The 72,089-nt window shown below is 38.7% G+C and overlaps 4 protein-coding genes and 1 pseudogene across 4 annotated transcripts; all 5 read left to right on the forward strand.

The window, feature by feature from the left end:
• Positions 1-20,111: 20,111 nt before the first annotated feature.
• Positions 20,112-21,621, forward strand: LOC122492986 (olfactory receptor 13A1). The gene has a single exon (XM_043596875.1). It carries the CDS (start codon positions 20,436-20,438, stop codon positions 21,387-21,389), a length of 954 nt encoding a protein of 317 aa, XP_043452810.1. The 5' UTR covers positions 20,112-20,435; the 3' UTR covers positions 21,390-21,621.
• Positions 21,622-35,171: 13,550 nt separating this feature from the next.
• Positions 35,172-37,382, forward strand: LOC122493534 (olfactory receptor 6C4-like). Its single transcript, XM_043598171.1, has one exon. The coding sequence runs from the start codon at positions 35,242-35,244 to the stop codon at positions 36,277-36,279; it is 1,038 nt and encodes a 345-aa protein (XP_043454106.1). The 5' UTR covers positions 35,172-35,241; the 3' UTR covers positions 36,280-37,382.
• Positions 37,383-40,286: 2,904 nt separating this feature from the next.
• On the forward strand, positions 40,287-40,936 carry LOC122493535 (annotated as a pseudogene).
• A 5,160-nt stretch (positions 40,937-46,096) lies between these two features.
• Positions 46,097-47,390, forward strand: LOC122492987 (olfactory receptor 6C74-like). The gene is given in 1 exon segment (XM_043596876.1): positions 46,097-47,390. A coding segment is annotated over 1 exon segment (966 nt). The 3' UTR covers positions 47,063-47,390.
• On the forward strand, positions 46,951-59,939 carry LOC122492988 (olfactory receptor 6C74-like). The gene is made up of 2 exons (XM_043596877.1): positions 46,951-47,058; positions 56,404-59,939. Exon 2 carries the CDS (start codon positions 57,848-57,850, stop codon positions 58,808-58,810), a length of 963 nt encoding a protein of 320 aa, XP_043452812.1. The 5' UTR covers positions 46,951-47,058; positions 56,404-57,847; the 3' UTR covers positions 58,811-59,939.
• The last annotated feature ends 12,150 nt before the right edge of the window (positions 59,940-72,089 follow it).

The raw sequence follows: 72,089 nt of genomic DNA on the forward strand, positions 1-72,089 counted from the left end.
TTTTCTTTGTTAGGACGTTTTTGTTTTGGCTTTGTTTGTTTGTTGGGAGGTTTTTATTAGTTATTCAATCTCCTTACTATCTACAGGTCTTTATGTTTTCTATTTCTTCATAACTTGGTCTTGGTAAGTTGTATATTTCTAGGAATTTATCAGTTTTTACTAGATTATCTAATGTTGTGGCATACAGTTATTCATAGTACTCTTTTACACTTCTTTTTTCCCTCTGTGAGATCAGTTGTCATATCCTGTCTTTCTGATTTCAGTTGAGTCATTTTTAAAGTTATCTAGGTAAGAGTATGTCACTTTGTTCTTAAAAACCAACTCCTAGTTTTATTGATCTTTTTCTTTTTTCTAATCTATATTTAATTGATATCTGCTGTAATTTTTAGCATTTCCTTACTAGTTTGTTATTCTTTTTGTAGTTCCTTGAGGTGTAAAAGTAGGTTGTTGATTAGAGATTCTTCTTTTACGTTACATTACATTACATTACATTACATTACATTACATTACATTACAGCTATAAACTTCCCTTTTAGCACTGCTTATTGCATCCTATGTTTTTGATGTTGTGCTTTTATTTTCCTTTATCACAAGATTTCAAATATAAGTGGATTTACCAATTTTCCTTCTTCCACTGATATCTAGTTTCATGTCATTGTAATCAGAAAGACATTGTATGATTTCAAGTTTGAATTGATTCAAATTGATTTCAATTAAGACTTATTTTGTGGCATACTATGTGGTCTATCTTTGAGTATGTTCCATGTACATTTGAGAAGAACATATATTATGCCAGTGTTGAGTAGAGTGTTCTGTATATGTCTGTTAGGTCCAATTAGTCTATAGTGTTGTTCAAGTCCTATATTTCCTGATTGATCTTCTGTCTGGTTTTTCTAGTCATTTTTCAAAGTGGGGTATTGAATTTCCTACTGTTATTGTGTTGCTCTCCGACTTTCCCCTCAATTCTTTCATGTTTGCTTTATATATTCAGGAGCTCTGATATTGGCTGAATATGTACTTATAATTATTATATCTTTCTGATGAGTTGGCCTTTGTTATTATATAATATCCTTCTTTGTTTCTTGTGACTGTTTTTGATATACATTCCATTTTATCCGCTATTAGTATTAGTATCTGATATTCTTGCTCTCTTATTTACCATTTGCATAGAATAACTTTTTTCATCCCTTCATTTTCAGCCTATGAGTTTCGTTAGATATAAAGTGAGTTGCTTATAGACAGCATAAAGTAGGATCCTATTTTAAATTCAATTTCCCAATCTATATCTTTTAATTGGGAAGTTAATTAGTTTACATTTAAAGTAGTTACTGATAGGGAAGGATTTACTCTTGCCTTTTAATGATTTAATGTATGTCTTCTAGCTTTTTTGACTCTTGTTTCCTGTTATTCTATTATTTTGTGTTTTGCTGATTTTTTTTTTTGTAGTGACATGCTTTGATTCCCTTTTCATCTCCTTCTGTGTAGTCTATGGATATTTTCTTTGTGGAGATTATAGAGATCGTGGAGATTACATAAGATAATTTAAAGTTTTAGCAATATGTTTTAAACTGATAACAATTTAGCTTTAATTACATGTAGACTCTACTCCTTTATAGTTCTGCCCCCACCTTATGTTACTGATGTCACAAATTGTATCTTGATGTATCGAGCACCCGTTAACATAGATTTATAGTTATTTTTATACTTTTTTTCTTTTAAATACTCTACAAGAATCACAAGTGGGTTTACATACCAAAATTATACAAGTCTCCATACATCCATATGTTTACCTTTACTGGAGAACTTTATATTTTCACATGGCTTCATGTTGCTGTGTAACATCCGTGTGTTTCAACTTGGAAGATTCCCTTTAGCATTTCTTGTAGAGCAGATCTAGTGGCAGTGAACTCCTTCAGTTTTTATTCATCTGGAAAATTCTTAATATATGCTTAATTTTGAGGGACAGGTTTACTGAATACAGTATTTTTTTGTTGATTTTTTTCAACACTGAATATATCATCCCAATGCCTGTTAGCTTGCAAGGTTTCTGCTGAGAAATCTACTGATAATCTTACACATGGTTCCTAGCATGTGACAAGTCCCTTTTCTCTTGCTGCTTTCAAGATTCAGTTTTGGTCTTTGATTTTAAACAGTTTGAGTGTGTCTAGGTGTGGGTCTTTTTGAATTTATTCTAGTTAAAGTTCTTTAGGCTTCTGGAATGGGTATGTCCATTTCCTTCCATAAATTTGGGAAATTTTCATTCATTATTTCTAAAATATGTTTTCTTCCCTTTTCTCTCTCTCTTTTTCTGGGACCCCATAATGTATATGTTGGTCTGCTTTATGGTGTCCTTTATGTCCCTTAGACTCTCTCTACTTGTTGTCGTTCCTTTACCTTGATAATTTCAAATGACTTGTTTTCAAGTTTACTTATTCTTTCTTCTGCCCAGTAAGTCTCCAACCCCCATAGTGAATTTTTTGAATTCAGCTATTATATACTCTAACCCCAGAATTTGTTTGTTTTGTTTTTATAATTTCTGTCTCCTTGTTGATATTATTATTTTTTCTTTTCCCGATTGCATTCAGTTTTCTGTTTCTTTTTTTAGCTCATTGTGTGTCTTTAAGTGTATTGTCTTAAATTACTTGACAGGCAATTCAGAGATATCTTTTGTTTTTAGGGTCAGGTGCTGAAGATTTATTTGTTCCTTTGCTTGGGCCATATTTTCCTGCTTCTTTATATCCCTTGTGCTCATTTGCTGAGATTTGGGCATTTGAAAATAGTGCTCTCCCATTCTTTGTGTCCTGGCTTTATGCAGGGGAAGACCTTTACCAATCAACCCAGTTGGAAGTTTTTAGACCTTTCACTCATTTTCTGGGGATGTATCTTCTCCAGGTTTTTGTATGTACCTTCCTTCCAAAACATATATGACTGCTTTCATCTGTCTTAATTTCCTTAAGAAACTCCCTGCTTCTCGGGAGCTTTTGGTTTTGGTTTCTGTTTTACTCCTCTGTCCAGAATCTCTTGCTCCTCTAGCACCTGTCTGTGGAACTTCAGATTCCTATGGCTCTAAAGGTGGTATGGCCCCTGCCTCTGTTTTTAGTGGCCTCCAAACTGGTGACCTCTATGCTGCCATTCCCATCAATGCTCCAAGGCAGATGAAACAGAAACCATTCCCTCAGGCAACCCCCTGACAAACCAAAACTCTGGAGACAAGTTCCACTCTTTTCTTTTGATGATGAGCTGAAAATTGGGAGGTTTCCTCCTATTTGCACCGCTCTGTCCCAGACAGGGGGAGGGGAAAGGTGAGCAAAATGCTACAAACTTTCCTATCCTTCTGTGGAGATTTTTTTTTTTTTCTTGGCTGTGTGCGCATTCACTTGGGTACTGTAAGTCTTAACCAGTTTCCAGAGTTCTCACAGAACTATTTTGGTTCATCTGTTGTTGCTAACTCAGTATCTCCATGGGGGAAATGAAGGCCTGGAGTTTTTAGTCTACCATCTTTCTGATGTCATCACTTCTACTGTGGATTTTTCTTCTAAATAATTCCTATCTCTTTATTGATATGTTCTTTTTGGTGTAACATTGTCATCAGACCATTCTTATATGATGATATTTTCTTTTAGTTGGGTGAACATATTCATAATGAATGTTTTGAACTCTTTCTGTTAAATCCAACATCTGGTTACTCTTGCAGGTAGTTTCTGTTGCCTACTTTTTTTTCTGGTGTGTTATAATTTTGTTTCTTTGTATGACCTGTAATTTTTTTGTTGGAAACTGAACATTTTGGATAATATATTGTATCAACGCCAGTACTGGCCCCCCACCTCAGGACTTATTATTATTCTTTGCTTATTTGTTTAGTGACTGGCTGGATCATTTTAATGAAGTCTCTTTCCACCTCACAGTGTGAAATCTCTGATATAAACCTTAGGAAGCACAGCTTTGAATATGCTCACATTCACCCATCCCCCACGGGCTTGACAGTGGTTAACTATAGGTCTTTCTTTTACTCTTTCCCTTCTCATACTTAGCTGTTCAACTCCACTAATTTCAAGATGATTGCTGTATTGTTTTCAACAATGCCCTGGGGGTATAAATGCCTCTAGAAACGAATTAGTGAAATTGTGGCTTCTTGAAATAGTTTCTGAAGTCAGTGTTTGATATTTGTTCTCATCCCTGGATAGCTCCTCCCAGCTATCTTACTCCTTGAATCTCTCCAGTTAACTAGCTGCCCTAAATCTAGGCTATATCTTTATTTTACTCATGAATCTACCTCCAGTTGCCTTTCCTCACAGCATCCACTGTTCTTGAGAGTGCCTTATGCTTGAACTTTGTATTTAAATTTACTGTTTTTATTTGCTTTCTCTTTATCTTGTCTACTTTTTTTCCTGTTATTCTTATTTTATGCTTTTTTGGTATGACTAGAATTATTATTTATTTATTTATTTATTTTTAAATTTACATCCAAGTTAGCATATGGTGCACCATGATTTCAGGAGTAGATTCCTTAATGCCCATTTAGACCATCACCCTTCCCAGACCCTTCCAGCAACCCTCTGTTCTCTATATTTAAGAGTCTCTTATGTTTGGTCCCCCTCCCTGTTTATATTATTTTTGCTTCCCTTCCCTTATGTTCATCTGTTCTGTGTCTTAAAGTCCTCATATGAGTGAAGTCATATGATACTTGTCTTTCTCTGACTGATTAATTTCGCTTAGCGTAATACCCTCTAGTTCCATCCACGTAGTTGTAAATGGCAAGATTTCATTCTTTTTGATTGCCAAGTAATACTGCATTGTGTGTGTGTGTGTGTGTGTGTGTGTATAAAGATAAAGGATATCTTCTTTATCCATTCATCCATCTATGGGCAGACATTTGGGCTCTTTCCATACTTTGGCTATTGTTGATAGTGCTATTAACATTGGGGTGCATGTGTCCCTTTGACACAGCACAACTGTATCCTTTGGATAAATCAATTGCTGGGTCATAAGGTAGTTCTATTGTTAATTTTTTGAGGAACCTCCTACTGTTTTCCAGAGTGGCTGCACCAGTTTGCATTCCCACCAGCAGTGCAAAAGAGGTATTCTTTCTTCACATCCTCACCATCATCTGTAGTCTCCTGATTTGTTCATTTTAGCCACTCTAATCGGTGTGAAGTGATATGTCAGTGTGGTTTTGATTTGTATTTCCCTGATGATGAGTGATGTTGAACACTTTTTCATGTGTAAGTTGGCCATCTGGATGTCTTCTTTGGAGAAGTGTCTATTCATGTCTTCTGCCCATTTCTTCACTGGATTATTTGTTCTTTGGATGTTGAGTTTGATAAATTCTTTATATATTTTGGATACTAATCCTTTATCTGATATGTCATTTGCAAATATCTTCTCCCATTCCATCAGTTGCCTTTTAGTTTTGCTAATTGTTTCCTTTGCTGTACAGAAGCTTTTTATTTTGATGAGGTCCCAATAGTTCATTTTTGCTTTTGTTTCCCTTGCCTCTGGAGACATGTTGAGTAAGAAGTTGCTGCGGCCAAGGTCAAAGGGGTTTTTGCCTGCTTTCTCCTCAAGGGTTTTGATGGCTTCCTGTCTTACATTTAGATCTTTCATCCATTTTGAGTTTATTTTTGTGTATGGTGTATGAAAGTGGTCCAGGTTCATTTTTCTGTATGCCGCTGTCCAGTTGTCCCAGCAACACTTGCTGAAGAGACTGTCTTTATTCCACTGGATATTCTTTACTGCTTTGTCAAAGATTAGTTGGCCATATGTTTGTGGATCCATTGCTGGGTTCTCTATTCTGTTCCATTGATCTGAGTGTCTGTTTTTGTGCCAGTACCATACTGTATTGATGATTACCACTTTGCAATATAGCTTGAAGTCCAGGATTGTGATGCCTCCTGCTTTGGTTTTCTTTCTCAAGATTGCTTTGGCTATTTGGGGTCTTTTCTAGTTCCATACAAATTTTAAGATTGTTCTAGTTCTGTGAAGAAGGCTGGTGTTATTTTGATAGGGATTGCATTGAATATGTAGATTGCTTTGGGTAGTATTGACATTTTAACAATATTTGTTCTTCCTATCCAGGAGCACGGAACATTTTTCTGGTTTTTATATCTTCTTCAATTTCTTTCATAAGCTTTCTATAGTTTTCAGTGTATAGATTTTTCACCTCTTTGGTTAGATTTATTCCTAGGTATTTTATGGTTTTTGGTGCAATTGTATTTGGGATCGATTCCTTGATTTCTCTTTCTGTTGCTTCATTGTTGGTGTATAAGAATGCAACCAATTTCTGTGCATTGATTTTATATCCTGCCACTTTGCTGATTTCATGAACCAGTTCTAGAAGTTTTTTGGTGGAATCTTTTGCATTTTCCATATAGAGTATCATGTCATCTGTGAAGAGTGAAAGTTTGACTTCCTGGCCAATTTGGATGCCTTTTATTTCTTTGTGTTGTCTGATTGCTGAGGCTAAGACTTCCAATACGTGGAATACATCCAATATGTTGAATAACAGTGGCGAGAGTGGACATCCCTGTTGTGTTCCTGACTTTGGGGGAAAGCTCTCAGTTTTTCCCCATTGAGGATGATATTAGCGTTAGGTCTTTCATATATGGCTTTTACTATCTCAAGGTATGATCCTTCTATCCCTACATTCTTGAGGATTTTTATCAGGAAAGGATGCTGTATTTTGTCAAATGCTTTCTCTGCATCTATTGAGAGGATCATGTGGCTCTTGTCCTTTCTTTTATAGATGTGATGAATTGCATTGATTGTCTTGTAGATACTGAACCAGCCCTGCATCTCAGGTATAAATCCCACTTGGTCGTGGTGAATAATTTTTTAATGTATTGTTGGATCTGGTTGGCTAATATCTTGTTGAGCATTTTTGCATCCATGTTCATCAGGGAAATTGGTCTATAGTTCTTCTTTATAGTGGGGTCTTTGTGTGGTTTTGGAATCAAGGTTATGCTAACTTCATAGAAAGAGTTTGGAAGTTTTCCTTCCATTGCTATTTTTCAGAACAGCTTTAAGAGAATAGGTGTTAACTCTTCCTTAAATGTTTGGTAGAATTCCCCTGGAAAGCCATCTGGCCCTGGATTCATGTTTTTTGGGAGATTTTTGATTACTAATCCAATTTCTTTACTGGTTATGGGTCTGTTCAAATTTTCTATTTCTTCCTGTTTCAGTTTTGGTAGTGTATATGTTTTTAGGAATTGTCCATTCTTCCAGATTACCCATTTTATTGGCGTATAATTGCTCATAATATTCTCTTATTATTGTTTTTATTTCTGCTGTGTTGGTTGTGATCTTCCCTCTTTCATTCTTGATTTTATTTATTTCGATTCTTTCCTTTTTCTTTTTGATCAAACTGGCTAGGGGTTTATCAATTTTGTTAATTCTTTCAAAGAACCAACTTCTGGTTTCATTGATGTGTTCTGTTTTGTTTTTGTTTGTTTGCTTGTTTGTTTCCATAGCATTGATTTCTGCTCTAATCTTTATTATTTCCTGTCTTCTGCTGGTTTGGGGTTTTATTTGCTGTTCTCTTTCAAGCTCTTTAAGGTAAAAGGTTAGGTTGTGTATCTGAGACCTTTCTTCGTTTTTTAGGAAGGCCTGGATTGCTATATACTTTCCTTTTATAACTGCCTTTGCTGCATCCCAGAGGTTTTGGGCTGTGGTGTTATCATTTTCATTGGCTTTGATGGACTTTTTAATTTCCTCTTTAACTTCTTGGTTAGCCCATTCATTATTTAGTATGATGTTCTTTAGTCTCCAATTATTTGTTATCTTTCCAAAAATTTTCTTGTGGTTGATTTCGAGTTTCATAGCTTGTGGTCTGAAAATATGCACGGTATGATCTAGATCTTTTTATACTTGTTGAGGGCTGATTTGTGTCCTATTGTGTGATCTATTCTGGAGAATGTTCCATGTGCACTGGAGAGGAATGTGTATTCTGCTTTAGGATGAAATGTTCTGAATATATCTGTTAAGTCCATCTGGTCCAGTGTGTCATGCAAAGCCATTGTTTCTTTGTTGATTTTCTGATTAGATGATTTATCCATTGTTGTAAGTGGGGTGTTGAAGTCCCCTACTATTATGGTATTATTATCAATGAGTTTCTTTATGTTTGTGATTAATGGCTTTATATATTTGGGTTCCCTCACATTTGGAGCATAAATGATTACAATTGTTAGGTCTTCTTTAAGCGTATAGACTCCTTACTTATGATATAATGCCTTCTTCATCTCTTGTTATAGTCTTTATTTGAAAGTCTAGATTATCTGATATAAGTGTGGCTACTCTGGCTTTCTTTTGTTGACGATTAGCATGATAGATGGTTCTCCATCCCCTTACTTTCAATATGAAGGTGTCCTTAGGTCTAAAGTGGGTCTCTTGTAAACAGCGTATATGTTTATGTATAAACATAACTTATGTTTATAAATTATAATTTTACATATTTTGCAAAATATACATCGTTTATACATAAAGTATACATAAATTATGTATAAACGTAAATGTTTTCTTATCCATTCTGTTACCCTATGTCTTTTGATTAGAGCATTTAGTCCATTGACGTTTAAATTTTTTTTTTTTCAACGTTTATTTATTTTTGGGCCAGAGAGAGACAGAGCATGAACGGGGGAGGGGCAGAGAGAGAGAGGGAGACACAGAATCGGAAACAGGCTCCAGGCTCTGAGCCATCAGCCCAGAGCCCGACGCGGGGCTCGAACTCACGGACCGCGAGATCGTGACCTGGCTGAAGTCGGACACTTAACCGACTGCGCCACCCAGGCGCCCCAATCCATTGACGTTTAGAGTGAGTACTGAAAGATATGAGTTTGTTGCCATTATGATGCTTATAGAGTTGGAGTTTCTGGTGGTGTTCTCTGGTCCTTTCTAGTCTTTGTTGCTTTTGGTCTCCCCCCCCCCCCCCATCTTTTATCACCTCAGAGAGTTCACCTTAAAATTTCTTGCAGGCCTGGTTTAATGGTCATGAACTCCTTTAATTTTTGTTTGGAAAAATTTTAATCTCTCTTCCTATTTTGAATGACAGCTTTGCTGGATAAAGAATTCTTGGCTGCATTTTTTCTGATTCAGCACATTGAATATATCCTTCCACTCCTTTCTGGCCTGCCAAGTTTCTGTGGATAGGTCTGTTCCAACCCTATTCTGTCTTCCCTTGTAGTTTAAGGACTTTTTTTCCCTTGCCACTTTCAAGACTTTTTCCTTGCCTGAGTATTTTTGTGAATTTGACTATGATATGCTGTATTGAATGTCAGTTTTTGTTGAATCTACTGGGAGTCCTCTGTGCTTCCTAGATTTTGATGTCTGTGTGTTTCCCCAGGTTAGGAAAGTTTTCTAATATGATTTGCTCACATAACCCTTCTACCCCTTTTTTTCTCTCTTCATATTCTGGGACCCCTATGATTCTGATGTTGTTCCTTTTTAAAGAGTCACTGATTTCTCTAATTCTTAAATCGTGTTCTTTTGCCCTAGTCTCTCTCTTTTTTTCTGCTTCGTTATTCTCCATAAATTTGTCCTCTATATTGCTGATTTGCTGCTCTGCCTCATCCATCCTTGCTGATGTGGCATCCATTTGAGATTGCAGCTGAGTTACAGCATTTTTTATTTCATCCTGAGTAGCTTTTAGTTCTTTTATCTCTGCAGAAAGGGATTCTAATCTATTTTCAACTCCAGGTAGTATTGTTATCGTGATCCTAAATTCTGGTTCAGACATCTTGCTTGTATCTCTGTTGGTTAAGTCCCTGGCTGTCGTTATTTCCTGCTCTCTCCTTTGGGGTGAATTCCTTCACTTCATAATTTTTAAGGAAGAAAAGGATTTAATAACATGAAAAAATAAATTAATTAATTAAAAATTGAAACAACATGCACACACAAAAATCAAATAAATGATGCTATATTTCCAGGTGTGTTTTGGTCTGTTGAAAGCAGCTTGATAGAGTTAAGAAAAAAGGGGGAAAAAAAAAGAAAGAAGAAAAAAAGGAAAACATTTGAATATTTGACAAAAATGAATACACTGAAATAGAATAAAATGAAATGATGAAAGTAAAATAGAATTTGTAAAATTTACAAAAAAGTAAGTAATATAGTAGAAAAAAATTTAAGAAAAATATTTTTAATAAAAATTGAAAATAAAAATAAATTTTTCTCTTTCTGTAGTCAAGAAAAAGAAAAGGAACGAAAAAAAAAAAGGAAAATTGAATAGATGGACCAGCAAACAGACTGAAATACTATTGAAATTGCTTCGTTTTCCCCTAGAAGTGAAACTATGAAGTGCTTTATAGTTCATAAACTAAGCAGGCGGAGAGACTTGTGGTGTTCCTGAAGAGAGAAGTTGGCCCATTGGGCGGGGCTTAGTGTAACAATTGTCCACTAGATGGTGCTGCTTAGCTTACTGGGGTGGATTGTTGTGGCGCACATAGGTGTGTAGGCACATACGTGGGAGGGGTGAAAGTGGCATCACCCAGTTACCCAGTCTCTAGTATTGGAACTCTGTTCTCCCCAATCAGCAATTGTGCACCTGTCCTTTGTCTCCGGCTTCTGCCCACTCCCCACTTTTATACTGTGTGTGACTTAGCTGTCAGGTTGCCAGATGACACCTCCTTCTTGAGTTTTATCTCAGATGCAACTGTGTTTCCCAAGACCTCACTTCCGAGAGACTGCAGCTTTGACCTCTTCTGATGCTCTGGGGGAGGGTTTCACCGAGCAACGGCTGGGTGCCAGCCGCACCCAGGAACATTCGCAGGACTGTGCTGCTGCTGATCCCCAGAGACTGTGGCTGGGTGCCAGCCTGCCCCAGAAAAAGTTCACACGATTGTGTAGCAGCAGCATTTCAGGGATTATGGAAAATTACAACACACATCTGGCACCAGGCTTCACCTTAACGACCTTGTTCCAGTGCCAGTGAGTGTGGTTGTTCTCTGGGGTCTGCTGCCACCTTTGCCTGTGAAGTGCCTGCAGTCTCTACCAAATATTCTCCCAGCAGGGGAACCACCTCTCCCTGTGTGGCCTGAGGACCCCTGGATCTCACTCTGCTCCTGAGGATTTGCCCTTCCCACCAGAGGACCGCCAGGTATCGAACTGTGGAGTTTCAGACTCTGTGGTCCTCCTGTTTATAGAATCTTAATGGAATTTAAACCGTCTCCTTTCTCCCTTTTTAGTTCAGTCCCTGTGACTGTTTCTACTTTTCCACTTTCTCTCCAGCTGCTTTTGGTGGAGGGTGCTTCTCCTGTACTCTCCCTCTGTCTCTGTCCTGTCTCTGCAAGCAAAAACAGTTCCCTGCCTTCTGTGGCTTCTCTCTTCCCCAGTTCATCTCTTTGTGCTGCATACCTGCTGAGTTCTGTGGTTCAGGTTGTTCAGATTGTTGTGTTAATACTCAAATCAGTTTTCTGGGTGTGCAGGATGGTTTAATGTTGATCTGTCTGTATTTCATGGATGCCAAGATGCAAAAAAACCCTCGCATGCTGTTCTGTCATCTTGGCTCCTCTAAAAGCCCTGGTCTCATTGTTTTTAGAGATTTCCCCTCTATTATTATTTTTTTGTTATCTATCTATCTATCTATCTATTTATTTATTTTTGAGAGAAGGGGGTGAGGGAGGAAGAGGCAGACAGAGGGAGCAGAGAATCCAAAGCAGGCTCCACCCTGTCAGTGCAGAGCCTGATATGAGGCTCAAACTCATGAACTGTGAGATTGTGACCTGAGCTGAAGTTGGACCCTTAACCTACTGAGCCACCCAGGTGCCCCACTATTACTGGTTTTAAGTGTGAGTCTTGATATGATTTTCTCACTGTTTATTGTGCTTGGGATTTATTGAAGTTATTACATTGTAAGGTTATATTTTTTATTAAATTTGGAAAAAATAGTCTTTATTTATTTAAATATTTCTTATGTTCTACCCCACTCCTTATCTACTTATGGGGTTTAATCACATATATATTAGGCTATTTGAAGTGGATTTATTGCTCACTGATATGCTATTCTTATGTTTTATGTTTTCATATGTGTTTAATTTGAGTACATTCTTTATTTTTTTAACATTTATTTTTGAGAGACAGAGTGTGAGTGTGGGGGGGGGGCAGGATAGAGAGAGAAGGAGACACAGAAACCAAAGCATGCTTCAGGCCCTGAGCTTTCAGCACAGAGCCCAATGTGGGGCTTGAACCCATGAACCGTGACATCATGACCTGAGCTGAAGTCAGATGCTTAACTGACTTAGCCAACCAGGTGCCCCTAATTTGGATAGGTTCTGTTGGTAGTTTTTAAAATTTACCAATCTTTTTTTCTGCAATGTCTAATGTGCTGTTAATCCCATTAAGCATATTATTAATTTAAGACATTGTACTTTACATCTCAGAAATTCTGTTTGAATCTTTTTGTATTTTTTATGTCTCCATTTATTATGTTTTCTATAGCTTCTTGAGTATTTGGAATATAGTTATTACAACTGTTTTGAGGTTCCTGTCTAGTAATTTTATTACTTTTGTCATTTCTGAGTTGGTTTTGATTCATTTTTCTCACCTCAAATATGGGTATATTTTCCCACTTCTTTGCATGTCTGGTATGCCAATTATGTCTGGCATGGGAATTATAAGATTTGGGGGATATTTTAAAATAACAATGTTTGGGGCGCCTGGGTGGCGCATTCGGTTAAGCATCCGACTTCAGCCAGGTCACGATCTCGCGGTCCGGGAGTTCGAGCCCCGCGTCGGGCTCTGGGCTGATGGCTCAGAGCCTGGAGCCTGTTTCCGATTCTGTGTCTCCCTCTCTCTCTGCCCCTCCCCCATTCATGCTCTGTCTCTCTCTGTCCCAAAAATAAATAAACGTTGAAAAAAAAAATAAAATAAAATAACAATGTTCAACAGTTTGTTGTGGGGATACATGAGCCATTTTGGGTTTTTATGCTGGTTTAGAAGGGAGGATTTAACAAAGACTGAGAATAAAGATGTAGAAAGATTGGGGCACCTGGGTGGCTCAGTCGGTTAAGTGTCCGACTTCAGCTCAGGTCATGATCTTGCGGTCCATGGGCTCAAGCCCCACATCAGGCTCTGTGCTGACAACTCAGAGCCTGGAGCCTGCTGCGGATTCTGTGTCTCCCTTTCTCTCTCCCCTCACCAGCTTGTGCTCTGTCTCTGTCTCTCTCTCTCTCTCAAAAATAAATAAACATTAAAACAAAAGATGTAAAAAGATTGAGATGGGGAAGAATGAGGTTGAGGAACTCTGGTAGGATGATGTGTCCCTCTTCAGGAAGGTATGAGGCAAGGCCAGTAATTGTGAGGGACAAGTAGAAGAAGAAGGACTTGAAGAGTATGAAGTGTGCTCCAGGCCACAACTGGGTAATCAACCAAAAATTAATAATTGGATTGTTTTAACAACTGGTTTCACCTGAGGTTAAGGCACAGGGCCCAGAAAGAGGGGGGCATGGTATTGCCTAGACAGGACTCCCCCCAACATCCTGTAGATCCCTAAATTTGCATAAGTTTCCAAGCATCTCCTTTGCTGGAAGGCCTTCCCTATCTGCTAAGTCTCACAGTGCAGTTCCTACTATCTTTCACTCAGTTATTTCACAGCTCTGCTTGGCACTCTTATCTATCAGATGGCATCTTTGGGGATTACACATAATTTTTCAGAGCCCCACCGCTGTGGGACTCTTGATACTGCATAAAAATGTTAGAACTCTTAAGTTCATTTCCTTGACTTTCCTCTCTTAACTTTCACTGTAGGTATTTTGCCTCTCTGTTCTTTCACCTTCCCTTCACCTTTCCCTTCTACCTGTGTAACTGTATGATCATTCTCCTTTTCTTTTTTGAATCTCTATTTTAAGGAGTAACAAAATTCACTCTTACTGCCAGTCGTTTTTTGTAAATTCTCTTATCGTTAGTTTCTTTTTGTATATGTATGGAAATTACTTTTTCTAAAAATTTTCTATCCCTTTTTCCTGTATGACTTCCCAACTTGATTATATTTCCCAGCTTCCCTTGCCACTAAATGGGCAATGTAACTAAATTTTTGCTCATAGAATGTGAGCAGAAGTTATGTATGCAAATATGCCTCACTTGCTGGAAATAAATTGGTTTTCTGGGGCTTCCTGTCATTTTACTTCCTACAAGCTGAAATGTGGAGGTTATGGAAACTTTCATGATGGTGAAGAGAATAATGGCCTAGGAGATCAAGAATCATTGACTTGGGGGAACCCGGATCCCTTAATGAGATAGGACAAGGCTACCCCATCACCCTGGGAACTACCCTACCATTCATACACACTTCAGAGTATTGAATGAAAGAGAAAATATTAAGCCACATATAGTTTGGTTTCTTCATCATAGCAGGTTAGCCTTTAACTTAACTAATACACATTTATTCATGAATGGTGACATATCGTTAACATCACGGGAAGGAAATTTTTTGTGTGTCTTTTATTTTGTTGGAAAAAAGATAACCTTTTTGGGTGTAATGCTGCCAGGCCACAGTCTTTCTGGGTAATTGTTTCTATTAATGACCCAACCATAATAACTTCTAACATGGTTTCTAAAATGGAGTCCTCTATATCTTCTTATGTAGTTCAAAGAAAAATTCTGAAGGTAGGTATTGTTCACATTCTATAGATTAAAAACTTGGATTCAGAGAGATTACGAGACTTACACTAGTTCACACAGCTACTTAAGTGAGAGTCAGGTCTCAAAGCCATTTGGGAACCATTTACTTTAGTGCTTGTTCCTAGTACATCACACTGCTTAGTAAAATTAGAAGTGATTGAAGTGCCTTTTAATAGCAAATCCACTGAACTCTATAGCCAAGCTAATGAGTCACTTAATCAATAGTTATACATTGAATGTCAGCTATATTCAGGACATTTTCATAAGGAGGAAGGTAATAGACATATCTAGCCTGTTCTCTGCTCATACAGAAGAACATATATATGTAAACAGGTGCCACACTGGGGGAAGAGGAAGTAAAATGTTGCCAAGCCCTTTTCATGTATTAGGTACTGAGATAATGAGGTAAGTCTTGTCATTGTTATAATTAAGTCCTGGAGAGGTTAGAGACTTGCCCCAAGTCACATAACCCAAGTAGGTTTCAGGCTTGGGATTGACTCTGTGTCTGTAAAGACTCTAAAGCTCACTAACATGGGGGAGCTCCTGAATGTGACTGAGATTTAGCAGGGAGTGATCATTTTTCTCCAGGAAGTCAGGGAAGCCTTGGTAGAGGTGATAGAGTTAGATCTGGGTAGGATTTGGATAGGGAGAGAAAGTATGGGGACAGGGGAAGGAAAGATAGCTTGGTAAAGGAGCCAAGGTATGAGTGAAAGATAGTGAGTGGGCCAGCTCTGTTGGTAGGGGTGGTTTATGCTGGGAAACATAGGGACATTGGCTCCATGGCTCTAAACTTCCATGAAAGGCAGTCTAGAAATGCTAACTGCCTTCCTGACACCCCCCTCCCCAGTCCATATGTCTGAGCACATTGGTCTGAGCACCTGAACCTGGGTCTGCACTGCCCCAGATTATGTGAGCTGGGAGAGAGGTTTAGTCCTGCTCTCTGCTCAAGCTTACACCCTTTTACATATATTTGGATCAGAAGTCTGAACTGGCCTTTGTATGAACACCAGTGACAGCCAAGTACCTAGCAAAGTGGTACTTAATTGCTCCTTCAGGGTCCACTTAGAGTAATAGCTGTGAACAGGTGTCCCAGGTGTCCCCCATAGGCAGTGACAAACTTTGCTGAAGATGAGTCACAAATTCTTGGCAGGATTAGCTTAAATAGGGGCAGAAAGCCTTTGTCCGTACTGATCTCATCCTAGATTACATACTTCTTCAGTGTCACCATATTTCCTACCTCAATCATGATTGATGGAGAAAGGATGACTATACATAAAATCTATTAGCTCCACAAAGGTGAAGAATTTTTTCCAGGTAATCAGGAGTATTCTGAAGATGGCTCATTCTATTGGGTGATATAAAAGAATGAGAAAAATTCTGCCCATAACTCTAAGTCTGCTTAATTTTTATCGTGAACTATATATAAGACCTGATATTTTTTGTTTAGCTGACCTACAATTAGTAACATTTGTAGATTTCTCACTCTGTATTATTACTATTTGATCAGCAAATGGAATAATAGAGCAAATAGGATATAAAAACTGGCTGAGAGTTTAGGGTTTGTATTCACACCTCAATCAAAATAAGAATCATTTAGATTCTTGGTTAATTTTTCCTTCTCTTGACATTTTTTGACATTTGACATTTGTTTGACATTAGTTTTAGTGGGACAATAACGTTACATAGCAAAGAATTCTAGGCTTGAATCCCAAAGTCTTGGGACTAGGTATTAGCTTTGTCACTAGTATTCTGTGTGAGTAGGATAAGTCACTTAGATACCTTTCTGACTTTACAATAAATAGGTTGGACAAGGTTGTCTTTAAAGTATCTTTCAGATTTAAACCTGAACATATGAGATTTTGGCATTTTCTGATTTTTAGTTTTCTGCTCTTGAGTTATGTTTACAATAGGAATATTTACCTTCGTATGTAATAGATGGACTTTGGATTAATTGGATTGTGTCTGAAAATTCTCAAACTTCTTTAGAGATAATAATAATAGAAGTAGTCAACTTCTCCGTAATTAATTGAATGCCTTATGACAGCAATAATTCTCCACTTCTGAAATTATGAACAATAAATTGGAACTAAGATAAAATGTCACTGAAAGTAAATTGTCTTTCACATGAAATTCAACTTATTTGTATGAAAAATGAAATGAAATGAAATGAACTTTTTAATTTCAGGGATTTAAGGACACTTCATGTTGTTTCTTTAAAGTGATCAAATTGCCCAGATGCATTTTTCAACGTTTATTTATTTTTGGGACAGAGAGAGACAGAGCATGAACGGGGGAGGGGCAGAGAGAGAGGGAGACACAGAATCGGAAACAGGCTCCAGGCTCTGAGCCATCAGCCCAGAGCCTGACGCGGGGCTCGAACTCGCGGGGCTCGAACTCACGGGCCGCGAGATCGTGACCTGGCTGAAGTCGGACGCTTAACCGACTCCGCCACCCAGGCGCCCCAGATGCATTTTTATGTCCTTTGAAACTTGAGGGCTGGAAGTTCTGGTAAGTATGGAAAATAATCACTGTTTAAATGTCCTGTCACCTCATATGTGGAGAGTCATGTAGTTTGCAGGTAGTATGTGTTTAAACTTGGCAATTGGTAACTGAGATCTTTTTCTTTTCCCTCACATCTTTGGTAATAATTTTGCACTGCTTGATGGAGGATTAAAGCCAATGCCCTATGAACCTCAGGAGAGAGAGGTCTTTGTTATTTTCAGAAGAGGAAGCACCTGGCTGAGGTCCAACAGAGACTTCATGGTCATTCTCACAGAAAGAGTCTCTGCTCCCTTATTCTCTGATCTCCCTGTTGATCAATTGGATGAGGAGACTGTTCCCCTGCCCTGGAAATTACAGCGCGAGGGTAATTATCTGAGGGGCAATTTGTTCCCTGAGTGTGAATCAGTTTGTTGACATTTCCATGTGCTGAGCAACTGTTCAAAACTCCCATTTATGTTGTAGTTATTTATTTATTTTTCTATCCTCACTCTGGAGTGGAGTGAAGACCAAGGCCAGATATAAAGTTTCCTTCATAATAGGTTCTTTTGGTCCTCCAATAGTGCTCTGTGACAGACCCACACACCACCGCTCAGTGTTTGGCGATGGAGGTGTCTATCTCTTCCCAGGTGTGGTCATAGCATTGAGTCTCTGGCTTGTAATCTGTGTGGCGGAGTGGACTGTGAGTGATGACTGGGGGTGTCAGGTGGTGAGAATCCTAGGGAGGACATTCGTGGGAAGTGCAGAAACCTTACATGGAGACATCCAAGGGGCAAATCCAACTCTGTTCCTTTTCAGCCTGCCTCAGCTTTTCAGTCTCATGGTGGTCCCTGGGGTTAAACAGGAGTCACTCACCAGGCTGTGTTGAGGAGCCAACAAAGTGACAAAGAAGCAAATAAAGTCTTCAGGCCCACATCTCATACTGTACAAAAGTAACATTCACTGTATTTGCATATAAAGCAAAAGCATATCTCATTTATTATCGTCAGCAAAGCAATTGAGCAACCTGACACCTTGCTGCTGGGAAGATACAGATGGACCCCCATTTGTATTAGCTTTGGACAGACTTTACACTAGCACAGCCTATTGCCCTGAATCAGAGGAATTTTATGCTCTTCTATTCAAAGAACAGTCTTCACCTTACAAAATGGTGATATGATTTGATCAGAGGTGTTTCCTCATTTTCTATAAACCTTTTAGTGCTTCAGTGGTAAATACATTTATTGAAGTTTGGTAAAAAGCAGAATTCTTAATTGAAAATGAGCATCTTTTTAAAATTAAGCCTTTTAATGAATGAAGAGTTGAAAAGAAGGAAAACGCAAATGTACCATGCTGATTTCATCTTAAACAATACAGAATTTGCACTGTGTTGAGAATAGAAACCACTCTGTTTTTATTGGTACTGGACTGTTCTTTGCTCTTGTTTCAACAAATGTATTTTAGGGCCCACCTGTTTCATGCCAGACATGGGGCTGGGAGCCAAGAAAAGGGGCTCAGAAATGAATGAGGCAAATGCCCCAATCTTAGGGAGATGGGTACCATAATCGTGATGTGTTAAGTAATTCTAGGATAGAAGTCAGTACAGAATTGGGGGCCACGAAGGAGAGAGTGGTCCTTTCTCTCTAGGGAAGGGATTTTAGAAAAGGAGAGGGATGATGATTGACCTGGTTCATGAGAAGGAGAGTGTTCCTGGCTGAGGGAGCTGCAAGAACAAAGCTACAAAAGTCTGGCATGGCTGGTGCTTTGGCCAGACTGGGAGATCTGGGTGTGGCTGGAGCTTTGGCCATGAGGGGTGAGACAAGAGGGAAAACATTGTCTAGAGAGGTGGGTAGATCCAGAAGTAGAAGTTGGGGGTCTTTATTCTGTCAAATCTGCCTTTTAGAAAGATTTCTTAAAAAATTTTTTTTGAACGTTTATTTTTGAGATAGAGACAGAGCATGAACAGGAGACATAGAATCTGAAGCAGGCTCTGGGCTCTGAGCTGTCAGTACAGATCCTGACCCGGGGCTCAAACCCACAAACTGTGAAATCACGACCTGAGCCAAAGTCGGATGCTTAACTGACTGAGCCACCCAGGCGCCCCTAGAAAGATTCTTAAATGGAAAAATTAGACAATACAGAGAAACAAAGGCAAATAAATTAAATCAACTATAATCGGTCTCCACTGTTGCTTATCATTCAGAACCAGTTGGTTTTTTTCTATAGGTATATGTACAAACGTGATTTTTTTTTCTTAAACTCAAAATAAGATCCTATTGTACATACTACTTTTGAACTTTCTTCATGCTTTTTTGTTTTTTTAATTTTTTTTTCAACGTTTTTTATTTATTTTTGGGACAGAGAGAGACAGAGCATGAACGGGGGAGGGGCAGAGAGAGAGGGAGACACAGAGTCGGAAACAGGCTCCAGGCTCTGAGCCATCAGCCCAGAGCCGGACGCGGGGCTCGAACTGACGGACCGCGAGATCGTGACCTGGCTGAAGTCGGAGGCTTAACCGACTGCGCCACCCAGGTGCCCCTCTTCATGCTTTTTTGTAAACATCAGTAAAACACCTCTAAAGCATCATTTTGATAGGTATAGAGCATTATGCTATAGGAACATATTGTAATATACTGACCTTTAAGAGTATAAGTTGCTTTTATATTTTCAGTATTATAAATAATGCTGTGATTACACCTTGAAGATGGACTTAATTATTGCTGCAGGATAAATTCCTAGAAGTGAAAGTTCTGGCTCAAATGGAATATGAATTTTAAAAGGCCTGGGGCGCCTGGGTGGCGCCGTCGCTTAAGCGTCCGACTTCAGCCAGGTCACCATCTCGTGGTCCGTGAGTTTGAGCCCCGCGTCGGGCTCTGGGCTGATGGCTCAGAGCCTGGAGCCTGTTTCCGATTCTGTGTCTCCCTCTCTCTCTGCCCCTCCCCCGTTCATGCTCTGTCTCTCTCTGTCCCAAAAATAAATAAAAAACGTTGATAAAAGGCCTGCATCTTGGCACCCATGCTAGTGTTAGTCAAAACCATGCTTTTCAAACTTTGCCACATGGTTCATAAAGAATGAATTACTGATTTAACTTGCATTTGTTTGAGGTTGAATGATGCTTTATGAATTGGCCATTTGTACTCACTTTTTATGGGCTACATGTTCACACCCTTTGCTTAATGTCATATCGGTATGTTTCTCTTCATTAAGAAACCTTCGTATCTCTGTATAATATTGCTCATGCCATGATGTCGGGTATGAATGAAACATAGTAGCAGCCTACCTTAGGATACCTCTCATTTCTCTCTCTAGCCCTGAAATCACATGGAGCTGTGAGTAGAGATTCACCTGATGATATGGAAACCCCTCTCAGCCCAAGGACCATGAGTAACCAGACGCTAGTAACAGAGTTTATCTTGCAGGGCTTTTCAGAGCACCCAGAATACCATGTGCTCTTATTCAGCTGTTTCCTCTCCCTCTACTCTGTGGCCCTCACAGGTAATCTCCTCATCATTTTGGCCATCAGCTTCAACTCTGGGCTCCATACCCCCATGTACTTTTTTCTGTTCAACTTGGCTACCATGGATATTATCTGCACCTCTTCCATCATGCCCAAAGCACTGGAGGGTCTGATGTCAGAGGAGAGCTCCATCTCTTATGGGGGTTGCATGGCCCAGCTCTATTTCCTCACATGGGCTGCATCCTCTGAGCTGCTCCTCCTCACGGTCATGGCCTATGACCGGTATGCAGCCATCTGCCACCCTCTGCATTACAGCACCATGATGAGCAAGGCTTTCTGCAGCAAGCTGACCACAGGTGTCTGGGTACTCTGTGCCTTCAACACAGCCATCCACACTGGGCTGATGCTGCGGTTGAATTTCTGTGGTCCCAATATCGTTACCCATTTTTTCTGTGAGGTCCCTCCTCTGTTGCTTCTCTCCTGCAGCTCCACCTATGTGAATATCATCATGGTTGTCCTGGCTGATGCCTTTTATGGCATATTGAACTTCCTGATGACCCTCGTGTCATATGGCTTTATCATCTCCAGCATTCTAAAGATGCGGACTGTAGAGGGGAAGAAAAAAGCGTTTTCCACCTGCTCTTCCCACCTCATTGTGGTGTGTATGTATTATACCGCTGTCTTCTATGCCTACATAAGCCCTGTCTCTAGCTACAGTGCAGAGAAGAGCAAGTTGGCTGGTGTATTGTACACCATGTTGAGCCCTACTCTCAACCCCCTAATGTATACTCTGAGAAACAAGGAGGTCAAAGCAGCCCTCAGGAAGATTTTCTCCTTCACCAGAAATTAATTTCTGTCTTCTGCAACTTTTGTAGGAGACTGCATATTGAAGTCCACGGTGGCCTCAGAGACTCTCCAATGAATAAGGCTTTGAAAACTACCACTAATGAACCAGTGTGATTACGAGGTTTTCAACATGCTGTGTAGAGCAATTATTGGTAATCGTCTTGGTTTCTTGCAATTTTTATATTTTCTGCATCTTGTAATGGATTTTTAAAAAAAATAAATAGTACTTAAATGAGTATTGAGTGATTAAGAGCACATTACTCATCTGGAAAAACAAAACTCATTTGATCTATATCCTTAGAAAATTGGTAATTCAGTTAAGAATACACTAGTACTCATGATGATGAATGTAAAAAGAAAAGGCATAACAGTGTTGCTTTGCAGGGTGTGGTGTGGATGTACAGAGAAGACATGTGTAGTGTGGAAGGAGCCCTACACTGGTTGGGGAGAAGATCTGGGTTCAAATTCAGACTCTTTCAGAGTACTCAATCCACTTCAGCTGTAGCTTCCTTCTAAGTGTAATGGGGAAAATAAATGAATCTAGAGATTGTGTCCGGACTGAACAAGAGAACTGAAGACAATGATATCAAGTGCTCTGTAAGTTTAAGATAATCCTGCTGGTGAGTGATCGCTGAGGACAGGGGCAGCTAAAGAAACTTGGATGTCACAGCCCCTCACCCCTGCCTGGCTCAGGGTGATGTGTGTGGTGGCTAGCTGGAAAGGGTAGGTGGGGGTTAAGATACAGAAAGGGGCTGCTGGGGCAGCGGTGGATTCAACTCTCTAAAAATGACCTGGTGAAAAGCAGCATTGGGATAGGTAAATGAGAAGCCACTGTGGTGGTTTCTGATATAGAGTGGATCCTATTTATCTCAGGAAGCCTCAGGCTCATGAGTGATACCATCTCTGCTCAGGAAAGGCCAAATGAAGGAGTTCCTGTTGATGGATCTTCCACCTTTCCTTAGTCCTGGATTCTCTCCCAGCTCCCCAGAGCCTGTCATCTTTCAGTCCCCAATTTTTTTCCTGCTCTTTCAAATGCAAACGGGTCCATTTCAGTTTTCAGATCACTTCTCTTTTCTGTTCGGTTGAACCCTGTCTCAGGCTCTGTACTCTGAGTCCTATGTGAGCAGCTGATCCTTCTCTCTGTGGCCTCTAGATCCAGGTAGAGCATCCCTCCCTGCCAGAGCTCTGTCTTGCTTAGAGTTTGCCTTCTCAGGAACAGATGCATTCTTTTCCTTCAACAAACCTGAGCTTCTTTTTTTTTTTTTTTTTTTGACTCCTTTTGTAGGAACCACCACCAGTTTGCCTTTCTTTGCTGAGAAAGAGAAGCAGATCTTGCTTCCCTATATGTTATCTCTTAAAATTGGTCCTTGTGATTTAGTGCAGACAAACTCATGACTCCACTGGCATCCAGCAGGCAACATTTTCTATGACTGGCTGACTATGACTTCACATTATCGATTCTTTGAAGAGCCACAGAGAGGAACTGTTAGAACTTCAACTTATCCATTTCTCTGCTTTTTGTCTTTGATAATGTCTATCAGTTAAAGGAAGCGCATCCTTTCTTCAAATGTTTCCCCAGCCACAAGCCCTTACCCTTTTGGCCTCCTTGACTCAAGCACATCTCGTGTAAGTGTTCTGCCAGATTGGTCTGCCAACACCAACAACCATATGATAAGGGGTCTGGCTGAGAGAGATAAGATATGAGCCTGTGGTGCATACAGCTCCCCATCTGTGGAAGCTGCTTTATGAACTGAAGTCTTAGCCACCTTCCTATCCTTTGGCTCCAGACAATGAGGTAGTTGTATTCTTGTGTTTTATATTGGCTTTCCTTTATCTTCAGTTTAGGAATTGATCCTTGGGTACAGCTACACCAGGGTATGTCACCTTTGACATTGTTGACATTTGGGCTGAATCATTGTGGGGGGCTGTTCTGTGCATCATAAGATATTTAGCAGCATCCTTGACCTCTACCAACTAGATGCTGGTAGAACCACTCCAGTTGTGACAACCAAGAATGTCTCTAGACATTGCCAAATCTCCTTGAGGGTGAGGAGAGAGCAAAATTGTCTCTGGATGAGAACCACTGAACTAGAGTCAGCCAGCATCTCTTACGTTTTGGATTTGTGGTTGCCGCTATGCCACTTCCACCACTATTGCCCCCAGCTAATGTGAAAGCTTCTATATGTTAGGTCTGGGGATTAAGTATTGCCACAACTTATCTCTGGTTTTCCAGTAACACTATGAGACTAGGTAATGCGTCCAACTTACATAATGAGCGGGAGGTGGAGGTAGGATTTCAATGAAAGCTCCAAGAATTTAAAGTGTATGCTCTTACCCACCAAAGTATACTTTAGGGCCTATCATGGACTCCACCTTCTGGCACCATACATGGTTGGGACAAGAGACTTTGTAAGCAAGCAGCAAGCCCACTACAGCTCTTGTCCAACCTGACAGTGGACCTGGAAGAGCAGTCTTTTTGAAGATTGCTTAACAATCTTAACAGGCTTAACAAAAGGAGAGACCTGAGCCATTTCTCCAGATATGGATTTCTTAGAGCCCTGTCTGGCAGGGGCAGGCATTTATTCCAGAAAAAGGGATTCATAAGATGGAAGAAGTCCCATCACATTTAATTTTCTGTTGCATGGAGCAGATTCTTATTTTATCTTTTAAATTTAATCTAGGAGCCTCCCGTGTTTTAAAAAAGGAGGCTGGAGGGTTAATTTCATTGAAAGCAAGCAAGAGGCATTTGGCCTGCCTTGTCTGGGAGGGGTCAGAGCACAGAGGCAAAGCTAGTCCCTAGTCCTCCACCACCAGCTGGAGTGAGCCCAGCAGCCTCCTTGGTTGAGAGCTCTGCCCATTAGCCAGGCACCATAGCTGGGTCCTACTGTGTTGGCAGCTCAGCTAGAGAGTACACCTGGCATTCTCTAGAAAAACATGAGATTAAGAAGGGATCTGGACTTTGGAGGACAGTGTTTCCTTACATTGGTCCCATGTCAAATTTGAGGACCAAGCCATGATTCCGTCTTGTTTCATCCTTTTTGGGGGGTAAGCAAACCTCAGGTCTTTGGTGGGCTGGGATTCCTCATACCTCTGAGTCTGAATCTCTTGGTGGTAGGATACTGAGTTGATCTGCTGTTTTGTGCTTCCACATGCTGTCTTTAAAAAAATTTTTTTTTAATGTTTATTTATTTTTGAGAGAGAATGAGAGAGAGAGAGAGAGAGAGAGAGAGAGAGAGAGAGAGAGAGAGAGAATATGATCAGGGGAGGAGCAGAGAGAGAGGGAGACACAGAATCTGAAACAGGCTCCAGGCTCTGAGCTGTCAGCACAGAGCCTGATGCGGGGCTCAAACTCACAAATCATGAGATCATGACCTGAGCCGAAGCTGGATGCTCAACCAACTGAGCCACCCAGGCGTCCTCCACATGCTGTCTTTTCCACTTTAAACACTTTTGCCCTCGCTGTGAAAGACGTATGAGAAAATTGAGACCCATCAGAATGCTTCATTTTTCTGAATTATAATGAATTATGGTGATTAGGTAGCACCATAAATGTGTACCTTCTAAAACAAAACTGTCATCCATAGTTCCTCTACTGGACAGTGTAAAATCTCAAAGCCCAAATTTTAATCCAACCTCCAGTCAGATTCCTTGGGATGCCAATTAATCTATCCGGCATGATTTTTACATGGATGTACATGCCAGGAAACACACCACATTCTCCTGCTTCTCCCTGTGCTGGGGTAGCTACATGAGCTAGTCTAGATGGGGAAGTCTTAAGTTGCTTGGGCAGCAACTGGTTCATTATTAATCTATTGTCTCTCAGCTCCAGTTCCAGATCTGGACTCTGGGCCTGGGGTTCTACAAACCATATTTCACGTTTGCAGCTGAATTTCTGTGAGTTTCTGCCCAGAGGGGTCCCCAGAGAAAGATTGAAACAGTAGATGCAGAAGGAACTTGCTTCCTTCTTCTGTCAGCATTGCCCTGATGCTGGTTTTTTTTTTTTTTTTTAACTTTACAGTAGTGATTGGGCCCAGGGACATCAGTTGGCTGTAGTTTTCCCACTTGCAGGAGCAGCCTCATTAGCCCTTCAGAGACACTAGCATGTGCTCACCAATGTTGCCTACTCAGAGGTTTGAATCCCAGCTCAGTGGGAACTGTCTCGTCCAAGGTCCCAAGGAAGCAACACTCTCTGAGCAGTGCCTGTTCCTCAGAGGCCTGAGTCCTAGCTCCGTGGAGTCTCTTCACACCACAAGAAGAACAAGTCTACCCAGGAAGCACACCCTCATCAGAGGACTCTGACCCAGCTCAGTGGAGCACCTTCTCTGGACTTCTCAGTTACAACGGCTTTCAGCTCTCTTTTGGTTCCTCCAGCCCCGGGAGATAAAGCTTCCTTCTGCACTTGCTGTATCTTTATCATCTCAGTGTTTGCCTCATGCCCTTATGGTCCTCCAAAACTTGTCTAACCAATTCCTATACTAAATCTTCCCTGTGAAGTTGTGTGATATAGTTTGTTTCCCACTTGGGCATTGATTGATGGAGGCCTCCCTTCATTGGGTGTTTGGTTTAATGCAGCAGCTGCTGCTGTTGCTCCCATGGTCTCCAGCAGGAGTGCTTTGGGCTCTGATCTAAATTCTACTCCCTCCGTGTCTGTCTCAGACACTTGACAGCAGGTCAAGGGAAAGAGCACATTCTGCTCCAGGAGTGAGGAGACAATAATTCTGATTTTGTCATTATTTCTCATGACCTTAGGTGATATTTCTTATAAGAATTAAGAGTTCTTTCAGTCTTCCTCTTACAAATTTCAGGATCCTTTTAAAAAAGGTGTCCACATTTCCTCATTGCACAACTGGGCTGGAGAGGAATCTCTTTGAATGCTCTAGACAACTTTTTATCCTGACCTGATTCATGGTTTCAGAGTAGTTCGTTTATCTTTATTATCCCATCTCAGGATGACTGTCCTTGTTTTCCTGGTACACCTACCGCTGGGTGTAGGGAGAAAGCCTTTATCTCTCCTTCAATCAGAGGTAATTATCTTGGCATCTGGAAACCTAACCATGTGCATTTTTGGAGGTACTTTGTGAATTAAAGTCTCCCTTATCATCCTTTCTGGGGGTCTTTCATAAATCTTAGGATCCAGTTACATGATTACATGTCAGTGTCCTTGGTTCTTTGGTTAAAGACTTAGGGCCACTGTTCTCTTATTGCTGGAGGCTAATTATAGATTTGAGAGGACTCAGAGATTATTATGCAATGTGTATAAACAAATTGAAAATAAAACCAACTATTAGGGTATTAATTGGATCAATATGTGTTATAAAACCTACATAATTTTCTCCCAAAATATTCTTTTTCTGCTGGTATTACTATTTGGCTAGGATCAACTGTTATCATTATCTCAGTTCTGTCTCCTTATAGACTTCCATTTCATCCTGTTCTCTTATCACAAATACTTATTCTGTCTTCATCAATCTCTGTAATACCTCCTGAGGATACAGCAGTGAGAAAGATGGGTAAACATTATCTTACCATGTGGTTGGGAAGGCAGTTTAACAAATAATGAAAGTAAAATGTCATCAAAGGGAAGGCTTAACCACAGCAAGAGATTTCACCTATAGGCCTCCTCTAACAAATGTCATTTAAGCTGATATCTAAAGGATAAGTCATGGCTAGAAGGGCTACTTTTGAGTGAGAATGGAGAAAGGAGAGACTATTCCAGGCTTAGATTCCTGGCAAGAACATGCGGGCAAGAGTGATTGTGGAACATAAGAATGGTTGGTCCAGATTAAGAATAGTGGGAGTTGACTCAGATGATAACATAGGAGGCTCCTGAACTTCCCTCCTCCCACAGACACACTAAATGTACAGCCACACATACAGAAATTCCCTGTGAAAGAAATCCAAAAAGTAGCTGAGGGACTCCTACACATCAAGCAAATGTGAAAATACCCACAGCAAAATGGGTAGAAAAGCTAAGACGTACTCTCACCATAAACAGGACGACATTTAGTATCCCAATTTATAAGACTCCCACCAAAGTGATGGGGTCCAAAACACCTAGTTCTGAAAGCCAGTGAAGCTTGCGTCCATGAGACTCACAGAACTATAGCAAACAAAGAAATAGTTCTTAACAGTACGTGAGCAGTTGCTATGGCTATCCCCCCGGGCCCAGTGTAAATGAACAGGAAATAAGGTCCATCTTCCAGTCTTTTTTTTTTTTTTTAATTTTTTTTAACGTTTATTTATTTTTGAGACAGAGAAAGACAGAGCATGAACAGGGGAGGGGCAGAGAGAGAGGGAGACACAGAATCCGAAACGGGCTCCAGGCTCTGAGCTGTCAGCACAGAGCCTGACGTGGGGCTCGAACTCACGGACTGTGAGATCATGACCTGAGCTGAAGTTGGACGCTTAACCGACTGGGCCACCCAGGTGCCCCTTCCAGTCTTTTTTAATATTTGGACATATGATTTCTTATGATAAAAGTACACAATTTAGTTGTTACTGCTATGTAAATAGGATTTGGTTTTATATATGACTGAAGTCCTCATTCAACCTCCCACTGATACAGTGCTAACATATGCACCCCTAAGTTTTCCTGTAGTCAATTTGGACATTTGCTTCATATACGTACAGAATGTAAAATGGATACCAAAAGTAATTTCTTAACATTGTTAAGTTAAACTTGTAACGGTGCCCAACTGAGCGATCAAGTAAGACTTAATAGCATTCAGATCATTGGCTGAATTCACTTAGAAGGATACAATAGGAACCATAGCTTACTTGAAGGGCAGTGTCAAGCATCCTTCTTCAGTGGGAGTTGTCCTTGCGGTAGTCTACATAGTCACCCAGGAGCTATTATCTTTGGCTCTCCAAGATGACATCTCAGGTGGAAGGAGACAAGATCTACATGTCCCACAAAGGTCAATATCTCTTGAATAATGTATTTTCAAAATTCATGTTTATCCTGGGACTTTAAATGTGAACCTACTTGGGAATTGGGTTGTTGCAGATGTAAATAGTTAAGATGAGTAAGTGGGTCCTTACTCCAATATTACTGGTGTCCTTCTAAGAAGAGGACCTTCTACAGAGGACTGGCGTCCTTCTGTATGTCTATTCATACAGACATACAGATGAAGAGAGAGAGAAAGACATTGGAGTGTGTCAAAGACTGCCATCAACCACCACAAGCTATAAAAGGGAAAGACAGATCCTTTTCTTGAGCCTACAGAGAGAGCATGGCTCTAATGATACCTTGATTTCAAACTTTGAACATCTAGAACTATGAGAAAATGAGTTGCTGTTGCTTTAAGCCACCCAGTTTGTGGTAACTGTTATGTCATCCCTTGCAAACTAGTACAGGTGACTTCTAAGGTAAGGGAAGCCCAAAATTATGGCTTCTCATCAGGTATTAGTTCCTTATATGGAGAAGCAGCCAACCACTCATGGGTCACAATTGGCTTTTCAAATTTATGAGATTTACAGAGGAACAATTCTAGAAAGTAAACAGAAGATCAAGTCAACATGCAGAAAAGGAAGGAACTTTGATAATTCTTTACCCACAAACATAAAAGGAAGTATTTGCTAATTTAAACAGACTGCTGTCATCCTCTTTTGCACTTAGAGGAGTTAAATCCTCACTATTACTATGGGTTTTGGTAATTTTTTTCTGTGGCAATATTATGTACTAATCCCCAAATTCAGTAGCTTCAGGGACAAATATGTCTTTTACTCACACACAGGTTGTAGATTGGCTGGATACGATGCGATATGATAGCTGTGGCTCTGGCTGAAGATTAGCTTCAGGGGTGCTGCACATGTCTTCTCAGATTTCAGAGATATGTGGCCAACTGGAGCATGATCTGCTCATGGCTGATGGATGGATGTATTGCAAGAAACTAAGCCAAACCAAACCAATCCATTTAAAGCCTTGACTTGTATCATGTCTACTAACATTCCACTAATCAAGCCCTACATCAGTGGGATGAGGAAACATACTTGGCCTGCTCTAGAAACAAGTACTGCTACATCACATGGCAAAGGACACGGATATATACTTATTACAGGGAAGAGGTGAAGAATTGGGAATAATAAACTGGTCCTCCTTGATAACCCTCTTTCAGTTGTGAAAGGTGAATGCTACCTCCTATTTCCTCTGACTTTGTCTCAAACAAAATCCATAAAGAATAACTAGAAAAAAGAGAATCTTTGAGAATATAAGAAGAATTTGGTGGTTTGATGGGGGATGGAAGAGGGAATTTTGAGGGGGTTAAGAAAAGGCTATGACAAAGATAATCAAAGACAGAGAAAGGGAAAGAATAGAATATGGTGGAAGTGATGTGGCACGATATCCAAGTCTAGGAGAACAGAAGCAGTATAGCTTATTCTGTCTGGCTCTGTCTCTTGGGATATTCACTTTTAAGCCATCACATAAGATATCTACTTTGAAGCCACCACCTAGACCATCTAGAGAGACCATCTAGAAAAACTGTATGGAGACCTAGATACTGGAGGAGCCTTCAGCTCTTTGAATCTTTGTAGTTCAGATACCAGTCATGTAAGTGATGAGACCTTCGACTGCAACTGCATGAAAGATTCTGAGTGGGAACCACCTAGCTGAGCAGTATTCCCTGGAATAAACCTCATTTTGCCATGGTATAGAATTCTTTGTATGTATTGCTGAATTCTTGCTAATTTTGTGTTAAAGATTTTTGTATCTATATTTATGAGGAAATTCCGCCTGCAGTTTTCTTTATATACTGTCTTTCGTTTTAGTATCAGGGCATGATATGGACTAAACTGTGTCCCCCCAAATTTATATGTTGGAGCCCTCACCCCCCATGTAACTATATTGGATACAGGAAATTTAAGGTGGCAATTAAGGTTGAATGAGATCATAAGGGTACAGTCTTAATTTGCTAGAGCTGATGCTCTTACAAGAAGAGGTAGAGACACCAGAGTTATCTCTATCATGTGATATTGTGAGAAGGTAGTTGTCTGCAAGCCAGGAAGAGAGCTCTCACCAGAACTTGACCAAGATCAAGTGATCAGCATGTTTTTATAGGCACTTGAAAGTAATGTGATTTCTTTGTTGTTGGGTGGGTATTCTAATTGTTAGTTAGAACCTGATGGTTGATGATGTTGAGTTTGTCTATATCCTTACTGCATTTTTCTTTTTTTGTCTACTTGTTCTATCAATTGTTGAGAGAAGGATGGTGAAGTATCCAAATGTAATTATTAATTGTCTTTTTTGCCTTTCAGTTCTATCAGTTTTTAGGTTATGTATTTTGCAGCTCTCTTGTTTGGTGCACACATTTAGGATTGCTGTGTCTTGATATATTGACATTCTCATTATTGCGTAATGTCCCTCTTTGACTTTGGTAATTTTCTTTGCTCTGAAGTGTCCTCTGTCTGATATTAATATAACCACTCCTGCCTTCATTTGATAAGTATTTGCATGGAAGTCTTTTCCTATCCTTTTACTTTCAAACTGCCTATATTACTGTATTCAAAGTGAGTGCTTATGGGGGCGCCTGGGTGGCGCAGTCGGTTAAGCGTCTGACTTCAGCCAGGTCACGATCTCGCGGTCCGGGAGTTCGAGCCCTGCGTCAGGCTCTGGGCTGATGGCTCAGAGCCTGGAGCCTGTTTCCGATTCTGTGTCTCCCTCTCTCTCTGCCCCTCCCCCGTTCATGCTCTGTCTCTCTCTGTCCCAAAAATAAATAAACGTTGAAAAAAAATTTTTTTTTTAAATAAAAAAAAAAACAAAGTGAGTGCTTATAGATATCATATAATTGGATGATGTTTTAAAATCCATTTTATCAGTATTTAAATTGGTGTTTTCATATTTAATGTAATTTTTGATGTTTTAGGGTTTAAGTGTGCTATTTTACATTTTGTTTTCTGCTTGTTTTTCATTTCCATGTTTTCTTTTTCCTGTCTTCATGTGGGTTACTTGAATTTTTTTTAATAATTCAATTTTTATTTATCTATAATGCTTTTGAGTGTATCTTTTTATATCTTTTTAGTGGTTGCTCTAGGTATCATTTCCTATGTTTAAAAAACTTCCTTTGGTCATTCTTTTAGGATAGATAAACTGGTGACAAATTCTTTTAGTTTTCCTTCATTTGAGAATGTCTTTATTTCCCCTTCATTCCTAAAGGTTATTTTCACTGGATGTAGGATTCTGTGTATTGATAATACTTTTCTTTCAGCACTTGAAAAATATTGTGCTACTTCCTCTAGCCTCCGTGGTTTGTAATGAGAAATTTACTGTCATTTGAATTGTTCTTTACCCTGGGTAATGTGTTGTTTCTCTCTTGATGCTTTCAAATTTTTCTTTCTCTTCAATTACCAGAAATTTGAATATGACATGTATTGGTATGGATTTCTTTGAATTTATCCTATTTAGAATTTATTCATCTTCTTGAATTTGTAAGTTGTATTGTTTGCCAAACTTAAGAAGTTTTCAGCCTTTGTTTCTTCCAAGTCCTTTTCCAGTCCCACTCTGTTTCTCCTCTTTTTCAGACTCCAATGACACAAATGTTAGCTCTTTTGTTATAGTTCCACAGGTCCATGAGGTTATATCTTTTTTTTTCAGTCCATTTTCTTTCAGATTGGTAATTTCTATTCTATCTTGTTAAATTTTTAAAAATGTTTATTTATTTTTGAGAGAGAGAGAGAGAGAAAGAGTGAACAGAGGAGGAGCAGAGAGATAGGGAGACACAGAATCAGAAGCAGGCTCCAGGCTCCAAGCTGTCCGCACAGAGCCTGACACGGGGCTTGAACTCACGAACTGCAAGATCATTACCTGAGCTGAAGTTGGACACTTAACTGACTGAGCCACCCAGGCGCCTCTCTATTATTCTATCTTGAGTTCATTGATTTGTTCCTTTATCTTCTGCATGCTGCTATTCAGTACATCCATTGAATTTTTTAAGAAATTTAGTTATGATATTTTTCAGTTGCAAAATGTTCATTTGGAATTTTCATTCTAATTTATACCTGTTATTTCTTGACTGGAATTTCTTTCTTTTTTTTTTAAAATTTTTAATGTGTATTTATTTTTGAAGGAGAGAAAGACAGAGTGTGAATGGGGGAGAGGCAGAGAGAGAGTGAGACACAGAATCAGAAGTAGGCTCCAGGCTCTGAGCTGTCAGTACAGAGCCCGACGCGGGGCTGGAACTCACAAACCATAAGATCATGACTTGAGCTGAAGTCGGACACTCAACCAACTGAGCCACCCAGGTGCCCCTCTTGACTGGAATTTCTATTTTTAAATTTGTTTCAAGCATGTTTATAATTGCTTATTGAAGCATTTTTGTGATGGCTGCTTCACACTCTGTCAAGTAATTCTAATATCTTGATGTACATTAATTGTCTTCTTTTATTTAAGTTGAGTTCTTCCTTGTTCTTGGTATGACAAATTATTACCAACTGAAACCTGGGCATTTAGCTCTTATTTAAACTTTGGGTTTTATCTGGTGTTCTTTGACACTATTCTGGCAGAGTAAGAGAGAGATTCATCTTATTACTAGAGATGGATTTCCCACTTGAGCTTTCAACTCTACCTTAGTAACATAATGCAGTTGGGAGTAACTGAGGTTGGTATGTTACTACCTTAGTAACATAATGCAATTTACTTTGTAAATTCTGGGAGGATTATATGTACCCTATCTTTGAAGATTTTCATGGAGGATAATGGACATTTGGGAGTCCATGTTATTATATTTGTGTATGTAATGAAAGGGTAGCTATGATTTTTATATTATAATTTTCTTTTATTTAACAATGCCCAATTAGTAGCCATAGGGATCCTAGAGGGACATTGACCTCTAAATAGCTTTGTTCTGTCTTCTAACGAGGCCTAGCATGTCTGGGGCCCGCCCCCTGGCCCTGGTTGATCCTGATTGGTGTTAAGAGAGTCCATTGCTAAAAATATGATGGTGAAAATTAAATTCACTTTCATCTCGGCTTCCAATGACATGTGTGTTCTTCTCAACCTAGAGAGGTCAGGAAGCGGAAATGCATTTTACCTGCCCTGGAATTCATTTAAGAAGAATACCGTGTACAAGAGACCAGTTTGAGTGAGGAGGCTAATGTCTTCCACCATGCCCCAGAGCATTTGCCCAGCAAGCAGGGTCTCCTGCTGGTGGTGGCTGATGTAGGAGCAGAATGCGAGTTTGGGGAACCTGGAGCCTGCAAGGAAGGTATGAAAGCTTTTTGGAATTCCAAATTAACTCATTCCCAGATTTCAGTAGAACACTGGGGACTATATGTATGTGCTCTCCTTTCTTTCCCAGGATTTCATCAGGCAAGATTGCCATGGAGCTTTCCCTTTGGTTTACCCCAGTTTTGGTAAGTTCTGATTTTGTATGAAGAAGCATACTTAGTCAACGTGATGCACATTTTGGACTTTTCTCTAGGACAAATTAGGGTCATTTCAAATGCAAATGTTTCTCTTTCTCTCTCTCTCTCTCTCTCTCTCTCTCACACACACACACACACACACACACACACACACACACACAACTTCTAAGTTCCTAGACCGGCCTTTTGGTTTGCTGGAAGAATGAGGAGAGGGAGACCAAGTTCTGCTTACTGTGGGTTGCATCTGGGTAAGTTCATGGCCTTAGTGTGATTGAGTTATTTTGCCATTAAATTTATTGTAAATTGAAGCAGAACCCATTCCTCTTCAAGCTGATTTACTATACTTAAAATAATGGGGTTTGGCTAAATCAGAACTAGTTCAGAAATCTGAGATGAACACTAGTTGACCAGAATGACAAAGCCTCACATAGAGAAGTTTATGGATTTAAAGGGTAATGGAGTATTTTATTTAGGTAGACAGTAGAAGAGACAATGAATCAGAAAATAATTGCCAGAGTCAATGTAATTCAGGCATGTAATTTCTCTTTCTGTCCTCAGGCTAGTATCTCTAAAAGTATGTACTAAAAGGGTCAGAAGATAGAGATTCTCCCTTAGACTGACCGCTTAGCACAGGAGGAAGGGAAAACTCTCCTTTCTTACTGACTGGTCTCAAGCTCTGTGGGAAAATGACCTGGCTTCTATCTCCCACAGTATAATTAAAGTCCATCTGATACTCTAGTACTCTCACTTTAGAGGGCTGCATCTGGGACCATAGGAAGTTTTCCTATAAGTAATGTTACGACATCAAATATGGATAAAAAATCCTAAGGACATCATGGGGGAATAATTTTTTGTGGGATGACCTACTCATGACTGTAAGTTTTTTTTCCCCTAAGGCTACAGTTTTCCTTTTGCAATATTCACCCTGATGATATTGATGATATCAGTGGTATCTTACCAATAATATGTTGCATGATCAGATATAAAAGTAAAAGAAGGGTTTTTTTTTCCTGCTTGGCAATAGAGTACAGAAAAAATGGCTAACACTCTTAAAATTACATTATCCTTTATGAAAACTTGTAACCATGTGCACAGTTCTTTTTTTTATCATTTAACATAAATATATTCAAGATAAAATAATGTATTTTTACTTAATAAAGTATAAAAACTAGACATAAAATATAATATTTAAAATAATTAAAAAATCCAGTCACCACGCTTATACTATTTTATTTTTTATTAGTTTTTTCCCATTTCTTAAATTTGAAAAAAATTATAGTTGACACACAATGTTACATTAATTTCAGGTATACAATATAGTGATTCAACAACTCTATATGTTATGCTATGTTTACCACAAGTGTAACTACCATCTGTCATCATACAACACTATCGCAATATCATTGACTGTATTCCCTATGTTATACCTTTCATCCCTGTGACTTATTCATTCCATAACTGGAAGCCTGTATCTCCCACTCCCCTTCATCCATTTGATGACACTGTTTTATATGTTTCACAAAGTTCTTAATTCTTCAGTCATGATATTCTACAAAATAGCTCAGAGAGTTGAAGAAATGGAAAAGTCAGTAATAGGGGATACACGAAACTGGTCAGAAGTTCAGGAATTCACTCTGGAGGGCTTTCCTGCTGTCCAGAACCTTGGAAAGGTTCTCTTCCTGGTACATCTGCTGGCATACCTGGCCTCCATCATGGGAAATACACTCATAATCACCATTACCTGGACTGACCATCGCCTCCAGACACCCATGTACTTCTTCCTCCGCAGTTTCTCCTTTTTTGAATGCTGTTTTGTAACCACTGTTATTCCTAAATTGTTGGCCATCTTTCTGTCAGGGAGGCAATCAATTTCTTTTGTGGCTTGCTTCACACAAGCCTTTGTCTTTCTTTTCCTGGGAACAACTGTTTTCTTCCTTATGGCGGTATTATCCCTAGATAGGTACCTGGCCATTTGCAAACCTCTGTATTACTCAACCATCATGAACCCAAGGATGTGTTTCCTTCTGGTCACTGCCTGCTTATCTTTGGGATTTTTCCTCATGGTGGTTCCAATTATAATGCTTTCCCAGTCATCCTTCTGTGGCTCCCATGTCATCCCTCACTTCTTTTGTGATTTTGGGCCACTGATTCATCTCTCTTGTTCTGACACCAGATCTACTGAAATGTTGGCCTTTATCCTTGCTTTGTTTATCCTTTTGACATCCCTTATCATAACCGTCATTGCATACAGCAACATAGTAGTCACAGTTGTGCGACTTCCGTCAGCCAAGGAGCGACAGAAAGCTTTCTCCACCTGCTCCTCTCACCTCATTGTCCTCTCTCTGATGTATGGCAGCTGTGTCTTTATATACGTGAAACCAAAGCAAACAAACAGGCTGGTATCTAACAGGGAGGCTGCCCTTGTGAACACGGTGGTGACTCCGCTGCTGAACCCTGTCATCTACACTCTGCGGAACAAGCAGGTCCATCAGGCTCTGAGGGATGCTCTGTCCAGGGTTAGATTGCAGAAATAGAACCATAGACTGTCAGAGGGAGAATGCCTCTTCTCCATCTAATGCAATCTCCATCCTATTTCTGGAATCTCTTACATAGTCTTGCAACTGTGTTTTTAAAGTTTCTGCTTGTTTATTCTTAGAATAAGGGCCAATTTATCTTATAATCCAATGTACTCCACTACTTGAAAGCTCTAACATTCTTGTTCATATCGAAATGAAATTATCTTCCTGTTCTGTGATCTTCTGTTCACGAGTTTTAACTCGATAGGATTCAACAAATTTTAATGAGGAGTCACATATCCATGATTCTGTTTGATGCATGTGAAATCTCAAAGTTGAGAAGGTGTGGTTTCATGTATCTACTTATGGTAAGTACATAGGGATGGAAAATGAAATTCACAAGAATTAAGAATATCAAGTTGGCTCAAGGATAGATGTAATATGGTCACTATATTGATTTTTGAAGGACACATGTACATAACTCTCATGATATTAATAGCATTACTTGAAATGACTCAATGCAATTGCTTTCAATTGTGCATTGTCTGTATATAAATAGAATATAAATCTTTACAATTCTAGTTTACGCTATAATGAAGACATATAAATGTCTCTAATTGAAATTGAAAGTTTCCTTTGGTTATGCTCATCTGCTAGTACTGATTTCAGTACTAAAGACCCGAGGATGGAGTACCAGAGAGAGAGAAGCATTATGATTTCTGGAACAAGGAATTGAGTGGTTAAGATTGTTTCCCTACTACAGAAAAGGAATTGGGGGGAATCTAATCAAAGGTGGAAAGGAGTCTGATTGTGACTGTAGAGTCTTTCTAAGTAAATCTATAAGCAAGTATCTTTATTTGTGAAATGAGAGCTTTATTGTGATAATCTCTGGGTGTCCATTATTAGTACTAGTGTGAAATGACACTACTGATACCAAACATGACACAAAGACACACTGTAATAGAAATACAATTTGAGTGTAGAAAAGAGAAAATGATGAGATGTTTTTGTTTGTTTTAATTTTGTTTAGTGTTAAGTTCACGCATGACATCTTTAATGTGTTTTTTGGCCATGTGTATGTCTTCTTTGGGAAAATGTCAGTTCAGGTCCTCTACCCATTTTAAAATCAGATTATTTTTTGGGCTTTTTTGGGTGTTAAGTTTTTAAATATATTTTGGATATTAACCCCTCATTGGATATGTCATACGCAAATATCTTCTCTCATTCAGTAGGTTACCTTTTGGTTTTGTTGATGGTTTCCTATGCTGTGCAAGTGATGAGATATTTTAATGAAGAATTACAACTATAATTTAGTTATTCAAGATTTTGGTAGGAAAGGATAGATTTGGACACAAGACACAGTAAGAAAAGTCCTGGAGCTGATGTTTGCTTGGCATAGTTGGCTATCATGCTTTGCTCTGACCACATTATTCTGTGGTTTCAGGCATAATAATTGACTGTGTTATGAAGATTTCTGGCATACAATTATGAATGAATTTGAAGAATAGACTACTCAATTAACACAACACATTTTTGTTCACCCTATGCACATATAAAAATTTCCAAGTATTTTTTTTGTGTCGGCTTATCTCTTTTTATGACATTTGGTATATTCCCTTTGCTCAAAGCATCACATTGTCAATGATTTTTCCCAGAATGGCCAATTAACGGTACAGTTATCGGCATAAAGGTCTCCCCATAGGAATGCACATGTCAGTGGAGGCTGGTGATGGCAGTTGGGCTGTAGCATGCAGCTTGGGGGCCTAGCTGAAGGTGAGCCCAGTGGTGCAAGCTAGTGACGGACTCAAGGCCAAATCTGGGGCCACATGCAGCTAATTCAAAATATATAAAGAACTCACACAAATCAATGATTAAAAAAACACAACTCAAATAAAATAATTGGCAAAGGACCTGAATAAACATTTTTTCCAAAGAAGACATATAAATAGCCAATAGGTATATGAAAAGATGTTCAACATCATTAATCATCAGAGAAATACAAATCAAAATCACAATGAGATATTATCTCACACCTAAGCTAGGTTAGAATGGCTATCATAAAAAAGTGAAAGGAAAAGAAGTATTGGTGAGGATGTGGAGAAAGGGGAACTTTGGACACTGTTGATGAGAATTTAAACTGGTGCAATCACTGTGGAAAATAATATGGAGGTTCCTTAGGAAGCTACCTAAGTGTCCATCCATAGATAAGTGGATAAAGAAGCTTTGGTGCATACACACACACACACACACACACACACACAAAATTGAATAATACACAGGCACAAAAAATGAAATATTGCCATTTGCAACAACATGGATGATTTAGGGGATATCATGCTAAGCGAAATGAGTCATTCATAGAAAGACAGATACCATATAATTAACTTATATGTGGAATTTAAGAAATAAGTGAACAAAAAAGAGAGACAAAAAACCAGACTCTTAAATAGAGAACAAACTGGTGATTGCTGGACAGGAGGTGGCGGGGTGGCGGGGGGGGGAATGGGTGAAATAAATGAAGGGAATTAAGAATACACTTTCATGATGAGCACTGAGTTATCTATAGAATTGTTGAATCACTATATTGTACACCTGAAATGAATATAACACTGCATGATAATTATACTTGAATAAAAATGGTTGAAAATTTAAAAATATATAAGAAAACTACTGTATAATCCAATGATACTACTTCTGGATATATCTCCAAAGGAGTCGAAATGAAGATATTGAGGAGATATCGGCACTCCCATGTTCACTGCAGCGTTATTTATTATAGCCAAGATATAGAGATGACATAAGTGTCCATTGATGGATGAATGAATAAAGAAAATGTGCACAGCTTTCTGTATGTTAATCATAATTGAATAAAATGGCTTTAAAAAAGAAAATTGCACTTTTTTGATTCAAAATTTTACTGAATAGTTTTAATAGATGAGATGAGTAGAATATTAGACATGCCAGATGAAAAAATAGCATATTTGAAGATATAGAAACTTAAAAACACACACACAAAGAAAAACTAATCCAACTAAAATGATAAGAGCATCAGTGAAATATGGGACAAATTCAGGCAATCCAACGAGCATATAATTCGATTTCTGAAACAGAAGTTTATATGTGGAGAGGGATGACAAAAAAAGATTTAAGGACACGATGGCCAAAATTTTCCACATTTTCTGAGAACAGAACCAAAGGTCTCAGCAAAACCCAAGCACTAGAAACATGAAAAAATCCACACCAAAATGCATAATACATTGCTCAAAACCAGTGATAAAGAGAAAATCTTAAAAACAGCCAAAAGGAAAAATTACATGTTTCATACTGAGGAACAAAGATAAAGATGACATAAAATTCTCTTTGGAGAGAAGTGAATGAGAATTCAGTGATACAGGCACTTTTGAAGGACTGTGAATAAAAATCTGCCAACCTAGAATTTGATACCTGTAAAACTGTCAAAAATGAAGGCTTACAAAAGATAAAAGGATTAATCACTAGGAAGCCTACAGAATAATAACTGATAAAGTCAGTCCTTCCAAGAGAAAGAAAATTACACCAGATGAAAATATGCAGAGCTATGAAAAAGAATGAAGAGCACTGGAAATAGTAACTATATGGTAGGTATTTAAGGTATTTATTTTAATTATTTAAATGTCTGAAAGATAATAGACTCCACAAAAATAGTAACAATGCAGTGTGGAGTTCATAACATATGTGGAAGGAAAATATATGACAATAATATCATAAAAGCTGAGGGGGTAGAAATAGAAGTATACTATTATAAGTTTCTTATATGTGAAGTGGTAAAACTATCACTTGGACGTAGGTAATGATAAGTTAAAGATGTATACTGTAAACACTAAAGCAACCACTGAAATAAAAGTAAAAAGTTATAGCTAAGAAGCCAACAGAAGAGATAAAATGGAATTATCACAATGGGGCAGTAGGAAACTTGGATTGATGTATATCTTCATTATATTCATTATGGTGGTGATTTCATAAGTACTTAAACATGTGAAAATGCCATGCCAAGTCCCTGGAAAAGGCTGGCTGGGCTGCTGAGCCTGCTGGGCCAGACAATAAGAGGCCAGCATGGAAACAGATTAAGATGAAGAAACTAGCAGAGACATCAGCTAAAGTAGGAAACTTCAGCCCTAGGAAGATCAGCCCTTAAAAAATGTGAGAGGTATCTAAACAGTTACTGGCTGATGAAAGTCAGAGCCAGACAGCCAACCAGAGAAAGGTGTAGCTGTAAACTTAAGTACTGAGCATCTTAAAGCACAGTCCAAGCAGACAGCATACTGGGATGGTGTTTCAAAACAACCAGGACAGGCCTGGAACTTCCTTCAAGCCATGAAGCTGGGGGGGAGAAACCTTCTACCATAGCAACTGCAAAGAGCCAGATATCACAGAATTTGTGAAGCTTATGAAAGAGGCTTACCCAGACCACACACAGTTTGAGAAAAACAATCCCCATTATGACCCATCCAGAAAAGAAGACAATCCCAAATGATCCACGGTAGATGTACAATTTGTTCCAGTGATAAAGCGTTTCATTACCCTGACTGAATTCAAAACCCATCACCAAGCCCTTAAAACAATATGGCTCTCTTAGGCAAACCATAAAAGAGACTCTTAACTACAGAGAACAAACTGAGGGTTGTTATAGGTGGGGAATGGGCTAAATGGGTGATGGAGATTAAGGAGAGCACTGTTGTAATGAGCACTGGGTGTTGTATGTATGTGATGAATCACTAATTTCTACTCCTGAAACTAATATTACACTATATGTTAACTAACTGGAATTTGAATAAAAACCCAAAACATTAAAAAAATAACATGCCAAAATGTATCAAATTATACACTTTATTTAAAAAAAATTTTTTTTTCAACGTTTATTTATTTTTGGGACAGAGAGAGACAGAGCATGAACGGGGGAGGGGCAGAGAGAGAGGGAGACACAGAATCGGAAACAGGCTCCAGTCTCTGAGCCATCAACCCAGAGCCTGACGTGGGGCTCGAACTCACGGACCGCGAGATCGTGACCTGGCTGAAGTCGGACGCTTAACCGACTGCGCCACCCAGGCGCCCCTCAAATTATGCACTTTAAATATGTCCATTTATATCAATGATCACTTAAAGCTGTTTAAAAGATAATAGAGCTGATTGTAATGCAATATTAAAAATGCATGGTGAATTCAAAAGAAAATAGGAAAGAAGAATATGAAATATATAGCAGGGGACAAATAAAAGGAAACATCAAGATGGTAGTTAGGGCACCTGGGTGGCTCAGCCAGTTAAGTGACTGATTCTTGATTTTGTCTCAGGTCATGATCTCATGGTCATGAGATCAAGCCCTGCATCAGGCTCAATGCTGGGTGTGGAGCCTGCTTAAGATTCTGTCTCTCCCTCTCCCTCCACCCCTCTCCTCTCTCTCTCTCTCTCTCTCTCTCTCTCTCTCTCTCTCTCAAAAATAAAAAGATGGTAGAGTTATATCTAACCTTATAATGACATTACATGTAAATGGACTAAGCACTCCAATTAAAAAAGGGGACACACACACACACACACACAGAGACAGAGAGAGAGAGAACTACACCCGGTAAAAAGGAAGACTTTACCATGTGCTGGTTATAAGAATAACATTTAAATATATACAGTAAGAAATTCCAAGAAACATCAAGCAAAAGAAAGCTTGTGTGACCATAGTAATATATATTAAAAAAATAGACTTCACAGTGTATTTTCAGAGATTAAGAGGTAAATTTATAATGATAAAGAAATGAAATCACCAGGAAGACATAATTTTATATGTATATTCACATAATGATAGAGCTTAAAATTCATGAAAGAAAAGTTGGAAGAACTAAAGTAAAAAGATCCACAAATATAGAGGTTTTAACATCATTATTTCAGTAATTAATAGAACAGACAAAAAAATCAGTACACATAGAGGTTTGCATGACTATCAACTAAGTGCACTTAATTGATAATTGTAGATTGTTATATTTAGCACCTGAAGATACACATTATTTTCATGTGTACATGGAAATTGCACTACTAGGTATTTACCCAAATGATACAAAAATATTTATCCAAAGGGATACATGCACCCTGATGTTTATAGCATCATTATCAACAGTGGCCAAATTATGGAAAAAGCCCACATGTCCATAGACTGATGAACAGATAAAGAAGATACGGTATATATATACAGTGGAATATTAGCAGTAAAAAAGAATGAAACCTTGCCATTTGCAGTTATGTGGATGAAGCCAGTGTGTATTATGCTAAGTGAAATATGTCAGTTAGAGAAAGACAAATATCATATGATCTCACTCATATGTGGAATTAAGAAAACAAAACAGATGAACATATGGAGAGAGAAAAAAGAGAGGCAAACCATAAGAATGACTCTTAATTATAGAGATCAAACTGAGGGTTGCTGGAGGGGAGGTGGACAGGGGATGGGCTAAATGGGTGATGGTATTAAGGAGGGCACTGTTTTATAGTTTGATTTGAACAGCGGTTACATGGCTATTTGTATACTTAGAAAATTATCAACCTGTACAATTAAAATTTGTTCATTTTACAGAATGTAAATTATACCTCATTCAATAAAATACCAAGTTAAAAAGGGAAACAAGCAAAGACAATTGTAAAAATTTAAGCTTGTCTTTCTTGACATATGTAATTCGGGATTTTGTAAATTTTACCACTCTAGACCACTCATGGAAAATATACCTTTGAAGACTTGTACAAAGAATTGTGTGGGCTATTGGTAATGACAGTTGTATGTTACCATATGCAGTGAAATGGCAATTATGTTATATTTCTGCTGAAATTTCTCATTTCCAAATATGGACAATTAAATGTCCTCTGGGACTCTTATGATTTTAGTTCCTGCTTCCTTTTTTCATACTCCTCTAAATGAATTCTCAGTGTTCCAGAGGTTTGTCCTTTTGGACCCTGTGTGTCTCATTGGGGATGGTAAATAATCCTGTAGTAAATATATCATCAGGGCATTTGAATGTATTCTCATTTATGACTGCAATGATCCTCAGCTACTCTGAAAGGTGGGGAGCAACTGGTTGATGGGAAAGTGACTAACAAGAGTCCAAAGGAAAGTGACCTTTGTTGTCTCTTCTTCCTGACTTTCTTGTGGTATGGATGCATAACTGACCAAATTTGATGTTTATGATGGACTGGGTCATCGTATGCCATAGACTGGATATAAATATGTTCAGGAATTTTAAATGGTTGCATCAGCAAATTCTGGTGCATATTTGTGATACTTTCTGTTGTCTTGATCTAGGATTTATCAGTCCAGTTGCTATAGGGGAAAACTATGACTGTCAGTCCTCCAGAGTTTAGAAATCTCTGTCTTCCATGAAAAAAAAAATCAGCCTTAATCATTTCCTATTAATTTAAGACATAAGGCATTTATTGATTTCTTCAATAGTTCAAGGAAAAGTACGTCTCATTTAAGAGTGTTCTTCCCCACCCTGCGTTCCATTAGCCTAGGAGAAAATTCCTGGCTTGTCAGAAGAAAAGAGAAGCATATTGTCAAAGAAACTGTTTCCTGTAAGCTGCTTCTTGGTGAGTACTTGACTATGAGGATACTTGCAACCTAACAGGTCACATATTTAAAGCAGAGACTTGTTATGTTTAAGTTTGTATTGTGGGTCATGCATAGTTACTGTAATAGGTTTAGCTAAATCAAAGAATTAAGTAAAGTACAATTTAATTATGGTGACTTACTCACTAGAGCACTGATTTCCAATGGATGCCCAGATTCGTTCCCCAAAGATAACATATCAATTCATCTGGCTTCTAGGTACACACTGGCATTAACAAAACAAAGCAAAACAAAACAATGTTCCTCTAGTGATTGCAAAGGGGATACAGGTGTAATTCCATCACACCAAAATCTTCTGGTGTAACAAAAATATTACCAGAAAACAATATTGAAGGGTAATTTATGACTAAGAGCAGAAGGAAGAATTTTTCTGTCAGGTGGGTAGAGTGAGAGGGAAACTGACTCACCCATTAAATGTTTATTCATTGATTCTGAACAACCAAGTCATGTAACCATGCCTCTAGCCCCCAACCTTTAGACATAGTTTCTCTTAAACCCAAAGACTGGGTAGTTATGAGATATTGTGCTAAACTAGGTTTCCTCCTTACTCTTTTTTTGAATATGAAATTTATTGTCAAATTGGTTTCCATACCACACCCAGTGCTCATCCCAACAGGTGCCCTCTTCAGTGCCTATCACCCACTTTCCCCTCCCTCCCACCCCCCATCAACCCTCAGTTTATTCTCAGTTTTTAAGAGTCTCTTATGGTTTGCCTCCCACCCTCTCTAACTTTTTTTTCCCTTCCTCTCCCCCATGGTCTTCTGTTAAGTTTCTCAGGGTCCACATAAGAGTGAAAACATACGGTATCTGTCTTTCTCTGTAGGACTTATTTCACTTAGCATAACACTCTCTTGCTTACTCTTAAGGTCTTGGGTAAAGAACTCAGGCTGAACCAATTTCAGGTCAGGAAAATAACTGGTTTGGAACATGCTAATAGGAAAATGATCTCCTTGCCAATTTCTTTTTCTTTTCTTTTCTTTTCTTTTCTTTTCTTTTCTTTTCTTTTCTTTTCTTTTTTTCTTTCTTTCTTTCTTTCTTTCTTTCTTTCTTGTATGTATGTATGTATGTATGTATGTATGTGTAGAGTGTGCACAAGTGGGAGAGGGGCAGAGATAAAGAGAGACAGAATCCCAAGCAGGCTCCACACCATCAGTGCAGAACCTGATGTGGGGCTGGAACTTATGAACTGTGAGATCGTGAACTGAACCCAGATCAAGAATTGGATGCTAAACCGACTGAGCCACCCAGGTGCCCCCCCACCCACAGTTTCTATTTCCAGAGGACTGAAGTCAGTACATAGGAGAGCTTCATATATTGCATATTATACCTGAAGTATAGAAATTAAAACTGTGACCCCATAAAAATATTCTTTGTGGGATGATAATCTTCATTGTTATCTGTTAGTTTTATACATTATGTGTAAACAATAATTTTCAATTTGCATTCTTTACCTTATGGACTTATTAAAAATATTTTCTGGGGCGCCTGGGTGGATCAGTCGGTTGAGCATCCGACTTCGGCTCAGGTCATGATCTCACAGTTTGAGTTCAAGCCCCACGTTGGGCTCTGTGCTGATAGCTCAGAGCCTGGATCCTGCTTCAGATTCTGTGTCTCCATCTCTCTCTGCCCTATCCCCACTCATGCTCTGTCTCTCTCTGTCTTAAAAATAATAAAATATGGGGCGCCTGGGTGGCTCAGTCGGTTGGGCGGCCGACTTCAGCTCAGGTCATGATCTTGTGGTCCATGAGTTCGAGCCCCGCGTCGGGCTCTGGGCTGACAGCTCGGAGCCTGGAGCCTGTTTCAGATTCTGTGTCTCCCTCTCTCTGACCCTCCCCCGTTCATACTCTGTCTCTCTCTGTCTCAAAAATAAATAAACGTTAAAAAAAAATTAAAAAAAAATAATAAAATATTAAAAAAAATATTTTCCAAAAAAGTAAAGTTGCACATTAAAATTTATTTTCAAAAATAAACAATAAGCCTTCAATTTTTACAATTTAATAATAGAAAAAGTTCAAAATCTTTTATAATACAGCATTTAAATGATACAAAATAAGCCCTCATTCAGAGTTGTAGCTGCAAGTAGTAGTTATTTTTTTAATAGTGGCCATGATTTAAATTTTTTATTCTTTGATGATAGGAATCCCTTGATGATAGTGTTTTCTGTTTAACAGATCCAACAGAGTTGATGACAGAGAAATGGAGATAAACATGGAGGTGAGGAATGAGACAACAATCCAAGAATTCATTCTGGAAGGGTTTCCTGCCATCCAGTACCTGGGGAACATCTTCTTCCTGATGCATCTGCTGGCATATCTGGCCTCTATCACAGGAAATATGGTGATCATCATTATCACTTGGGCTGACCATCGCCTCCAGACACCGATGTATATTTTACTCAGCACTTTCTCCTTCTCTGAATGCTGTTTTATTACCACAGTTATTCCTAAACTGCTGTCCATCTTTCTTTCAGGAAGGCAAACAATTTCCTTTACTTCTTGTCTCACACAAGCCTTTTATTTTCTGTTTTTTGGGTCAATAATTTTTTTCCTGATGGCTGTGATGTCCTTGGATCGATACCTGGCCATTTGCAAACCTCTGCACTACCCGGCCATCATGAACCTGAGGGTTAGTTTCCTTCTGGCTTTCTTCTGCAATGCTTTGTCCTTCATCTTGATCACTGGTCTGGTGCTCAAGGTTTCTCAGTTATCCTTCTGTGGCCCCAATGTCATCTCTCATTTCTTTTGTGACCTCGGCTCCCTGATTCATCTCTCTTGTTCTGACACTGGGTCTGTTGAAATATATGTCCTCTTCCTTGCTCTGCTTGTCATTCTGATATCTCTCATTTTAACCATCATTGCATACAGCAATATAGTAGTCACAATTGTGTGACTCCCATCAGCCAAGGAGCGACAGAAAGCTTTCTCCACCTGCTCCTCTCACCTCATCGTCCTCTCTCTGATGTATGGCAGCTGTGTCTTTATATACGTGAAACCAAAGCAAACAAATAGGCTGGACTCCAACAGGGAGGCTGCCCTTGTGAACACAGTGGTGACCCCACTGTTGAACCCTGTCATCTACACTCTGCGGAACAAGCAGGTCCATCAGGCTCTGAGGGATGCTCTGTCCAGGGTGAGGTTGCAGAAACAGAGCTTTGGAGGGTAAGTGGATCTTCTTGGTCTTCTAGTTCAATTTCCCATTATTGCAGAAATCTTTCCTATAGAATCTCTACATATAGTGATCTAGCATATGCTAATTTCATCTAGATGGTACTATCTTACTTTGCAATGCAATACTTTTCACTATTTGAAAATTCATCTTAGTTCTCTATATTATGCTGAAGGATATCTTGATTTTCTACTCAGTGGTCTTTTATGAATTCAATTCAAACAACTAGGTTCTCTATGGAGAACCTAGTATACATAAATCATATAATATAATTTTTTTAAGCTAAGAATTTAAAAAGTTATCAATAAAATAATAATAATAATAATTGCTGGTACATTCTTATGCTTGAGTTTTCTGATACCTAAGAAAACATAGAAAACATTACCATTTTATGTATTCATGGTTTGAAATTTTAGAAACAAATTGTTTCTGAAAATTACATAAAGTCATATAATAGCCTAATTAAAATTAATGGTATTTCATTAATTGTATCTTTTATGTAAATGAACCAGCAGTAAGCTGGTTCTTTCTTTGGGTCAATTGGTTTTAGAGGCATAAGTAGCTCAGGGTAACCTAGAGGTGGTTAGGCACTTTGACATTGTCATCTTCTAGTGTATCAAATGTAACCAATAAAATTGTCTTTAATTCTTTATTGAAACATAAATAAAAGGCAAAACTTTTTAATTTGTTCAACTTTTCCCCCTGTAATTGATATTGCCAAGCCTTGGTCCCAGTAGGTTACTGAAAAATAGGTGATCCCACTACCAGATTCTCTCCCCACATGTAAGAGATATTTTCTCCCAATGTGATTTTAGGTGTGGGAGCTGCCACCATCTTTCAGGTTAAGCTAAATTATGGTCAACATTTTATGCAGCAAACTAACAGAACTCCAAATTAGGAAAGTTTAAAAGGAAAATGAATGCATTGATAATTAAAAAATGGATTAAAATTGGGTCAGTTATTGTGTTTGTAGCTTCTTGGAGTAGGTGGCTCCCTCCCCACTGAAAACAATTGGCCCTAATGGGAAGTAGTACCTGTCACATCTGACACGACATGTACATGGTGTGCATTTGATGTTTACTGTGTCTGATTTGATTGTGTATATTCCTTTCCTGCTTGATTTGAGAATTTCTTATATTTAAGGCATATTCTGATTAGGAAGAACTTTAGACTATCAAAGAATGTTGAGTGATTTAGATTTTTATGTCTGGGAATGGTCTGATTATAAACTGTCCTGGGCGTTATGGTCTTCCAAGGACTGTTGTGTCTATGTCCCTCCTTTCTCCAAAGAAGAAGATAATTTCTGAACCTAATCTAAAGGCAGGGAACTCCTGAGAATTCTCTGCTTTTGGTTTCTGTGCATTAGATAAAATAGCCACCTCTTCCAATTTTCACAGCCTGACCTCATGAACCAGACTAGTGTAGGAGATGAACCTCTAGGTATTTTTGTAGATGCTATTTATTAAGTTGAGGTAGTTACCCTGTAGTCCTATCTTATTAGGAGTTTATTTTTGTTTTTTATCATGAATGAGCAGGGAAGATACTCCTTGCTCGACTCAGATGAAGCCACTAGAAGAAGGTATGGTTTTTCTGTTGGTATTTGGATGGAGTAGGGTTAGTATTGATAAAAATTCTGTTATTAGGGCATTCTTCTCCAAGTTTGGGTTAGGGGGAAAAGTTTTATTTTTTTTTAACTATTTAAAAAAATCTGTCGGTTCTGAGTTGGAGGGTTCTGGAGCACCCTGTCTGGGATATATGAAAGGCAATGAGGTATCTCAGTATGTGGATCCTGAGAAACTTAACAGAAGACTACGGAGGAGGGGACAGGGGAAAAGTTACAGAGAAGGAAGGAGGAAAACCATAAGAGACTCTTAAATACTGAGAACAAACTGAGGGTTGATGGAGGGTGGGGGAGAGGGGAAAGTGGGTGATGGTCATTGAGGAGGGCACCTGTTGGGATGAGCACTGGGTGTTGTATGGAAACCAATTTGACAATAAATTATATTTAATATAAACAAATTAAAAAAAAGAAAGGCAATAAAGAAACCCAGGGAAACGACTGCCATATCATTCCTCAAGTCCCAAGGTCCCTAGGCCATCTACTATCTTCTTTCTATTTTTCAGAATCTTTCTATCATTCTTTGTTGTGTTATGTCCAGGGTATTCTAATTTAAAGAGGGAAGACCTGGGGTGGGGGCGGGGGGAAGGGTTATTTCACCTTGGTGGAACAGAAAGTCCTTAATGAACTCCTTGAAATCAGTTATTTTAGAATGAAAAGTATTACTTTGTTAAAGATGTTTCTCATATGACAGCCCATGAAAATTGAAGGATTGATTCACAGAGGAAACTTCTTAGTATTAGTAGGTATACAATTTGCAGAGAAAGTGTCAATTTCAGGAGAAATAAACTAGGGAGTTGAAAAAAATTCAATGTTTTGGTTTGAGTTACTCCAGAAGCAGACCCAGAAGCAAGAATTTGAAGACAAGTAGTTTACTGGAGAGTTTATTCCATGAATAACCAGTAGGGAGGAGGGAAAGTGCTATAGTAAAAAGAATTGTGTATTACCAAGCCAGTTACCCTTCTGGGAAATTGGAGCCCAATCTCACTGTGGAATTCTGTGTAGCAGTATAATACATTCTTATGAATTATTCAAACCCAGAATAAAAGAAGATGGGGTATGTATATAACAATTCCGCACCCATCATCCATTGAGGATTGCTTGTGGGAGTGTTCTTTCGCTAGCCCTTCTGGCTTGTCTTATGCTCAGAAAAATGTGCTCCCAGGGCCAAAAATAGTGCACTGACAGAGTTTGCAGGAATTTATAGTAAACAACCTATAGGCTGCCTGTCAAGTTGAATCCAAGGTAATATGGGTGGGGCCTAGCAGTGTCTTCTTCAATCCACCCTTTACACTAATTAGATTCACTTGCCCACCACCTTAAATTCACACTGTTAAAAAAGAATCAGTCAGAAATGAAGAATGCAAAACCTGAGATTGGAAACAGGCTTGATGCAACGAACAGTATGCTGGAAGAAACAGAGGAATGAGTTAGTGATATAGAAGACAAAATAATGGAAAATAAGCTGAACAAAATAGAGAAGTAAAAAATTATAGAATACGAGAATAGACTTAAGGAACTCAGCAACTTCATCAAACACAATAACATTCATATTATAGGAGTCCCAGAAGAAGAAGAAGAGAGAAAGGGGGGCAGAAAATTGAGGAAATAATAGCTGAATATCTCCCTAACCTGGGGAAAGAAACAGATATCCAAATCCAGGAGGCACAGAAAGTTCCCATCAAAATAAACAAAAGTAGGCCAACACCAAGATGTATTGTGGTTAAATTTGCAAAATACAGCAATTAAAAAAAATCCTAAAAGCAGCAAGACAAAAGAAGTCCTTAACTTACAAGGGAAGACTCATAAGGCTAGCTGTAGATTTCTCAATAGAAACTTAGCAACTGGAAGGGAGTGGCATGATGTATTTATAGTACTGCATGGGAAAAATATGCAGTCAAGAATGCTTTATCCAGTAAGGCTATCATTCAGAATAGAAAGAGAGATGAAGAGTTTCTTAGACAAACAAAAACTAAAGGAGTTCGTGACCACTAAACCAGCCCTGCAAGGAATATAAAAGGGGACTCTTTGAGTGTAAAGAAACACCAAAAGTGACAAAGACGAGAAAGAATCTCCAACAGCAATGACAAATCAAGTAATAAAATGTCACTAAATACATATCTATCAATAATTACTCTGTATTGGACTAAATTCTCTAACCAAAAGACATAGGGAGCCAGAATGGATCAAAAAGCAAGACCCACCTATCTGCTGCCTAGAAGAGGCTAATTTTAGACTTAAAGGCACCTGCATATTGAAAGTGGGGGGATGGAGAACCATTTATTATGCATATAAATCAAAGGAAAGCCTGAGTAGCAATACTTATATCGACAAAATAGACTTTAAAACAAAGACTAGCAAGAGATGAAAAAGGGCACCATATCATAACAAAGTGGACAATCCAACAATGAGATATAAAAGTTGTTACTATTCATGCACCCAACATGGAGACACCCAAATATATAAAACAATAACAACCATAAAATAACTCATTGATAATAATACAGTAATAGTAAGGGGCTTTAACACCACCCTTACATCAATGTACAGATCATCTAAACAGAAAACAAACAAGGAAAAAATGGCTCTGAATGATACACCGACCAGATGGACTTAGAAATATTCACAACATTCCATCCTACAACAGCAGAATACACATTCTTTTCGGTGCAAATGGGATAGTATCCAGAATCCATCACATATTAGGTCACAAATAAGGCCTCAACAAATACAAAGAGACTAGGTGCAAATGGGACATTCTCCAGAATAGATCACACAGTGGTAGCAAATCAGACTTCAACAAACACAAAAAGATTGAAATCATACCACACATTTTTTTTCTGAGCACAATACTACAAAACTTGGAGTCAACCACAAGAAAAAGTTTGGAAACCCCACAAATACATGGGGGGTTCAAGAACATGCTACTAAAGAATCAATGGGTCAACCAGGAAATTTAAAAAGAAATTTAAAAAGTATATATGGAAACAAAATAAAATGAAAGCACAGTGGTCCAAAACTTTGGGGATGCAGCAAAAGCAATTCCAAGAGGAAATTATATGGCAATACAGGCCTACCTCAAGAGTCAAGAAAAATCTCAAATAAACAACCAAATCTTACACCTAAAGGAACTAGAAAAAGAACAACAAATGAAACCTAAAGCCAGCAAAAGCAGGGAGATAAAGATTACAGGAGAAGTAAATGATATAGAAAACCCCCCAAAAAGAGTAGAACAGATCAGTGAAACTAGGAGCTGGTTCCCTGAAAAAATTAGTACAATTGATAAACCTTCAGCCAGACTTATCAAAAAGAAAAGAGAAAGTACCCAAATAAATAAAATCACACATGAGAGAGGAGCAATAAAAACCAACACCACAGAAATATAAACATCCAGAAGAGAATATTATGGGAGTGCCTGAGTGACTCAGTCAGTTAAACGTCCAACACTTGATTTTGGCTCAGATCATGATCTCATGGTTCATGAGATAGAGCCCTACATTAGGCTGCGCACTGACAGTGTGAAGCCTGCTTGGGATTCTCTCTCTTCCTCTGCCCCTCCCTGCTCATGAACATGCACTTTCTCTGAAAATAAATAAACATTTAAAAATAAAATAAATCACATTTTTTAGAACAACAAAAAAGAAGACAATATTACAAAAAATTATATTCCAATAAATTGGACAATCTGGAAGATATGGATAAATTTTTAGAAACATATAAACACCCCAAACTGAAGCAGGCAGAAATAGAAAACTTGAACAGACTGATAACAAGCAAAGAATTTGAATCATAAAATTCAAATACAATTTGAATTATAAAAAAAAAGTCTCCCAACAAAAAAAGTCCAGGGCCAGATGGCTTCACGGGTGAATTTTAACAAACTTTTAAGGAAGAATTAATACCTATTCTTCTCAAACTGTTCCAAAAATAGAAATAGAAGGAAAATTTCCAAACTCATTCTATCAGGCCAGCATTATCTTCACACCAAACCCAGACAACGATTCCACTAAAAAGGGGAAATACAGGCCAATGTTCCTGATGAACGTGGATTCAAAAATTCTAAATAATGAAAGACAGATATCATATGTTTTCACTCATATGTGGATCTTGAGAAACTTAACAGACGACCATGGGGGAAGGGTAGGGGGAAAATAGTTACAAACAGAGGGGGAGGGAGGCAAACCATAAGAGACTTTTAAATATGGAGAACAAACTGAGGGTTGATGGGTGTGGGGGGAGAGGGGAAAATGGGTGATGGGCATTGAGGAGGGCACTTGTTGGGATGAGCACTGGGTGTTGTATGTGAGCCAATTTGATAATAAATTATATTTAAAACAAAACAAAAACAAAAATTCTAAATAAAATAATAGCAAATTGAATCCAACAATACATTAAAAGAATCATTTACCACAATCAAGTGGGATTTGTTCTGGGGCTGCAAGGGTGGTTCAATATTTGCAAATCAATCAATGTGATATACAATATTAATAAAAGAAAGGATAAGAACCATCCAATCCTCTCAATAGATGCAGAAAAAGCATTTGACAAAGTACAACATCCATTCATAATAAAAACCCTCAACAATGTAGGGTAAGAGGGAACATACGTCAACATTTTAAAGGCCAAATATGAAAAACCCACAGCTAATATGAATCTCAATGGGGAAAAACTGAGAGCTTTTCCTCTATGGTCAAGAATAAGACAGGGATGTCCTCTCTCACTGCTGTTCTTTAACATTGTACTGGAAATCCTAGCCTCAGCAATCAGACAACAAAAAGAAATAATGGCTCCCATATTGGCAAGGAAGAAGACAAAGTTTCACTAACTATTTGCAGGTGGCATGATACTCTATAGAGAAAACCCGTAAGACACCACCAAAAAATTGCTAGAACTGACTTACAAATTCAGTAACATTGCAGGATACAAAATCAACGTATAGAAATCTGTGGCATATCTAGACACCAATAATGAAGCAGGAGAAAGAGAAATTAAGAAGTCAATTCCATTACCAATGCAACAAAAGCAATAAGATACTGAAGAATAAACCAACCAAAGAAGTGAAAGACCTGTACTCTGAAAACTATAAAACACTGATGAAGAAAACTGAAAGGACACAGAGAAATGGAAAGACATTCATGCTCATGGATTGGAAGAACAAATATTGTTAAAATGTCTATATTACCTATAGGAATCTACACATTTAATGTAATCCATATGAAATTACCAACAGTATTTTTCACAGAGGAGTACAAACAATCCTAAAATTTGTATGGAACCACAATAGCCACAGCAACCTTGAAAAGGAAAAGTAAAGATGGGGGCATCATGATTCTGGATTTCAGGTTATATTACAAAGCTGTAGTAATCAAAACAATATGGTAATAGAGCAAAAATAGACACATAGATCAATGGAACAGAATGGAAAATGCAGAACTGAGCCACAACTACGTGGTCCATTAATCTTTGGCAAAGCAGGAAAGAATAGCCAATGGAAAAAAGACAGTCTCTTCAACAAATGGTGTTTGGGAAAACTGGACAGCAACATGCGACAGGATGAAACTGCACCGCCTTCTTTCACCATACAAAAAGATAAACTCAAAATGGATGAATGATCTAAACGTGGGACAGGAAACCATTAAATCCTAGAGGAGAATACAGGCAGTTACCTCTTTGACATAGGCCATAGCAATTTCTTTCTAGAAATGTTGCTGAGGCAAGGTAAAAAAAGCAAAAATATTGCATTGAGACTGCATCAAAAAACATGAAGAAATATTGGTATTGGAGAGCCATGAAGGCACTATCCAGAAAAGTGGAACAATTTGAAATATTTGTTGGTGTCAGTTCACCACCCCTTATGCTAGATACAAAGTGTAATTAGTTCAGCTCATTTCTTTGAGTGTCCCCTTTCTAAACCTTTCCATCAAACCACATGGAGACCCTCTCCTCCCACCCTCCCACTGTCATGTTGGCATTGGTGCTCCCCAGGTGTAAGGTATTTCTGCACCATGAATATGGCACTGAATAAAATTAATACCCCATGCAAAGGATCCTTTATCTGAGCATTAAAATGTATAGTCTCACTTTGCTCTGGCTTCTGTAACTCATCTCCCATATTCTTTATTTTTCCTAACTTCCAACTGAGAATATTACCATGGAGTCCAGGTTTGGCCTGGATTGAAAGTAAAGTGTGTTGATGGAGAGATGTTATAAAAACGATTTTGTCTATTAGTGGGAAGGTGGAACCCACATGAAACTCATGAAAGTTTCTGTAATATTTGTCTTGACCTTGTAAGTTCAATACTTATGAGGGAAGATTCAAGCAGAACAAATTTCCATACAGCTACCATATGCCCCAGGGTTGCCTGCAAATACATTTGGGAGTGTAGTCCACTTCTCTGTATTTCAATGGGAAGCCAAGGCCACGGAAAAATGGATCACTCCTGCCACTGCAGCCTAGCTGAGGTACCGAGGAGAGGAAGCAGTTTTTCAAGCCAATGGTTGCTATGGATACAGCTTCTCCACCCTAAGGCTCACATCTCTTCCTCTATTCCATCTAGAAAGAATCTGAGGATCCACTTCCCAGATACTTTCAAAGAGAGAGGGTCCTGCCAGGCTAGAGATTTTATAGAAATCACCAAGTATTCCTTTTCTTCCCCGAAGAGGAAGAAGTGTGTGCTTTCCTTTTCAAGGAGATTGTGGAACAAAATTAAGATATCTTTTAGATGAAAATATGCAATGAAAAGAATCATAACATTGGTAGAAGCATGAAGAATGATTGACCAAGAAAGGTGGACTTCACCAGTATCTTCCCAAAAGACTGATGAAAGCCAGGGTGTATGCTCTGGCATACACCACATGTAGAAAATTGTACTCTGGACTTGTACCTCAAATTAGTAGCAACATTCAGCTTGGGATTTTAGAAACCCTTGGGAAATTGTCATATAGTTTTCTTGAAAACTCTTGGCAGAGAACAGTGTGGACATCTGGGAATCAGTGTCACCATAAATAATGAGAAGATAAATAAAATAAATAAGGGTTGCCCTAGTAACTTGTTCTCAACAGTGACCAATTAGCTGCCCCCAGGACACCAGCTGTGCCTTTACTTTCTGCCCCTGTGTCTTCATCATCTAGTAAAATTAGGGGACTGCACTCTCTGCTCACTGGCTGGGTCCATCCTGGTTTGGTGACCAGTCTTGTATAAAAAATATCAGAGAGCCTCAGACTTGCATGTCAGCAGATTCTCATTGTCAATGCAGTAAAACAAGGATGCTTCTCTATATGGAAAGGTGAAGATATGATGGAGGAGCATGGTGGAGTACAAGGTATCTTGGAGCAGGTGCACCAGTGACAGTGGAGCACTACGGCAGAAGGACCTTGTCTCAGGACCCAGGGATAAACCTATAAGAAGCCGGTGAATGAGGTAGACCACAATGTTGCATGTTAGGCGGACTTTTACCCACTTGGGAGAAGAACCCTAAGTCTGAGATTCCAGCTCTAGCCCAGAATTGGCGGTAGTGAAATGTGGTTGTTTTACTCCAGCTGCTCCTTTCTGGGGTTTCAGTGGTGTAGGCTGCCATGTAGCCTTGCTGTGGTACGAAACATTTTGGGCTATAGAAAGAGAGCTTTGTCAGCCAGACACTGGCAACATGGGATGCATATTCACCCTACTGTAGGACAACAGGCTATGATAAATGCATTTACTTCTCTCCTTTCCTCTCAGCCCACAGCAAGCTCTCGATTTCTTGGAAGATAATAGTTGCAAGAGGAGGAAGTCCTGCCTGCCATGAGGTGACTCCTATGTGTGACTGGCCTCAGGGACCGTGGTGATTTGTGGACTTACTGGGGACAACTGGAACAGAAGCAGAAGCTCCTTCAGGCTGGGGGTGAGCACTTTGGTTTCACAAGCAGCACTTTAGGGGATCTGGCCCACAGTGGGTTAGTGAGAGTGACACATTTCACACTCCCAGTGTTTAGCCTATTTTTGAGATACTAGAGCCAAGAAGCTTAAGAAAAGTCATTGATTGAGAGGACTGAAGAGAGAAGAATGTTCACTGAGTTTCATGGAAGAGTCAGTGTATGTGTGCCAGGTTCCCAGAATATCCTCTTAAGTAGGTTAATCCTGTGACCTACTGTCAGTCCCACCGCCCTCACAGGCCAGCATGAACCCAAGGGGTGGGTGGTCAATTCTGGACTTACAGTTCATGTCCTGTTGTTGAGCAGCATCCAATGTCTCTGGTCTCTAGTTTCTTCTATAAAATTCTTGAGCTAAAGTAGATGCTCTCTAAGCCCTGTGTCATTCCACAGGCCAGTAACTCATCAGTGGTTATAACTAAGGGTAGAAACAAGTAAGCTATGAAGCTAATCTTTCACTTAAGGTTAAGAAATCATCAACAATAAATTTACTCCCATTTTAAAATGTTTTGTCACTGCATTTGGAAACAGCAGGTACTCTGGAGTCAGGTATTCTGGCTAAAGTCCTAGCTATGTGACCCAAGTTCTCTGGAACTCTCTAAACCTCAGTTTCTGCTTCTATAAAATAAGGGGTTCATGGTTATTGTGAAGAGTCATAGAAATACTGAATTTCAATGACCCAACACAGAACAAGCATAGATCCTCAACAGATGATGATGATGACAGCTTGGACAACAGAATGTGTTGCATTATTAAAAGGGATATTCAAAGGGAATGTTACTAACATTACTCTTATGTTTACTTACAAACTGATAATATCATTAAAAACAATAAAATATATAACTACAAAAATGTCAATAACCCTGCCTATGGCTGATGCTATATTTAAGCATTACATTAAAGATCATAGCATTACAGTTAGACTTGAGGAGCAACAGGAAACATTAGCATCATATGTCAAGTGAGTTACACGCTTTAATTCTCACAAGAACATGAACAGGTAGATCTTATCAGTTTCATTTTGCTGAGGGTGAAAATGAAGTTCACAAGGTTAGCTAACTTTCCAAAGATGACCCATCTCAGGGGTTAGAACACACTGTTGAACTAGTATTGAATTCAGGTCCATCTGATTCAAGAACCAATTGACTAAACTACTTAGCCATCAGTCTAGCCACCTTCTTGGATAGGCAAATACCTTAAGCATGCTCCTCTAAAAGCTTGTGGTTGCTGATTTTGGGTTAAGACCAGCAGGGATGATGCTGTGGAAAGAGATGCCCATGGAAATGGGGAACGGGACCACCGTCCAAGAATTTACCTTGGAGGGGTTTCCTGCCATCCAACACCTGGGAAAGGTCCTCTTCCTGGTGCACCTGCTGGCCTACCTGGGATCCATTACAGGCAATGCTGTCATAGTCACCATCATCTGTGCTGACTCCCGGCTCCAGACACCTATGTACTTTTTCCTCAGCATTTTCTCCTTCTTTGAGTGTTGTTTCATAAGTGCTGTTATTCCTAAGTTGCTGGTCATCTTTCTTTTAGGCCGGCAAACCATTTCCTTTCTTGCCTGTTTCATACAAGCCTTTGTGTTTGTCTATCTGGGAGCAGCAGGTTTCCTCCTCATAGCAGTGATGTCTGTGGATCGGTACATGGCCATTTGCAAGCCTCTGCATTACCCAACCATCATGAACCTCAAGACTTGCTTCCTCTTGGTCACTGCCTGCTTCACTTTGGCCTTCACTCTCATCACTAGTCTGGTAGTAAAGGTTTCCCAGTTATCCTTCTGTGGCCCCCATGTCATTCCCCACTTCTTCTGTGACCTTGGTGCCCTGATTCATCTCTCCTGTTCTGATACAAGGTCTGTTGAAATGTTGGTCTTTGTCCTTGCTTTGTTGATCCTTTTGACATCCCTTATCATAACCGTCATCGCATACAGCAACATAGTAGTCACAATTGTGCGACTCCCATCAGCCAAGGAGCGACAGAAAGCTTTTTCCACCTGCTCGTCTCACCTCATTGTCCTCTCCATGATATACGGCAGCTGTGTCTTTATATACGTGAAACCAAAGCAAATGAACAAGCTGGACTCCAACAGGGAGGCTGCCCTTGTGAACACAGTGGTGACCCCGCTGTTGAATCCTGTCATCTACACTCTGCGGAACAAGCAGGTCCACCAGGCTCTGAGGGAGACAATGTGCAGAATGAAAGTATCAAGATAAAAAAATTATATGGCCTTGGTATGGAAGTCTTCAGAGAATCATCGTCTTCATTCTTGCCAATGTGACATCCATAGGGTTATAGTGCTGCGTCTCTGGCAGATGTCACTTCCCCTTTGTACATCCCTAGCAAAACAGAAATCTATTTTCTAGGCCACATTTTACTTGGATGTGCAAAACTATCTCTCCCTAAATATCCCACATATATGTTTTGAAAATGTTTATTTCTGTAATTTGAGAGAGATGGGGGGCAGGGAAGCTCAGAGAGAGAGAGGGAAGGAGAGAGAATCTTGACAGGGTCCAAACCCCACATGGAGGCCCAATGTGTGGCTGGATCCCATGACTGTGAGATCATGACCTGAGCCAAAATCAAGAGTCAGACACTTAACCAACTGAACCACCCTACTGTCCCTAAATATTCCACATATTGATGACAATCGATTAATTGCAAGATCCTTTACTGAATTTTGATTCTTATCTCTGATATAAACCATGTGCTTGAAATTTCTAAAATTTAGTGATTTATACTATTTTTATTTCATTTCTATCTAGCCATGAATATGATTCCACAGAATTAATAAATATTTACCAAAGGCATTTAGATAGCTAAAATGATAGATGCTTGTATATTAGGTTGTGGTTATGAAGAAAATGACAGAAATAGTACCAATGCTTGGGTCTACATTCCCTTCATCCTTAGCCCAAGGAAATAATGGTCATAGCACCCATTACCTTGGAATATATATGGTTTGCATCAGGTGTGCTCTTAAATGCTGTCCTTGGCCTTTAGCTTAGCTATATACATAGGCATCATTCTCATGCTGGAGAGGAACAGAATTGTTCTCAGTCTTAGAACATTCTGTAAGGATAGGGAATAACCACAGCATGTCACAGCTGACCAATGCTGCTATTTGCCTAAATTATTTATTCATAATCAGCCCCTCAGATGCATGAATACTTATTATTTGTTCCTATATAAAAGCTGTTACCACAGAATGTTTGTGTGTTAGTATAAGGGAGCACATGTTTCATATTTCTGTAATTTCTTCCAAAGTCTAAGTTGGTGTAATCTAAGTTATTTGCCTATCTTCTTCACATTACTGATGAAAATAAACAAATTAAGCCTTTTTTCCCCCTGGCTGACTTGTGTTGTCAATGATAAGGTTTTGTTCTGATTGATAACCTATTTTAAAACCAATATTTCCATCATCTCAATCTTTAAACTTTGTGTACCTTTAGCACTTATTTTCCAGCTAGAATGTGTCTCCTATTTCTTCAGAAGAATCATCTCTAAAAATATTAAAAACACAAGAAACAACAGCCTTGGCAAGGATGTTACAAAAGTGGAACCCCCTTACAATGTTGGTAGGAAAGAAAACTGGTGCAGCCACTCTGGAAAACAGTATGGAAGTTCCTCAAAAAGTTAAAAATAGAACAATCCAGCAATTGCACTACTAGGTTTTTACCCCCAAAATACAAAAATATTAATTTGAAGGGATACATGCACCTCAGTGTTTGTTGCAGCATTATGAGTAATAGCCAAGCCAAATTATGGGAAGAGCCCAAATGTCCATCAACTGATGAATGAATAAAGAAGATGTGGCATGCATATATGTGGAATATTACTCTGCCATAAAGAGAATATAATTTTGCCATTTTCAATGACATGGATGGAGCTAGAGAGTATTATGCTAAGCATAGTAAATCAGTCACAAAGACAAATACCATATGATTTCACTCATATGTATATTTTAAGAAGGAAAACAAACGAGCATAGGGCAAAAAAAAAAAAAAAGACAAGAAACAGACTCTTAACTATAGAGAACAAACAGATGGTTACCAGAGGGTAGGTGGGTGGAGGGATGAGTTAAATAGGTGATGTGAATTAAGAAGTGCCCTTGTGATGAGCACTGGGTGATGTATGTAAGTGTTGAATCATGAAATTGTACACCTGAAACTAATATTACACTGCATATTAACTAACTGGAATAAAAATACAAACTTAAAAAATAAAAAGATTAAGGTAATTATTTTGTCTGCTTTTTATTATTATATTTTATTCTCAAGTTAGTTAACACACAGCGTAGTCTTGGCTTCAGGAGTAGAACCCAGTGATTCATCACTTACATATATCACCCAGTGCTCATCCCAACAAATGCCCTCCTTAATACCCATCACCCCATTTATCCCACATCTCCCAAACTCCCAAACCCCCAAACCCATCGACCCTCAGTTCTCTGTATTTAAGAGTCTCTTATGGTTTGCCTCCTTCTCTGTTTTTATCTTATTTTTCCTTCCTTTCCCCTATGGTCATCTGCTAAGTTTCTCAAATTCCCCATATGAATGAAATCATATGATACATGTATTTCTCTGACTTATTTCACTTAGCATAATACCCTCCAGTTCCATCCATGTTGTTGCAAATGACAAGATTTCATTCTTTTTGACTGCTGAGTAGTATTCCATTGAATACATATACAACATTTTCTTTTTTTTAATTATATTTCATTTTTTAATTTACATCCAAATTAGTTAGCATATAGTGCAACAGTGATTTCAGGAGTAGATTCCTTAATGCCCCTAACCCATTCCTTAATGCCCACAACCCCTCTAGTAACCCTCTGTTCTCCATATTTAAGAGTCTTTTATGTTTTGTCCCCCTTCCTGTTTTTATATTGTTTTTGCTTCTCGTCCCTTGTGTTCATCTGTTCTGTGTCTTAAAGTCCTCATATGAGTGAAGTGATATGATATTTGTCTTTCTCTAATTTCGTTCACCCTCTAGTTCCATCAACATAGTTGCAAATGGCAAGATTTCATTCTTTTTGATTGCTGAGTAATACTCCATTGTATAGATATATACCACATCATCTTTATCCATTCATCCATCAATGGACATTTGGGCTCTTTCCATACCTTGGCTATTGTTGACAGTGCTGCTATAAACATGGGGGTGCAGGTGCCCCTTTGAAACAGCATACCTGTATTCCTTGGATAAATACCTAGTAGTGCAATTGCTGGGTTGTAGGGTAGTTCTATTTTTAATTTTTTGAGGAACCTCCATACTGTTTTCCACAGTGGATGCACCAGTTTGGATTCCCACCAGCAGTGCAAAAGAGATCCTTTCTCTCTGCATCCTTGCCAACATCTGTTGTTGTCTGAGTTGTTAATGTTAGCCATTCTGACAGGTGTGAGGTGATATCTTATTGTGGTTGTGATTTGTGTTTCCCTGATGATGAGTGATATTGAGCATTTTTTCATATGTCAGTTTGCCATCTGGATGTCTTCTTTGGAGAAGTGTCTATTCATGTCTTTTGCCCATTTCTTCACTGGATTATTTGTTTTTTGGGTGTTGAGCTTAATAAATTCTTTAAAGATTTTGGATACTAACCCTTTATCTGATATGTCATTTGCAAATATCTTCTCCCATTCTGTCGTTTACCTTTTAGTTTTGCTGATTGTTTCCTTCACTGTACAGAAGTTTTTATTTTGACGAGGTCCCAATAGTTCATTTTTGCTCTTGTTTCCCTTGCCTCCAGAGATGTGTTGAGTAAGAAGGTGCTATGGCCAAGGTCACGGAGGTTTTTGCCTGCTTTCTCCTTGAGGATTTTGATGGCTTCCTGTCTTACAGTTAGGTCTTTTATCCATTTTGAGTTTATTTTTGTGTCTGGTGTAGAGTGGTCCAGGTTCGTTTTTCTGCATGTTGCTGTCCAGTTTTCCCAGCACCACTTGCTGAAGAGACTGTCTTTATTCCATTGGATATTCTTTCCTGCTTTGTCAAAGATTAGTTGGCCATATGTTTGTGGGTCCGTTTCTGGGTTCTCTATTTTCTTCCATTGATCTGAGTGTCTGTTTTTGTGCCAGTACCATACTGTCTTGATGATTACCACTTTGTAATATAGCTTGAAGTCCAGGATTGTGATGCCTTCTGCTTTGGTTTTCTTTTTCAAGATTGATTTGGCTATTCGGGGTCTTTTCTGGTTCCATAAAAATTTTAGGATTGTTTGTTCTAGCTCTGTGAAGAATGCTGGCATTATCTTGATAGGGATAACATTGAATATGTAGATTGCTTTGGGTAGTGTTATTTTAACAATATTTGTTCCTCCTATCCAGGAGCATGGAATATTTTTCCATTTTTTTGTGTCTTATTCAATTTTTTTCATAAGCTTTCTATGTTTTTAAGTGTATAGATTTTTCACCTCTTTGGTTAGATTTATTCCTAGGTATTTTGTGGTGTTTTGTGCAATTGTAAATGGGATTGATTCCTTGATTTCTCTGTCACTTCATTGTTAGTGTATAGGAATGCAACTTATTGATTTTATATCCTGCCACTTTGCTGAATTCTTGAATCAGTTCTCGCAGTTTTTTGGTGGAATCTTTTGGGTTTTCCATATAGAGTATTATGTCATCTGTGAAGAGTGAAAGTTTAACTTCCTGGCCTATTTGGATGCCTTTTATTTCTTTGTGTTGTCTGATTGCTGAGGCTAAGACTTCCAATACTATGTTGGATAACACTGGTGAGAGTGGACATCCCTGTCTTGTTCCTGACCTTAGGGGGAAAGCTCTCAGTTTTTCCCCACTGAGGATGATATTAGCATTATGTCTTTTGTATATGGCTTTTATGATCTCGAGGTATGATCCTTCTATCCCTACTTTCTTAGGATTTTTATCAAGAAAGGATGCTTTATTTTGTCAAATGCTTTCTCTGCATCTATTGAGATGACCATATGGTTCTTGTCCTTTCTTTTATTGATGTGATGAATCTCACTGATTGTTCTGCACATATTGAACCAGCCCTGCATCTCAGGTATAAATCCCACTTGGTCGTGGTGAATAATTTTTTTTAATGTATTGTTGGATCCAGTTGGCTAATATCTTGTTGATGATTTTTGCATCCATGTTCTTCAGGGAAATTGGTCTGTAGTTCTCCTTTTTAGTGGGGTCTTTGTCTGGTTTTGGAATCAAGGTAATGCTAGCTTCATAGAAAGACTTTGGAAGTTTTCCTTCCATTTCTATTATTTAGAACAGCTTCAAGAGAATAGGTGTTAACTCTTCCTTAAATGTTTGGTAGAATTCCCCTGGAAAGCCATCTGGCCCTGGACTCTTGTTTTTTGGGAGGTTTTTGATTACTAATCCAATTTCTTTACTGGTTATGGGTCTTTTCAAATTTTCTATTTCTTCCTGTTTCAGTTTTGGTAGTATATATGTTTCTAGGAATTTGTCCATTTCTTCCAGATTGCCCATTTTATTGCCATATAACTGCTTACAATATTCTCTTATTATTATTTTTATTTCTGCTGTTATGGCTGTGATCTCTCCTCTTTCATTCTTGATTTTATTTATTTTGGTCCTTTCCTTTTTCTTTTTGATCAAACTGGCTACTGGTTTATCAATTGTGTTAATTCTTTCAAAGAACCAGCTTCTGGTTTCATTGATCTGTTCTACTGTTTTGTTTTTGTTTGTTTGTTTGTTTCAATAGCACTGATTTCTGCTCTAATCTTTATTATTTCCTGTCTTCTGCTGTTTTTGGGTTTTATTTGCCGTTCTCTTTCAAGCTCTTTAAGGTGTAAGGTTAGGTTGTGTATCTGAGACCTTTCTTCCTTTTTTAGGAAGGCCTGGATTGCTATATATTTTCCTTTTATAACTGCCTTTGCTGCATCCCAGAGGTTTTGGGCTGTGGTGTTATCATTTTCATTGGCTTCAATGGACTTTTTAATTTCCTCTTTGACTTCTTGGTTAGCCCATTCATTATTTAGTACGATGTTCTTTAGTCTCCAAGTATTTGTTACCTTTCAGAAACTTTTCTTGTGGTTGATTTTGAGTTTCATAGCATTGTGGTCTGAAAATATGCACGGTATGATCTAGATCTTTTTGCACTTGTTGAGGGCTGATTTGTGTCCTATTGTGTGGTCTATTCTGGAGAACGTTCCATGTGCACTGGAGACGAATGTGTATTCTGCTGCTTTAGGATGAAATGTTCTGAATATATCTGTTAAGTCCATCTGGTCCAGTGTGTCATTCAAAGCCATTATTTCTTTGTTGATTTTCTGATTAGATGATTTGTCCATTGCTGTGAGTGGGGTGTTGAAGTCCCCGACTATTATGTATTATTATCCATGAGTTTCTTTATGTTTGTGATTAATTGCTTTATATATTTGGGTTCCCTCACATTTGGAGCATAAATGTTTATAATTGTTAGGTCTTTTTGGTGGATAGACCCTTTAATTATGATATAATGTCCTTCTTCATCTCTTGATACAGTCTTTATTTTAAAGTCTAGATTGTCTGATATAAGTATGGCTACTCTGGCTTTCTTTTGTTGACCATCAGCATGATAGATGGTTCTCCACCCCTTACTTTCAATATGAAGGTGTCCTTAGGTCTAAAGTGGGTCTCTTGTAAACAGCATATAGATGGATCTTGTTTTCTTATCCTTCCTGTTACGCTATGTCTTGATTGGAGCATTGAGTCCATTGACATTTAGAGTGAGTACTGAAAGATGTGAATTTATTGCCATTATGTTGCTTGTACAGTTGGAGTCGCTGGTGGTGTTCTTTTGTCCCTTCTAGTCTTTGTTGCTTTTGGTGTGTGTATCTATCTATCTATCTATCTATCTATCTATCTATCTATCTAATCTTTTCTTCCCTCAGAGAGTCCCCCTTAAAATTTCTTGCAGGGTTGGTTTAGTGGTCACAAACTCCTTTAATTTTTGTTTGTCTGGGAAACTTTTAATCTCTCCTTCTATTTTGAATGACAGCCTTGCTGGATAAGTAATTTTTGGCTTTATATTTTTGTGATTCAGCACATTGAATATATCCTGCCACTCCTTTCTGGCCTGCCAATTTTCTGTGTATAGATCTGCAAACCTGATCTGTCTTTCCTTATAGGTTAAGGACTTTTTTTCCCTTGCTACTTTCATGTTTCTCTCCTTGCCTTAGTATTTTGTGAATTTGACTACGATGTGCCTTGTTGATGGTCAGTTTTTGTTGAATCTAGTGGGAGTCCTCTGTGCTTCCTGGATTTTGATGTCTGTGTCTTTCCCAAGGTTAGGAAAGTTTTCTGCTATGATTTGCTCACATAACTCTTCTACCCCTATTTCTCTCTCTTCATCTTCTGGGATTCCTATGATTCTGATGTTGTTCCTTTTTGATGAGTCACTGATTTCTCTAATTCTTAAATCGTGCTCTTTTGCCTTAGTCTTTCTCTTTTTTTCTGCTTCATTATTCTTCATAAGTTTGTCCTGCATGTCACTGATTCTCTGCTCTGCCTCATCTATCCTTGCTGTTGTGGCAGCTATTCAAGATTTCAGCTGAGTTATAGCATTTTTTATTTCATGCTGACTACCTTTTACTTCTTTTATCTATGCAGAAAGGGATTCTAATCTATTTTCCACTCCAGTTAGTATTCTTATTATCATGATTCTAAATTCTGGTTCAGACATCTTGCTTGTATCTGTGTTGGTTAAGTCCCTGGCTGTCGTTTCTTTCTGCTCTTTCTTTTGGGGTGAATTCCTTCGTTTTATTATTTTGAAGGGAGAAAACAAATTGGGGTAAAAAAAATCAAAATATAAAATTTAAAATCAAAATTAAAAAATTAAAGAAACACACACACAAAAGTCACATAAATGATGCTAGATCCTAGATGTGTTTTGGTCTCGGTGTTGAAAGGGGCTTGATAGATTAGAGAAAAAGGGGAAAGGAAAAAAAAAGGAAACCATTTGAAAATTTGAAAAAATGAATACACTGAAGTAGTATGTAAAGTAGTAGTAAAATGTAATGATGGAAGTAAAATAGAATTTGAAAAAAATTACATGAAAGTAAAAAATATAGTAGAAAAAATTAGGGAAATATTTTTAATAAAAACTGAAAATAAAAATAAATTTTTCTTTTTCCATATTCAAGAAAAAAGAAAAGAAATGAAAAAGAGAAAAAAGAAAAAGAAAGAAAATTTAATATATGGACTGGTGAACAGACTGATATATGATTGAAATTACTTCAGTTTCCCCTAGAAGTCAAACTGTGAAGTGCTTTATAGTCCATAAACTAAGTAGGCAGAGAGACTTGTGTTCCTGGAGAGCAAGGTTAGCCCAGTTGGGCAGGGCTTGGTATAATGGCTCTGTTGTCCACTAGATGGCGCTGCTTAGCTTACTGGGGTGGATTTTTATGGCACTTGTAGTTGCATATGCACATGTGTGGGAGAGGTGAAAATGGTGTCACCCGGCTACCCAGTCTCTAGTATTGAAACTCTGTTTTCCCTGAGCAGCAATTAAGCCATCATTTGTTGTCCTTTGTCTTCAGCTTCCATACATTCCCTACTTTTACACTGTGACCAAGCCCCAGGCAGCACCTCCCTCCTAAGTTTTATCTCAGATGAAGCTGTTTTTCCTGACCCTTACTTCTGAGGGACTATGGCTTTGACCCGTTCTGCCACTCTGTGGGAGGGTCTCACCAAGCATTGGCCAGGTGCCGGTGCACCCAGGAACATTCATGGGACTGTGCCACAGCTGATGCCCAGAGACTGCAGGTGGGTGCCAGCCCGCCCCAGAAAAAGTTCGCATGATTGTGTTGCAGCAGCGTTTCAGGGATTATGGAAAATTGCAACATAAATCTGGCACCAGGCTTCAGCCTTAATGACCTTTTTCCAGAACAAGCGAATGTAGTTGTTCTCCAGGGTCCACTGGGGACTTTGCCTTTGGGGGAGCCACACAGCCTCTACCAGGTGTTCTCCCCGCAGGGGAACCGCCTCTCCCCGTGTGGCCTGAAGACCCCTCGACTTCACTCTGCTCCTGAGGATTCACTCTTCTCACCAGAACACCACCAGGTATCAAACTGCGGCATTTCAGACTCTGCACTCGCCCTGTTTATAGAGTGTTAATGGAATTTAAACCCTCTCCTTTCTCCTTTCTGCCTTTTTTGTTAAGTCCCTGTGGCTGTTTCCACTTTTCCACTCTTTCTCCAGCTGCTTTTGAGGGGGGATGCTTTTCCCATATTCTTCCCCCCGCCATCTCAGTCCTTTCTCTCATGCAAAAACAGCTCCCTGCCCTCTGCAGCTTCTCTCTCCTCCAATTCACCTCTCTGCACCATGTACCTGCTGAGTTCTGTGGTTCAGGTTGTGCAGATTGTTGCGTGAATCCTCAGATCAGTTTTCTAGGTGTGCTGGATGGTTTATTGTTGATTTGGTTGTATTTCATGGATGCAAGACACACAGAAAACTTCCATGCTCTTCTGCCATCTTGGCTCCTCCATATACCACATCATTGTAATCCATTCATCAGTCGATGGACATTTGGGCTCTTTCCATAATTTGGCTATTGTTGATAGTGCTGCTTATAAACATTGCAATTAATGTGCCCTTCAAATCAGCATTTTTGTATCCTTTGGATAAATTCCTAGTAGTGCCATTGCTGGGTTGTAAGGTAGTTCTATTTTTAATTTTTTGAGGAACGACCACACTGTTTTCCAGAGTGACTGCACCAGCTTTAATTTCCACAAACAGTATAATAGGGTTTCCTTCTCTCCATATCCTTGCCAACATCTGTTGTTTCCTGAGTTGTTAATTTAGACATTTTAAAGGTGTGAGGTTGTATCTCATTGTGGTTTTGATTTATATTTCCCTGATGATGAATGATTTTGAGCATCTTTTCATGTGTCTGTTAGCCATCCAGATGTCTTTTTTGGAGAAGTGTCTATTCATGTCTTCTGCCCATTTCTTAACTGGGTTATTTGTTTTTTAAGTGTTGAGTTTGGTAAGTTCTTTATAGATTTTGGATACTAACCCTTTATCTGATATATCATTTGCAAGTATCTTCTCCCATTCTGTCAGTTTCCTTTTAGTTTTGTGGATTATTTCCTTCACTGTTCAGAAGCTTTTTATCTTGATGAAGTCCCAGTAATTCATCTTGCTTTTATTTCTCGTGCCTTTGGAGACGTGTCAAGTAAGAAGTTGCTGCAGCTGAGGTGAAAGAAGTAGCTGCCTGTTTTATTCTGTAGGATTTTTATGGTTTCCTGTCTCACACTTAGGTCTTTCATCCATTTTGAATTTATTTTTGTGTATGGAGTAAGAAAGTGGTCCAGTTTCATCTTCTGCATGCTGCTCTCCATTTTCCCCGGCACCATTTGCTAAAGAGACTGTCTTTTTCCCATTGGATACCCTTTCCTGCTTTGCCAAAGATTAACTCATCTTATAGTTGTGATTCATTTCTGGGTTTTCGATTCTGTTCCATTGATCTATGTCTATTTTTGTTCCATTACCATACTGTTTTGATCACTACAGCTTTGTAATATATCTTGAAGTCTGGAATTGTGATGCCTCCAGCTTTGCTTTTCTTTTTCAATGTTGCTTTGGGTTTTTGAGGTCTTTTGTGGTTCCATACATATTTTAGGATTGTTTGTTCTATTTTGTGAAAAATTCTGGTGGATTTTGATAGAGATTCCATTAAATGTGTAGATTCCTTTGGCTAGTATAGATATTTTAACAATTTTGTTTTTCCAATCCATGAGCATGGAATATCTTTCCATTTCTTTGTGTCCTCTTCAATTTTTTTTTTCATTAGTGTTTTATAATTTTCAGAATAGAGGTCTCTAACTTCTTTGGTTAGGTTTATTCCTAAGTATCTTGTTGTTTTCATTGAATCGGTAAATGGGATTGATTTCCTAATTTCTCTTTATACTGCTTCATTATCGGTGTTTAGAAATGCCACAGATTTCTATATGTTGATTTTGTATCCTGCAACTTTACTGAATTCATGTATCAGCTCTAGCAGTTTTTTTGTTGAATCTCTCAGGTTTTCCATGTAGAGTATCATATCACCCGTGAAGAGTGAAAGTTTGACTTCTTTTTTACCAGTCTGGATGCCGTTTATTTTGTTTTGTTGTCTGATTGCTGAGGCTAGGACTTCCAACACCATGTTAAACAACGATGGTGAGAGTGGACATCTCTGTCGTATTCCTGATCTCAGGGGGAAAGCTCTCAGTTTTTCCACATTGAGGATGATATTAGCTGTGGGGCTTTCATATATAGTTTTTATAATGTTAGGCTATGTTCCTTGTATCCAGACTTTCTTGAGGGTTTTTATTAAGAAAGGATGCTGTATTTTGTCAAATTCTTTTTCTGCATCTATTGACAGGATCATATTGTTCTTTTCTTCTATTAATGTGGGGTATCACGTTGTTTGATTTGCAAATATTGGATCAACCCTGCAGCCCAGGAATGAATCCCACTTGATCATGGTGAATAATTCTTCTAGTGTAATGTTGAATTTGATTTGCTAGTATCTTGGTGAGAATTTTTGCATCTATGTTCATCAGAGATATTGGCCTGTAATTCTCCTTTTTAGTGGGGTCTTTGGTTTGGGAATCAAGGTAATGCTGGCTTCATAGAATGAATCTGGAAGCTTTCCTCCATTTCTGTTTTTTGGAACAGCTTGAGAAAAATTGGTATTAACTCTGCTTTCAATGTCTGGTAGAATTCCCTTGGGAAGCCATCTGGCCCAGGATACCTATTTGTTTGGAGACTTTTGAGAACCTATTCAATTTCTTTGCTGGTTATGGGTCTATTCAAATTTTCTATTTCTTCCCATTGACCTTTGGTAGTGCGTAGGTGTCTAGGAATTTGTCCATTTCTAACAGATTGTCCATTTTGTTGGCATATAATTTTTCATAGTATTCTCTAATAATTGAATTTCTGTGGTGTTTGTTGTGATCTCTACTATTTCATTCATGATAATATCTATTTGGGTCCTCTCTCTTTTCTTTTTGATAAGTCTGGCTAGGGGTTTATCAATTTTATTTACCTTTAAAGAAACCAGCTCTTAGATTCATTGATCTCTTCTGCTGTTTTTTTTTTTCTGATTTATACTGTTTATTTCAGCTCTAATATTTATTATTTCCCTTCTTCTGCTGGCTTTGGGCTTTATCTACTGCTGCCTTTCTAGCCCCTGTAGGTATGAATTTAGGTTCTGTATTTGGGACCTCCTTGCTTCTTTTTTTTTCAATATATGAAGTTTATTGTCAAATTGGTTTCCATACAACACCCAGTGCTCATCCCAAAAGGTGCCCTCCTCAATACCCATAACCCACCCTCCCCTCCCTCCCACCCCCCATCAACCCTCAATTTGTTCTCAGTTTTTAAGAGTCTCTTATGCTTTGGCTCTCTCCCACTCTAACCTCCTTTTTTTTTCTTCCCCTCCCCCATGGGTTTCTGTTAAGTTTCTCAGGATCCACATAAGAGTGAAAACACATGGTATCTGTCTTTCTCTGTATGGCTTATTTCACTTAGCATAACACTCTCCAGTTCCATCCATGTTGCTACAAAGGGCCATATTTCATTCTTTCTCATTGCCACATAGTACTCCATTGTGTATATAAACCACAATTTCTTTATCCATTCATCAATTGATGGACATTTAGGCTCTTTCCGTAATTTGGCTATTGTTGAGAGTGCTGCTATAAAAATTGGGGTACAAGTGCCCCTATGCATCAGTACTCCAGGGCACCTCCTTGCTTCTTGAGGTAGGCTTTAATTGCAATGAATTTTCCTCTTAGGACTACCTTTGCTGCATCCCAAAGTGTTTGGACTGTTGTGCTTTCATTTTCATTGTCTCCCTTATATATTTTTTGATTTCTTTGTTAATTTCCTGGTTTATCCATTCATTCTTTAGTAGGATGGTCTTTAATCTCCATGTTGGGGGCTTTCCAATTTTTTTTCTTGTGTTTGATTTCAAGTTTCATAGCATTGTGATCTTAAAATATGCATGTGTGGTCTCAATCTTTTTGTACTTGTTGAGAGCTGTTTTGTGAGCCAGTATGTGATCTATTTTGGAGAATGTTCCATGTTCACTCATGAAAAATGTGTATTCTGCTGATTTTGTATAAAAAGTTCTGAATATATCTGTTAAGTCCATCTGGTCTAATGTGTCATTCAGAGACATTGTTTCCTTATTGATTTTCCTCCTAGATGATCTGTCCATTGCTGTACATGGAGTATTTTTTAATTTTTAAAATGTTTATTTGTATTTGAGAGAGAGAAAGAGACAATGCATGAGCAGGGAAAGGGCAGAGAGAGACAGAGATAGAATCTGAAACAGGCTCCAGGTTCTGAGTTGTCAGCACAGAGCCTGACACAGGGCTCAACTCATGAGCCGTGAGATTATGCGCTGAGTTGTAGTTGGACCCTTAACTGGCCGAACGACCCAGGTCCCCACTGTAAGTAGAGTATTAAAGATCCCCACAATTAAGCTATTATTATCATCAATACATTTGTTTATGTTTGTGATTAATTGATTTAT

The sequence above is a fragment of the Prionailurus bengalensis genome, chromosome D2 (genome assembly GCF_016509475.1).
Source record: "Prionailurus bengalensis isolate Pbe53 chromosome D2, Fcat_Pben_1.1_paternal_pri, whole genome shotgun sequence".
NCBI lineage: Eukaryota > Metazoa > Chordata > Mammalia > Carnivora > Felidae > Prionailurus > Prionailurus bengalensis.

What these genes read in the sequence shown, in the direction of transcription:
- LOC122492986 (XM_043596875.1), top strand. Translation starts at nt 20,436, where the DNA reads ATGGAAACCCCTCTCAGCCCAAGGACCATGAGTAACCAGACGCTAGTA.
- LOC122493534 (XM_043598171.1), top strand. Translation starts at nt 35,242, where the DNA reads ATGACACTGTTTTATATGTTTCACAAAGTTCTTAATTCTTCAGTCATG.
- LOC122492988 (XM_043596877.1), top strand. Translation starts at nt 57,848, where the DNA reads ATGATGCTGTGGAAAGAGATGCCCATGGAAATGGGGAACGGGACCACC.